The sequence below is a fragment of the Rattus norvegicus genome, chromosome 4, assembly GCF_036323735.1.
Source record: "Rattus norvegicus strain BN/NHsdMcwi chromosome 4, GRCr8, whole genome shotgun sequence".
Taxonomy (NCBI): Eukaryota; Metazoa; Chordata; class Mammalia; order Rodentia; family Muridae; genus Rattus; species Rattus norvegicus.
Genome location: NC_086022.1, coordinates 124052101 through 124124189, shown reverse-complemented (window position 1 = coordinate 124124189; position 72089 = coordinate 124052101). Strand labels below are relative to the sequence as shown.

General features: G+C 40.1%; 2 protein-coding genes across 3 annotated transcripts; one reads left to right on the top strand and one right to left on the bottom strand.

The window, feature by feature from the left end:
* Window positions 1-21361: 21361 nt before the first annotated feature.
* Vom1r102 (vomeronasal 1 receptor 102) lies at window positions 21362-29030 on the bottom strand. Of its 2 annotated transcripts, NM_001408835.1 has the most exons (3): window positions 28776-29030; window positions 27185-27453; window positions 21362-22498 (listed from the first exon to the last, which is right to left on the bottom strand). In NM_001408835.1, the coding sequence occupies exons 2-3, from the start codon at window positions 27197-27199 to the stop codon at window positions 21548-21550; spliced, it is 966 nt and encodes a 321-aa protein (NP_001395764.1). In that variant the 5' UTR covers window positions 27200-27453; window positions 28776-29030; the 3' UTR covers window positions 21362-21547. The 2 variants fall into 2 exon arrangements, with proteins under 2 accessions (NP_001395764.1, NP_775420.2); NM_173298.3 differs by lacking the exons at window positions 27185-27453; window positions 28776-29030 and having other exon boundaries at window positions 21362-22558.
* A 37698-nt stretch (window positions 29031-66728) lies between these two features.
* On the top strand, window positions 66729-67862 carry Vom1r101 (vomeronasal 1 receptor 101). Its single transcript, NM_173112.3, has one exon. The coding sequence runs from the start codon at window positions 66760-66762 to the stop codon at window positions 67690-67692; it is 933 nt and encodes a 310-aa protein (NP_775135.2). The 5' UTR covers window positions 66729-66759; the 3' UTR covers window positions 67693-67862.
* The last annotated feature ends 4227 nt before the right edge of the window (window positions 67863-72089 follow it).

The window sequence follows — 72089 nt, the reverse complement described above, 5'->3', positions numbered from 1 at the left end:
GAAATTTTTTCCAGTGCCCATGTGTTCCAGATGCTTCCCTAGTTTTTCTTCTATTAGTTTGAGTGTGTCTGGTTTGATGTGGAGGTCCTTGATCCACTTGGACTTAAGCTTTGTACAGGGTGATAAGCATGGATCAATCTGCATTCTTCTACATGTTGACCTCCAGTTGAACCAGCACCATTTGCTGAAAATGCTATATTTTTTGCATTGGATGGTTTTGGCTCCTTTGTCAAAAATCAAGTGACCATAGGTGTGTGGGTTCATTTCTGGGTCTTCAATTCTATTCCATTGGTCTATCTGTCTGTCTCTGTACAAATACCATGCAGTTTTTATCACTATTGCTCTGTAATACTGCTTGAGTTCAGGGATAGTGATTCCCCCTGAAGTCCTTTTATTGTTGAGGATAGCTTTAGCAATCCTGGGTTTTTTGTTATTCCAGATGAATTTGCAAATTGTTCTGTCTAACTCTTTGAAGAATTGGATTGGTATTTTGGGATTGCATTGAATCTGTAGATTGCTTTTGGTAAAATGGCCATTTTTACTATATTAATCCTGCCAATCCATGAGCATGGGAGATCTTTCCATCTTCTGAGGTCTTCTTCAATTTCTTTCCTCAGTGTCTTGAAGTTCTTATTGTACAGATCTTTTACTTGCTTGGTTAAAGTCACACCGAGGTATGTATATTATTTGGGTCTATTATGAAGGGTGTCGTTTCCCTAATTTCTTTCTCGGCTTGTTTCTCTTTTGTATAGAGGAAGGCAACTGATTTATTTGAGTTAATTTTATACCCAGCCACTTTGCTGAAGTTGTTTATCAGCTTTAGTAGTTCTCTGGTGGAACTTTTGGGATCACTTAAATATACTATTATATCATCTGCAAATAGTGATATTTTGACCTCTTCTTTTCCGATCTGTATCCCCTTGATCTCCTTTTGTTGTCTGATTGCTCTGGCTAGAACTTCAAGAACTATATTGAATCAGTAGGGAGAGAGTGGGCAGCCTTGTCTAGTCCCGGATTTTAGTGGGATTGCTTCAAGTTTCTCTCCATTTAGTTTAATGTTAGCAACTGGCTTGCTGTATATGGCTTTTACTATGTTCAGGTATGGGCCTTGAATTCCTATTCTTTCCAGGACTTTTATCATGAAGGGGTGTTGAATTTTGTCAAATGCTTTCTCAGCATCTAATGAAATGATCATGTGGTTCTGTTCTTTCAGTTTGTTTATATGATGGATCACGTTGATGGTTTTCCGTATATTAAACCATTACTGCATGCCTGGGATGAAGCCTACTTGATCATGGTGGATGATTGTTTTGATGTGCTCTTGAATTCGGTTTGCCAGAATTTTATTGAGTATTTTTGCGTCGATATTCATAAGGGAAATTGGTCTGAAGTTCTCTTTCTTTGTTGTGTCTTTGTGTGGTTTAGGTATAAGAGTAATTGTGGCTTCATAGAAGGAATTCAGTAGTGCTCCATCTGTTTCAATTTTGTGGAATAGTTTGGATAATATTGGTATGAGGTCTTCTATGAAGGTTTGATAGAATTCTGCACTAAACCCGTCTGGACCTGGGCTCTTTTTGGTTGGGAGACCTTTAATGACTGCTTCTATTTCCTTAGGAGTTATGGGGTTGTTTAACTGGTTTATCTGTTCCTGATTTAACTTTGGTACCTGGTATCTGTCTAGGAAATTGTCCATTTCCTGCAGATTTGCAAGTTTTGTTGAATATAGGTTTTTATAGTAAGATCTGATGATTTTTTGAATTTCCTCTGAATCTGTAGTTATGTCTCCCTTTTCATTTCTGATTTTGTTAATTTGGACGCACACTCTGTGTCCTCTCATTAGTCTGGCTAAGGGTTTATCTATCTTGTTGATTTTCTCAAAGAACCAGCTTTTGGTTCTGTTGATTCTTTCTATGGTCCTTTTTGTTTCTACTTGGTTGATTTCAGCTCTAAGTTTGATTATTTCCTGCCTTCTACTCCTCCTGGATGTATTTGCTTCTTTTTGTTCTAGAACTTTTAGGTGTGCTGTCAAGCTGCTGACATATGCTCTTTCCTGTTTCTTTCTGCAGGCACTCAGCGCTATGAGTTTTCCTCTTAGCACAGCTTTCATTGTGTCCCATAAGTTTGGGTATGTTGTACCTTCATTTTCATTAAATTCTATAAAGTTTTTAATTTCTTTCTTTATTTCTTCCTTGACCAGGTTATCATTGAGTAGAGCATTGTTCAGTTTCCACATATATGTGGGCATTCTTCCCTTATTGTTATTGAAGACCAGTTTTAGGCCGTGGTGGTCCGATAGCACGCATGGGATTATTTCTATCTTTCTGTACCTGTTGAGGCCCGTTTTTTGACCAATTATGTGGTCAATTTTGGAGAAAGTACCATGAGGAGCTGAGAAGAAGGTATATCCTTTTGTTTAGGATAGAATGTTGTATAAATATCCGTTAAGTCCATTGGGCTCATGACTTCTCTTAGTCTGTCGACATCACTGTTTAAGTTCTGTTTCCATGATCTGTCCATTGATGAGAGTGGGGTGTTGAAATCTCCCACTATTATTGTGTGAGGTGCAATGTGTGTTTTGAGCTTTAGTAGGGTTTCTTTTATGTATGTAGGTGCCCTTGTATTTGGGGCATAGATATTTAGGATTGAGAGTTCATCTTGGTGGATTTTTCCTTTGATGAATATGAAGTGTCCTTCCTTATCTTTTTTGATGACTTTTAGTTGGAAATTGATTTTATTTGATATTAGAATGGCTACTGCAGCTTGCTTCTTCTGACCATTTGCTTGGAAAGTTGTTTTCCAGGCTTTCACTCTGAGGTAGTGTCTATCTTTGTCTCTGAGGTTTGTTTCCTGTAGGCAGCAGAATGCAGGGTCCTCGTTGCGTATCCAGTTTGTTAATCTATGTCTTTTTATTGGGGAGTTGAGGCCATTGATATTGAGAGATATTAAGGAATAGTGATTATTGCTTCCCGTTATATTCATATTTGGATGTAAGGTTATGTTTGTGTGCTTTCATTCTCTTTGTTTTGTTGCCAAGACGATTAGTTTCTTGCTTCTTCTAGGGTATAGCTTGCCTCCTTATGTTGGGCTTTACCATTTATTATCCTTTGTAGTGCTGGATTTGTAGAAAGATATTGTGTAAATTTGGTTTTGTCATGGAATATCTTGGTTTCTCCATCAATGTTAATTGAGAGTTTTGCTGGATACAGTAACCTGGGCTGGCATTTGTGTTCTCTTAGGGTTTGTATGACATCAGTCCAGGATCTTCTGGCCTTCATAGTTTCTGGCGAGAAGTCTGGTGTGATTCTGATAGGTCTCCCTTTATATGTTACTTGACCTTTTTCCCTTACTGCTTTTAATATTCTTTCTTTATTTTGTGCGTTTGGTGTTTTGACTATTATGTGACGGGAGGTGTTTCTTTTCTGGTCCAATCTATTTGGAGTTCTGTAGGCTTCTTGTATGTCTATGGGTATCTCTTTTTTTAGGTTAGGGAAGTTTTCTTCTATGATTTTGTTGAAGATATTTACTGGTCCTTTGAGCTGGGAGTCTTCACTCTCTTCTATACCTATTATCCTCAGGTTTGATCTTCTCATTGAGTCCTGGATTTCCTGTATGTTTTGGACCAGTAGCTTTTTCCGCTTTACATTATCTTTGACTGTTGAGTCAATGATTTCTATGGAATCTTCTGCTCCTGAGATTCTCTCTTCCATCTCTTGTATTCTGTTGGTGAAGCTTGTATCTACAGCTCCTTGTCTTTTCTTTTGGTTTTCTATATCCAGGGTTGTTTCCCTGTCTTCTTTCTTGATTGCTTCTATTTCCATTTTTAATTCCTTCAACTGTTTGATTGTGTTTTCCTGGAATTCTTTCAGGGATTTTTGTGTCTCCTCTCTATGGGCTTCTACTTGTTTATTTATGTTTTCCTGGGATTTTTTCAGGCATTTTTGCGATTCCTCTCTGTAGGCTTCTACTTGTTCTCTAAGGGAGTTCTTCACGTCTTTCTTGAAGTTCTCCAGCATCATGATCAAAAATGATTTTGAAACTAGATCTTGCTTTTCTGGTGTGTTTGGATATTCCATGTTTGTTTTGATGGGAGAATTGGGCTCCGATGGTGCCATGTAGTCTTGGTTTCTGTTGCTTGGGTTCCTGCGCTTGCCTCTCGCCATCAGATTATCTCTAGTGTTACTTTGTTCTGCTATTTCTGACAGTGGCTAGACTGTCCTATAAGCCTGTGTGTCAGGAGTGCTGTAGACCTGTTTTCCTCTCTTTCAGTCAGTTATGTGGACAGAGTGTTCTGCTTTTGGGCGCGTAGTTTTTCCTCTCTACAGGTCTTCAGCTGTTCCTGTGGGCCTGTGTCTTGAGTTCACCAGGCAGCTTTCTTGCAGCAGAAAAGTTGGTCTTACCTGTGGTCCCGAGGCTCAAGTTCGCTCGTGGGGTGCTGCCCACGGGCTCTCTGCAGCGGCAGCAACCAGGAAGACCTGTGCCGCCCCTTCCGGGAGCTTCAGTGCACCATGGTTCCAGATGGCCTTTGGTGTTTTCCTCTGGCATACGAGATGTGTGTGCAGAGAGCAGTCTCTTCTGGTTTCCCAGGCTTGTCTGCCTCTCTGAAGGTTTAGCTCTCCCTCCCACGGGATTTGGGTGCAGAGAACTGTTTATCCGGTCTGTTTCCCTCAGGTTCTGGCGGTGTCTCAGGCAGGGGTCCTGCCGCTCCTGGGCCCTCCCCCACGGGAGCCCAGAGGCCTTATACAGTTTCCTCTTGGGCCAGGGATGTGGGCAGGGGTGAGCAGTGTTGTTGGTCTCTTCCGCTCTGCAGCCTCAGGAGTGCCCACCTGTCCAGGCGGTTGGGTCTCTCTCTCACCGGGTCTGGGAGCAGAGAGCTGCTGCGGGCCCAGTCCTCTTGATTCTTCGTAGACCCCTTAGACCCAGTCAATTCCCAATCCACCAGTACTCCTGCCTAGATCTCTATCAGAGCCCTATTCTTGGGTTGAGAGGGAAGTAAACTTTTATCTCAGGTTAGTTGAGTTCTAATGGATTCGTTGGGCGCCAATTGTTGCAGTTTCCTCTCCAACCCGAATCGGCCCGTACAATGAAAACGCAACTCAATTAATGTGAAAACAATCCAGCGTCTAGATTTGGCAGATCCACCCTACACTGTCCTATTCCTAGCTCCCAAATCTCTCATCCCTTGCACCTTTTATTTTCCAAGTCTCCAGCTTCTTCTTCTGCCATGACGACTGACTCTCTCCTCGCTTCTTCTCTTTCTCCTCCCCTGATTCCTCTTACTTTTCTCAGTTCCCCATTGTGTGCTAAACAGTCCCCTTTTCACCTCTCTTCCTTACTCCTCTCCCAACTCTCCCTCCCCCGTTTAATCCCCTCCCCCTTCCTCAAGTTCTACTGGCTCAACTGTCACCAACTGTCTTCTCTCACCCTATTCTTTGATTCTAATCCCCCTCTCACTCCCGACTTTTCCCTCTGTCCAAATCTCATGCTCTTGCCTTTATTTAACAAATTCAGAGAAAATTTCAAGGCAAACCACAACACCCACACACCTATGGTCACTTGATTTTTGACAAAAGATCCAAAACCATCCAATGGAAAAAAGATAGCATTTTCAGCAAATGGTGCTGGTTCAACTAGAGGTCAGCATGTAGAATAATGCTGATCGATCCATGCTTATCACCTTGTACAAAGCTTAAGTCCAAGTGGATCAAGGACTTCTGCATCAAACCAGATACACTCAAACTAATAGAAGAAAAAGTGGGGAAGCATCTCGAACACATGGGCACTGGAGAAAATTTCCTAAAATAAACTCCAATGGCTTATGCTCTAAGATCAAGAATCGACAAATGGGATCTCATAAAACTGCAAAGCTTCTGCAAGGCATTGGACACTGTTGTTAGGACAAAACAACAATCAACTGATTGGGAAAAGAACTTTACCAATCCTACAACTGATAGAGAGCTTATATCTAAAATGTACAAAGAACTCAAGAAATTAGACCACAGGGAGACACATAACCCTATTAAAAAATGGGATTCAGACCTAACAAAAGAATTCACAGCTGAGGATGAGAATGGCTGTGAAACACCTAAAGAAATGTTCAACATCTTTAGTCATAAGGGAAATGCAAATCAAAACAACCCTGAGATTTCACCTCACACCAGTGAGAGTGGCTAAGTTCAAAAACTCAGGTGACAACAAATGTTGGCGAGATTGTGGAGAAAGAGGAACACTCTTCCATTTTTGATGGGATTACAGACTGGTGCAACCATTCTGGAAATCCTTCTGGAGGTTTCTCCGAAAATTGGACATTGAACTCCCTGAGTATCCAGCTATACCTCTCTTGGGCATATACCCAAAAGATGCCCCAACATATAACAAAGACACATGCTCCACTATGTTCATAGCAGTCTTTTTTATAATAGCCAGAAGCTGGAAAGAACCCAGATGCCCTTCAACAGAGGAATGGATACAGAAAATGTGGTACATCTACACAATGGATATTACTCAACTATCAAAAACAATGATTTCATGAAATTCATAGGCAAATGGACAGAACTGGAAAGTATCATCCTGAGTGAGGTAACCCAATCACAGAAAAACACACATGGTATTCACTCATTGAAAAGTGGGCATTAGCCTAAATGCTTATATTACCCTAGACACACAGAACACATGAAACTCAAGAAGGATGATGAAAATGTGAATGCTTCACTCCTTTAAAAAAGGAACAACAATACCCTTGGGAGGGGATAGGGAAGGAAAGTTAGAAGAGAGGCAGAAGGAACACCCTTTCAGAGCCAGCCCCTATGTGGCCCATACATATACAGCCACCAAACTAGGTAAGGTGGATGAAGCAAAGAAGTGCAGGCCAACAGGAATCAGATGTAGATCTCTCCCAAGAGACACAGCCAGAATACAGCAAATACATAGGTGAATGCCATCATTAAACCAAAGAACTGAGAACGGGACCCCCGTTGAAGGCATCTTAAAAGGACTGAAAGAGCTTGAAGGTGCTTGAGACACCATATGAACAACCATGCCAAGCAACCAGAGCTTCCAGGGGCTAAGCCACTACCCAAGGACAATACATGGACTGTCCTTGGACTCCAACTGCATACATAGCAATGAATAGCCTATCCTAGTAAGAGCACCAGTGGAAGGGGAAGACCTTGTTCCTGCCAAGACTGAACCCCCAGTGAACGTGATTGTTTGGGTGGTAGTGTTAATGGGGGGAGGATGGGAAGGGGAACACCCATAGTGTAGGGGAAGTGGAGGGGTTAGGGGGATGTTGGCCCAGAAACTGGGAAGGGGAATAACAATCAAAATGTAAATAAGAAATACTCAAGTTTTCAAGATGAAAAAAAAGAAAGAGACAAAAAAAAGAAGTACGAGTTTGAAAGTAGGCATCACAAAGTGCAGGTACATTGCACACTTCAAATGGTAAGACTACAGTCCATTCCAGTCTATGTTCGCATATAGGATTTGGAGCATCTCATTTTGTCTTGGACAGAATGATATAGGACTGGATCTGCTGTTTTTTCTTTTAATGTGTTTAAAATTTTTCATTTATTTTTACTTTTAATTATTCTTTTTTTGCATTCCATTCATTATCTGCATCTCAGTCTCCTTTCTAAATGCTCTTCATCCCCTACCTCCTCCCATCACCAAGAGGTGAAAAAATGAGAAAAGGGAAGAAGAGAGGGAGGGGATGAGGAAGAGAAGAGAAGAGGAGAAGAAAGATGAGGGGAGGGAGGGGAAGAGGAGGACACAGGTTGATTCACAGATACCTGCCACTCTGTCTACTAAGAAATACATCACAGAAGAGATGACATAGGCTTGCAAAAGTTGGTCCAACATGAGAATCAGAGGCAGAAACAGTTTGATGGACAGATCAAGGAAAAGATATAGTCAAGGAGAAAGAAGTGGCCAAGAAATAAACATGTATTATCTTTTGTTAGAGTCAGTTGTACGAATGTCACCTACAGGATGACAGAGTTAGCTTACCCTGCCCTGCAGTGTTCAAGGAAGTCAGGACTGTAGACACAGTGCCATCCTGAAGTTAGTACAATCAGGAAGAACCCTGTAGTACCTGGCATCACTAAATGAGCCTCACACAAATGACAAGTGCTCAGGAGAGCGACCTAAATTTGTGATCTCGAGGGAGATAGAGAGTGTAAAGTGAGGTGGAAACCCCTCTGCAGATGCCCTGCAGGAAGGCCCTTATGGCCCTGTGAGTGCACTGATCCAAGGAGAAATAGGAAGGACAGACTCATCTGTTTCTTCCTCTCAACATGAAGTCAGCTTGCCCCTGTACTGGTGTAGGGAGGCTATGTGAATTGCATGGATTATGCCAGGTGTAATGGGCACCTGTCTGCTCAAACATTCTTAGATCAGTGAATTGTGTTCTCACCATCACACAGCCTACCCTTACCATGTTCTCATCCCCTCATCCCCTCATCCCCTCATCCCCTCTGTGAGCTAATGTGAAATGGACACATGTTTGAAAGGGGAATAGACTCTTCAATCTGCACGTGGAATTGGGATTAGTTGGAAATGAACTGTTTGCTCTTGTTGTACAATTCTATCTAGAAACTAGGAAGAGTTGCGGAGAAGCTGGTGCACCAGCAGGCAGGTGTCAGCATTAGGTCCATAGAGAACATGAAGGACAAGACTGTAGGAATGCCATGGCAGATGAATGGAGAAATCTGGGCTAGGAAATGGTGGCTACTTCTGAAACATCTTCACAATTAATCTCTGTCATTTTTTAAAGAAACTAAAACCACTGTGGGTACTCCTTGGGATTAGGACTTGCAGCTAGGATCTGACCAGTATTTACACACATACCCAGAAGCAGCATCAGAGCTAATTCCTCTCTTGAAATACATACACAGGAGTCTGCAGAGAAGCCCCAGCTCTGCCCCAGCTGTCAGCCCAGGAGACTACAGCCTGGAGCAGGCTCTGCTTGCCTTTAGAGCTCAGTGAGGAAACACCAGCCAAGAACAGCTCTCCCTCTCCCTCTCCCTCTCCCTCTCCCTCTCCCTCTCCCTCTCCCTCTCCCTCTCCCTCTCCCTCTCCCTCTCCCTCTCCTCCCTCTCCCTCTCCCTCTCCCTCTCCCTCTCCCTCTCCCTCTCCCTCTCCCTCTCCGTCTGGGCCTTAGTCACTGCATGTGAGCAGTAAGAAAACATGTATTTCTGTTTGTTCTGATGGGTTTATGAAAAGATACAGATGGCAAAAATCTGAAAATTAAGAACAGAACAGGACAGGGTGAGGCTTGACCAACTTTCTCTGACTAGGACAATGAAAGGATTGATGGGCATTGTTTCTCTTAAGCTCTTGGAATTTGTATCCTGGTTCTTTAGACAACAGGAGTGGAAACTACTGTGTTCACTGTGTACTTATTATCTAGTAATCTCCTCAGGAATGTCTCCTCACAGAAAACTAGCCAAAACATTGGTGTGTAATTTCTGAAAGTGAATCTGGGTAAAATGACTTCAGGAGAAAATATTGGTGGGAACTTTGAAATAATGGGAGGTTTTCTCCTACTAGATGCTGGCACACTGAGGACATTTCCTTCATTGCTCAAAGTACAGAATGACATACATCATAAATAGTTTTGTTTCAGTTAAGGATATAGCAAAAGCAAAGGGATGGATTTTAATAAAGATATGAAATGAAAACATCAAATTTTATAATAGGTACAAAAGTGTTTTAAATTACTATAGCATACAACATCACACAAGGAGCAAAGATGGAGTTCTTCATTGTGAGTCACTTAATTAAAACAAAATGTAAATATAAAACTTTGATGATTCCAAAGGAAAATTAGCTAATTTTTAGAGGTTTCAGGAAATATCCTAAGAGCACGTACCCATGCAGAGCACAGTGCCCTAAGCTGAAGGGCCATTAGAGCTCATCCTTTCCTCTATAGATGCTGAAAACCTTCCTGCTGCCCCCTGATCCTCCTCCCTTATCCTGCCTGGGACATCACCCTTCTAGTTTTGCACTTGGATACAGGGCACTTACCCAGATGGACACGGTATGGGGGGCATTTTGACTGAAGAGATCCTATTTAGGTGAAGGGAGTTTTTAATTCATCTCTTCAGCTTGCAACTTTTCAGCCTGTGGAGGATGAAAAGTAACTGCGGGAGAGGACAGAAGCACAGCATCTCAGTGGAGCATTCTACCTCCCTACTGATCTCACTTATTCTGTCCTGGATGGTAGTCATCTGCAGAAGGCTGAGGACAACTTTGAGTTGCCTGGCCGCACCTGTGGTTGGGATCAGAAAGTTTATGTCCTACAGACCACTCTAACTTTTCTCCCTTTACTCCTTAGACTTAATTGGGAACAATTTGATTCTTCGTACTGCCTCTCATTAAGGTGTGTGACTCCTGTGCCTCTCCAATTAATTATCAAGGCTTTGAGGGTCCTCTCCCTCCTTATAGTGTTGACTGACAGAGTGTCCCTAGACCAGTCCTTTCATGGAGTGCCTTGTTTCCATTTAGTGTTGTTTCTGTGTTCCCTGACTTCTGAACTGTGTTTCAGGATTTAAGACATGAGTATATTCTAAAAGTGAACCTAAAACAAGTAAAATCATAAACAGAGACAAGAGGCAAACCTGAGGTGAGGTGGCCACAGGCAAGTTGAACATAGCTGGCCAGGAATGAGGCTATGTCTGACTGGACCTCAGCTTCTGAGGAGCAGAAATGGCCACCTTATCCCCATTGATGAAGTCAGGGAGAGGCTATGCTTTGTCTCAATGAAATTATAGCCATTGTGCTTCTGTCTCCTGTGCAGGCATGGTGCACACACCTGCACTGAGGACTCAGGAGTGGAGATTGGGCATATGTAGTCCAAGGGAAGTGTGTGTGACTCACAGAAACCGTATCAAGCAAAGCAGCCATTTTAAGGAAGCATTCAAATAGGTATTCGAATGAGAAAACAATACCAGTGTGTTTAAGACTTTCCCCCATATTCTCTTTTATGAGGTTTGATGTATCTGGTTTTTGTTAAAGTCTTTCATCCACTTGAACTTGAGTTTTGTGCAGGGTGAAATGTAAGGATCTGTTTGCATTCTTCCAAACACAAGTAAGAGACCAAGTAAGTCTATCACCAGCTGTTGAACATGCCACCCACCGCCAATTGCATAATTATGGCTTCTTTATAAAAAAATCAGATGCCAATCTGTGTGTGGATTTATATCTGGGTCTTAAATTCAATTCCATTGATCATCCTGAATGTTTTTATGCAAATATCATGTGAATTTTATTACTATAGCTCCGTAATAAAGATTTGAATCAGGTGTAGTGTTACCCTCAGAATTTTTTTGTTCTAGATTGTTTTAGTTATTTAGGGATTTTTAAAAATTTTCCACATGAAGTTGAGTATTGTTCTTTCAAGGTCTTCAAAAGCTTGTGTTGGAACTTTTATAAAAATTGTGTTGACTCTTTAAGTTGCTTTTGGTAGAATGTCCATTTTACTGTGTTAATCCTACTGATCCATTGCCCTTGGAAGATCTTTCCATCTCTTGATATCTTCTTCAATTTTTTCTTCAAGGCTGTTAAATTATTGTCATATAGGCCTTTCACATGCTTGGTTAGAGTTACCTCAAGATATTTTATATCATCTGTGGCTATTGTGAAGGGTGTTGCGTCTTTAATTTCTTTCTGAGCATGTTTGTCATTTGTATATAGGATGACTATTGATTCTTTTTGTACTAATATTTTATCCAAAACACTTTGTTGAAGGCGTTTATCTGCTATAGGAGTTCCCTTGTAGACTTCTTGAGGACACTTATGTATATTATCATATCATCTGCAAATAATGATATTTTTACTTCTTCCTTTTCTATTTGTATCTCCTTGATCTACTTTAGCTGTATTAGTGCTGTAGCTAGAACTTTAATTACTATATTGAATAGATATTAAGAGGTAAACAGCCTTGCCTTGTTCCAGATTTTAGTGGAACTGATTTAAATTTCTCATAATTTAATTTGGTGTTAGTTATCAGCTTGATGTACATTACATTTATTGTGTTTAGGTATGGGCCTTAGACCCCTGATCTTCCCGAGACTTTTATCATAAAGAGTGTTGGATTTTGTTAAAAGCTGTTTCAGCATTTAATATGATGATTGAGGTTTTTATTTTCACTTTATTTACATGATAGGTTACATTGACAGATTTTCTTTTTTTTATTGAATATACTTCTTTATTCACATTTCAAATGTTATTCTCTTTTCCAGTTTCCTGTCCATAAGCCCCTTCCACTCCACCATGAGGGTGTTCCCCCCATCCACCCACCCTCATGACACCCCCAGACATTCCCCTGCACTGGGGGTCCAACCTTGGCAGGACCAAGGGGTTCACCTTCCACTGGTACCCCAACAAGTCTATTCTCTGCTACATATGCAGTTAGAGCCCTGGGTCAGTCCGTGTATAGTTTTTGGGTAGTGGTTTAGTCCCTGGAAGCTCTAGTTGGTTGGCAATTTTTTTTTTATTAACTTGAGTATTTCTTATATACATTTTGAGTGTTATTCCCTTTCCCGGTTTCCAGGCAAACGTCCCCCTCCCCCCTCCCCTTCCTTATGGGTGTTCCCCTCCCAACCCTCCCCCCATTGCCGCCCTCCCCCCAACAGTCTAGTTCACTGGGGGTTCAGTCTTAGCAGGATGGTTGGCAATGTTCTTAATGGAGTTTCAAGCCCCATCAGATCTTCCAATCCTTCCTCTAATTCCCCCAAAGGGGGTCCCATTCTCAGTTTAGTGGTTTGCTGCTAGCATTCACCTCTGTATTTGACATGCTCTGGTTGTGTCTCTCAGGAGAGATGCATGTCTGGTTCCTGTCAGCATGCAGTTCTTAGCTTCAGTAATCTTATCTATTTTTGGTGGCTGTATATTAATGGGCCGCATATGGGGGAGACTCTGAATGACTGTTCCTTCAGTTTCTGCTCTAAGCTTTGTCTCCATATCCCCTCCTATGGATATTTTTGTTCCTCCTTTTAAGAAGGAGTGGAAGCATCCACATTTTTGTCATCCTTCTTCTTAACATTCCTGTGGTCTATGGATTGCATCTTGGGTAATTTGAGCTTTTCAGCTAATATCCCCGTGTGAGTGAGTGAATACCATTTGTGTATTTCTGTGATTGGGTTACCTCACTCAGGATGATATTTTCTTGTTCATTCCATTTGCCTATGAATTTCATGAAGTCATTGTTTTTGGTTGCTCAGTAGAACTCATTTGCTTAGATGTACCACATTTTTTAATCCATTCCTCTGTTGAAGGGCATTTTGTTTTTTTTCCAGATTCTGGCTATTATAAATAAGGCTGCTATGAACACAATGGAGCATTGTTTCTTTGTTGTATATTGGAGCATCATTTGAGTAGATGTGCAGGAAATGTATAGCTGGGTCCTCAGTGAGTACTATGTCCAATTTACTGAGGAACCTTCAAACTGATTTCCAGAGTGGTTGTACGAGTTTGCAATCCCACCAACAAATGAGGAGGGTTGCTCTTTCTCCTCATCCTCACCAGCATCTGCTGTCACCTGAGTTTTTGATCTTAGCCATTCTGATTGTTGTGAGGTAAAATCTCAGGGTTGTTTTGATTTGTACTTCCCTGATGAATAATAATGATCAACATTTCTTTAGGTACTTCTTAGCTATTCAATATTCCTCAACTGAGAATTTTTTGTTTGCTCGGTACCCCATTTTATGTTAGGGATATTTGGCTCTCTGGAGTCTAACTTCTTGAGTTCTTTGTATATTTTGGATCTTAAACCTTTATCAGATGGAGGATTGGTAAAGATCTTTTCCCAATCTTTTCATTGCAGTTTTGTCCTAATGACAGTGTCCTTTGCCTTACAGAAGCTTTGCAGTTTTATGAGTTCTCATTTGTTGATTCTTGATCTTAGAGCATAAGCCATTGGTGTTTGGTCAGGAAATTTTCCCCAGTGCCCATATGTTTCAGGCTCTTACCCACTTTTTCTTCTATTAGTTTGAGTGTATCTGGTTTGATCCACTTGGATTTAAGCTTTGTGCAGAGTGATAAGAATGGATCAATCTGCATTATTCTACATGCTGATCTCCAGTTGAACCAGCACAATTTGTTGAAAATATATCTATCTTCCATTGGAGAGTTTTAGTCCCTTTATCAAATATCAAGTAACCATAGGTGTGTGGTTTCATTTCCGGATGTACAATTATCGTCCACTGATCCACGTGCCTGTCTTTGTACCAATACAATATAGTTTTTATGGCTATTGCTCTGTAATACAACTTGAGGTCAGGGATTGTGATTACCCCAGAATTCTTTTATTGTTACGGATTATTTTAGCTATCTTGGGTTTTGGTGTTGTAAATGAATTTGCAGATTTCTCTTTCTAACTCTGTGAAGAATTGAGTAGAAATTTTGATTGGGATTGCATTGAATCTGTAGTTTACATTTGGCATGATGGTTATTTTTACAGTATTAATCCTGGCAATCCATGTGCATGTGAATTCTTTCCATCTTCTGATATCTTCTTCAATTTCTTTCTTCAGAGACTAGAAGTTCTTGTCATACAGATATTTCACTTGCTTGGTTAGAGTCACACTGAAGGATTTTATATCATTTGTGACTATTGTGAATGGTATCATTTCCCTAAGTTCTCTCACAGCCTGTTTATTCTTTGAGTAGAGAAAGACTGCAGACTTGTTTGAGTTAATTTTCTACCCAGGTATTTTCCTGAAATTGTTTATCAGGCTTGGTGTTTTCTGGCGGAACTTTTGGGGTCACTTACGTATACTATCATATCATCTGCAAATAGTGATACTTTGACTTCTTCCGTTCCAATTTGTATCTCTTTGACCTTTTGTTGTCTGATTGCTCTGAGTAGGACTTTGATTACTATGTTGAATAAGTAGGGAGAGAGTGGGCAGCCTCATCCAGTCCCTGATTTTAGTGGGATTGCTTCAACTTTGTCTCCTTTTAGTTTGATGTTGTCTCCTGGTTTTCTGTATATTGCTTTAACTCTGTTTAGGTATGGGACTTGAATTACTGATCTTTCCAAGACTTTTAACATGAAGGGGTGCTGAGTTTTGTCCAGTGATTTCACAGCATCTAAAGAGATGATCATGTGGTTTTTTTCTTTTGAGTTTGTTTACATAGTGGTTAACACTGACGGGTTTTCATATATTGAACCATACCTGCATCCCTGGGATGAAGTATATTTAATCATGATGGATGATCATTTTTATGTGTTCTTGCATTTGTTTGTGATAATTTTATTTAGTATTTTTCCTCAATATTCATAAGGGAAATTGGCCTGAAGTTCTCTTTCTTTGATGGGTCTTTGTGTAGTTTAGGTATAAGCATAATTGTGACTTCATAAAAGGAACTCTGTAGTGTTCCTTCTGTTTCTATTTTGCGGAATAGTTTGGATAGTATTGGTATGAGGCCTTCTATGCAAGTTTGATGGTATTCTCCACTAAACCCATATGGTCCAGGGCTTTTTTTGGTTGAGAGACATGTAATATCTCCTTCTTATTTTCAACACAAATCCAGCCCTACAAAGAATAATAGATGGAAAACTCCCATACAAGGAAGGAAACTACACCATAGAAAAAGCAAGAATATAATCTTGAAACAGACCCAAAAGAACCTCTAACAACAAAAATAATAAGAAACAACAATCTCTATTTCTTAATATCTCTTAACCTTAATAGACACAATTCTCCAATGAAATGACATAGATTAACAGACTGGATATGTAAAGAGGATCCAGCACTTTTCTGCATACAGGAAACAGACCTCAGTAACAAGACAGACCTCAGAGTAAAATGTTGAAGAACAAATTTTTGAGCAAATGGTGCCAAGAAATAAGCTGGAGCATTCATTTTGATATCAAAGAAAATTTACTTCCAACCAAAAGTTATCAAAAAAGATAAGGAAGGACACTTCATATTAATCAAAGGAAAAATTCCACCAAGATGAATTCTCGATCCTGAATATCTATGTTCGGAATGCAAGGGGGCCTACATTTATGAAAAGAAACCTAATTAAAGCTCAAAGCACACATTACAACTCACACAATAATAGTTTGAGACTTCAACACCCAACTCTCCTCAATGGACAGATCATGGAAACAGAAACTAACCATAGACACAGTGCAACTATCAGAAGTTCTGAACCATATGGACTTAACAAAAATCTATAGAACATTTCATGCTAAAACCAATGAATGTAACTTCCTCTCACCACCTCATGGTACATTCTCCAAAATTGACCATATACTTAATAACAAAGCAGGCCTCAACTGATACAAGATTAAAATAATTCCATGCATTCTGTCAGATCACCACAGACTAAGACTTGTTTTCAATAACAACAAAAATGACAGAAAGCCCACATACACACAAACATTGAACAACTGTTCTCATTGATAGCTTGGTAATGGAAGAAATAAGAAAGAAATTAAAGGCTTTTTAGAATTTAATGAAAATGAAGGTACAACATACCCAAAATTATGGGACACTATGAAAGCCATGCTAAGAGAAAAAATCATAGCTCTGATTCTCTTCAAAAAGAAACTGGAGAGAACATACACTAACAGCTTGACAACAGACCAGAAAGCTCTAGTACAAAAAGAAGCAAATGCACCCAAAAGGAGTAGAAGGCAGGAAATAATCAAATTCATGGTGACATCATCCTAGCATAAAGAAAAAAATACAAAGAACCAACAAAACAAGAAGCTGGCTCTTTGTGAAAATCAACAAGAGATATTAAATCTTAGCCAGATGAAACAGAGGGCACACAGACAGTATCAAAATTAACAAAATCAGAAATAAAAAGGGAGTCATAACAACAGAAACTGATTAAATTTAAAAAAATTAGCAGATCCTAGTACCAAACCTTTATTTAACAAAACTGGATAATCTGGATGAAATGAATAATTTTCTAGACAAATAGCAAGCACCAAAGTTAATTTAGGATCAGATTCCCTTGGGCTTTTAATGACAGTTTCCAATTGTTTAGTTGTTCTAGATCTATTTAAATCATTTATCTCATCTTGATTTAACAAAAGAATCTATCAAGAAAACTGTTTACTTCTTTTAGACTTTTCCATTTTGTGGAGTATGGGTTTTTGCAATGTGACAAAATGATTCTTTGGATTTCCTTGAGTTGTTTCCCCAATCCTTTTCTTCTGCTTTTGTTATTTTCGATATTCTGTCTGTGCCTTTTAATTAGTTTGGATAAGTGTTTGTTTACCTTGCTGATATTCTCAGAACCCCCCAATTCTTTGTTTCATTGATTCTTTGTATCCTTCTTTAGGTTTCTATTTCATGATTGTAGCAGAGGAGTGCAGTGTCCAGAATGAGGCTGTGGTGAACCTCTTACCAGTAACAGATCATTGTAGGTTTTCTTCTCCCTGGGTGTCTCCCACCTGGTTACATGTGTACAAAGGCTTAGTCAACAACTTCCTCTCACTTTGTTATGGCCAACCAAAGACTGGCCCAGCTGCAGACCCATGCCATGGGAGAGAGCCTACCCCTGACACTACTAGTGATACTGTGCTATAATTGTAGACAGGAGACTAGCCTAACTGCCATCATAGAAGCAACTTATGTTGCTTCCAGCACCTGATATAAATAGGTGCAGAGACATACAACCAAATATTAGATGGAGCTTGGGGAATATTTATTTCTATTTCTGTTTCTATGATTATCTATCTCCAGGGTCTCTCATTGAACCTGAAGGGCACTTTTTCAGCCAGACTTTTGAGGCAGTGAGGTTTTCATCAATTGAATTACAGGCATGTGCATGCATCCATGACTCTTATTTGAGTGCTGTAGATCTGACTTCTGAAAGTCATGCATGAACAGCAATCACTTTATCCAGTGAGCTATCTCCAAATTGCTCCCTAATGTTAATACATGAAAATTACTCCATGTCCATTAAGAGTGAGGATTAAGTAAGATGGAGGACACAGTATACTGGACCTGGACCCTACCACCTCTGGACTAAATAAGATACTGCAGAAAGTAAGTAGTTTACAGATGTTGCATTTCATTGAAACTTTCAAAGAGGCCCTAGAATGTAGTCTTTAGTCCTTGTTAACAGTCAGCTCTGGTGTTGGTCAGCATGGATATGAAGTCCCCTCTATCAAATAACAATAGATCCAGGAACAGATCTGCAGCCTGTTAGAGACCCCATTATTCATCTGTCAGGTGGGAAAGGCAATGCTTACTTCCCTGTGCATTATTTGATTTAGGAAATACTAGGTATTAGTTGCTTTTTGTCCATTGAGTGATCCCTACGTAATGCTGGGAAGTCTGACTTTGTGTAGTCTCACTTGAGGACACCATCTGTGTGTCTGGCTTATGGTAGGCATTGCAAACTTTATTTCTGAGAGAGTATGTGTGACCATTGTCACTTTAGACAAAGTTGTGTTTAGGAATTTCTGTTACTTTGATGAGATAGATGCTGAGAATAAAAACTACAGTGATTGGACTTTAGGTTCTTTTCATTTACTTTTTCCTAGAATTTCTCTTTTATTGTTATGTGACCTCTTGTCAGGCAGTGTGACTCATTAAATATGAAGACAGTACATCTGACCTAATATTTTGCAGTTTGTCTCCTCCCATGACCCAAAGATTGAGTTTTTCCTTTTGTTAAAAACCCTAGAGCACATGCTATTCAAGTACAAACTATGACTTCACAGGTCTGGAATATATGCTTAACACTGAATCATTTCTGTGAATTGGTCTTTTAAAACATTAAGTGACACACATACTGTCACCTATGTAAAACATAAATGACAAATTGGATATTTCACTTCTAATGTAAAAGCATATTTCAAGCTCATGTGTTTATGACATCAGGTAATACCAATGATTCACCTGTATTATTTGCTATTTACATTCAAACTTATGCACTCACAGGAAACTCCATCTACATGACACAACAGAGTCGTGCTGCCTTTGCAGCTGAGTGTCAGAAATGAGCATTGTGCTGGTAGGATCTCCAGCAAGCACTTCACTATCCCAGGATGGACTAACAAGTTTCAGATGAGCAGAGAGCAGTCTTTAAATCTGTGTTTAGTACACATTACTCACAAGGTTTTATTATTGAAAAATTACATTCTATTGTATTTATATTCTTGTCATTATTTGAATGTATGTAGATCACTTTAAATTTGTGTATGTGGTGTGTGTGTTTGTGGTGTGTGTGTGTGTGTGTGTGTGTGTGTGTGTGTGTGTGTTTATGTCTTCTAATATAGGCACCCACTCGCCATGGTATGCATGTAGAGATCAGATTTCACTGAGCCTACTACACTGGTCGTCTTGACTTTCCACTTTGTTTAAGGTTGGTTCTCTTGTTATTCTTTGTTCTATGGGCCAGGTAAACTACTGCAGAGGTCCTCAGAATTCATCTCCCGTCTGCACATAACAACTCTGGAATGAAAGATGCCTGGGTCTTTGTGAAGTGATATGTGGATGTTCAGTATCCGAACTCAGGTTTTTGTTGTGCAGTGAATATTTTATCCACAGAACCATAGATGCACTACAAACAATGCTGTGATATCTGTATGAAGATGATATGTCTTCATTATGAGAAAGAACAAAAAAACCTACCAAGATGCCATTTGAATATTCTAGAAACACAATAAATGTAGTGAATGCATATACATCATATATCTCATAAACTCAGCGATCTAGAGTACTTGTTTACATGCTCAGTTGAAAGTCTGTTCATCAAACAAACAAATAATTTTGTTACTCTTTTACTTGAACATCCAAATGGCATGATTTTGTGTGTCTAACTCTAATGCTACCCTCTATCGGTCAATCCACATAAAACTTTTTTATCTCACTGAGTTATATTATTTTCCATAACAATTTCATAGTTTGTCTATTTTCCACTGTTTGCTGAAAAAAAACTAAGAATGAGACAACCAGACTGATGCCAAAAGTCAGCTTATTATATAGAAACAACAGTCAGAGAGGACACCAGTCTAAAAGCTGAGTTCCAAGTTAATTTTTAGAAAGTTTTTATGCCCCCTGTGTTTCCTTGCTTTAACAATCTAGAGTGACTTATGTTAGTTTGGCTTGCTAAACTATTTAATGGAATTTGCCCAATGGTCTCATAAGTAATAATGTTTTCCCAAGTAACAGAAATTACCAGAAGCTATTTTTTTTGTGCAGATTGAAAAAGGAGAAATAGGGTTTTAGGAGGGGAGTGGGGTAGAGTGTTGAACCTCCAGGGAGCTGGCCAGTGTGGTGTAGGCATTTCCTATTTCTCAAGGCTCCATTCCACAGCACCCAGTGCTTAAATTGCCTTGTACTTAAAGAGCGAACACTATCCCACACCATGCAGAGTCTGTGTTTGGTCATATGTTCTATTCATTCTACACTGTTGTTTCCATTTTAAATTCTGTGAATTTTAAATCCTGATATTCTTAGAATTCTGTGCAAGTTATTGTATGCCCTTTGCACATAGCTCTGTTTTGAAAGTTATGTGTGTAACTCATTTACTTTCTGGATCATGGTACTACTTATGGCCAGAAATGTTTCTCTAATTTGTGTATATATATATATATATATATATATATATATATATATATATATATATATGTGTGTGTGTGTGTGTGTGTGTGTGTGTGTGTGTGTGTGTGTGTGTATGAAAATCAAAATATCAATACGTACTTGAAGTGGTCAGATACTTATTGCTGCATCTACACAGTGAAGACAGGAGTAAATAAGGCTAGAGTCCGTGATTAGGCAGTGGAAAAGGGCAGAATTAGTTTTAGAGTTGAGTACAGAGAGATGGATATGAGGAGACAAAATGTAACCTAGAGGAGAGGAAGAGGAACCTGATCCACATGGCTTGAAATTGTCTCAGGTAGCTATGGATATCACAGAAGGACAATAACGTAATGTAGGACAATTTGTCCAGTCTAGGAGGCAGCTTGTATCAATGTCAGTTGAGATTTGTGTTCTTTGTGTGGGTGTTTTGGGGATTGAGAGTTTACTGTTACTAATCTGACTAATAAATTATAAGCATCTGGAGTTTTCTTTATACAGGGCTCATGGTTTATAACAAGCCTTGGCAGAGTAGCCAAGGGCATGGATGACTGGGAATGTGAGCTGATCAGCAGCTAGCAGACTGCAGAGAAACTGGGCTAACACCACTTGGGGATAGCCATGGAAGTGAAAGACTGCTGTTGATGGTGAGTACCCAATGATAGCATAGAATGGTTTTTAAATTTACACTCTTAAACATACTTACAAAAAAATGCGGCATAAGACCATGATGGGTAAGGGTCACCTCAGAGGATATCCTTAAATAATCACTGAGAAATAAAAATAAAGGTAAATAAAAAATCCTTGTCATATATCAAACAGGATGTGGTTTAATCTCCTGTTACATGTTTACAATCATGTTGGTTAAAGTAAATCATTTTAACAGAAAAACAACTTCATATTTCACGTATGCCAAAGCACATAGACAGCTCGTCATGATTGACAGTTCTGATGCCTACATTGGCTCCTCTTAATGGATCTTGTCCATCAATGAGTATTCAAACATTCAACACCCTCACATACATGGACTTCAAATAGTTAACTATATGTTTTTCAGTGATCATAAACACAAAAGGGCTTACTGTAGCATAAATATGCACCACAAGTAGTTGAATAGAATAAGACGTTGGATCATTCAGATACATAGTTCTTGAGCAGGAGACAATGCTGTCAAAGATAGACATCAGAACAAATAAGCTCCTGAGCATCAGGATGGAACGGGTGGCCCTTTGTTCTGGAGATGCTTTTCGGGAAAGGCTGGTATCCTGAAGATGCCGGGTCTGTTTCCTGTGCCTACACAAGAGAGCCACCATGTACCATGTCGAGAGGACAATGAGGCTAATAAGAAAGACATTCCTGATGGCCAGCAGTGTAGAAAACATGCTTTGCATGAGGTAACTCATGGGTAGAATAGAGCAGGACTGACTAACATGAATAAAGTCATTTGTGGTCAAATTTGGGGTGGCAATGATGGATAGTAAGAGGTGACTGCTAATGAACATGTAGAGGACACTCAGGAAAAGCATGGCACAGAAGATGTGATGGGGAGGCTTATGTTTGTACTTTGCTAAACAGGAGCTTCTGGGACTGAGGATGATGGCCTGAAGGACACTCAACAGGCAGGTAGTAGAAAGAGAGAGACCTCTAAAAGTTCTGTACAGGTAGAGAAGGGATTTACATATGATGTCATCCCATCGTCTACAAGAAATAAAAATGTCTGTGGCTATACATGCCATAATCAGTAGCATAAGTAAGTTGATTAGGGACAGGAGACCAATGGGCAGGTCAGTGAGTCTGGACCTCTGCCCATGAATGAACTTGAAGATGTTAAAGAGAAGTAGGAGGCTGTTGGCTGATACTCCAATGCCAATTTCAGTGAAAAAGGTATTCCTTATGTTAGAATCAATGTGGAGTCTGCTGTTCTTATTCATCATATTTGAGAACTGAGGCTGAAGAGAAAAGAACAGAATCTCACTCGTCATTCCTTGACATATCTGCACCCCCACCATATTCCACTAAAGATCTCAGATCAAAATCACACCCCACACATCATCCTTATGCTCTCACTCATCCTAAGTTGAGCCATGGTTGGACCCTGTGTTCCATCATGGCTGCATCAGTGTGTGAGCTCCTTCAACTTTATACACTGCACATATCATACATTGTCTTTCCTTATTTAGCACGTGTTGGTGTTCCCGGAGCAGGAAAGCATCTTACTTGATTTTCATTCAAAACATCTTGAATATCTGGAACATTACAGTGTTTTAGTATTTGGGGTGAATTTGAATGAGGGATTATGTGAAAGAAACCAGTCTTTCCTATTGAAAGAGGTCCCATGGATTGGGTACATACTTACTCTATTTGGAGCTTTATTTATTGTAAAACCAAATTTCTTATTATATTTATACAGCAAATGTTTGGAATTATGATCTGTGAATTCAAACCTTTCTCATCCCACCCACAGTCTGCCATTTACTGCAAGTGTGATCTTAAATACTCTAAGGCTGAACTCCATTCACCTCCCCCTGAACATATAAACAGCCATGAGCCTGTGGAAAGTGGACACTAGTTATATAAGAACATGCTGTCATGCCAGTGTTCCAGTACATGTGTTTCTTTGTGGATATTTTGCCTGCTGTTTCTCTCATGCCATGTGTTATATTTGTGCTCTCAGAAACATAAGGCATATCATAGCGACTGGTCAGCTCCATTCCTGCTGGAAAGATAAAAAAATACAGTACAGAACAACATTGTGATGGAGTTTATTTCAGAGACCTCAGGTAAACATTTCGGTCTTTGAGTAATACTCTGACAGTGTGTCTTCCATGATTGTAATCTCAATCCAGTACAGCCTCTAAGAGAAGAGCAAAGTCAGCAAATTTCAGCCTGCCTTTCTTTATAGAACTATAATAAAAGAGTTGGGATTATCCCCTATTACAGTGTTAAAGGGAAATGGTCCAACTCAGTCTAGATCGATGAACTTAATAGGAGTCTACATTCCCCCCTTCCATAATTGAGTTTTGATTCTCCTGATAGGCCAACTACAAGTTTATATTCATGAAAGTCCTCTATATTTTGTTGAAATGCTACAGTTTCTTGATAAGACACTGACTTACTAAGGCACCATGTCAGGTAGGAAAACCTATATTGCATGTGACTATTAATAATCCATTATCCAGGGTAGTTATGGGAGGAACTTAACACAGGAACCTATAGGCAAAAACTGATGTACACTCATGGAAGTGTGATATAGGATTCTTGGATTTTTTTTTCTTTTTTCGGAGCTGGGGAACGAACCCTGGGCCATGCGCTTGCTAGGCAAGCGCTCTACCACTGAGCTAAATCCCCAACCCCGATTCTTAGATTTTTGATTCTTGGCTTTCCTGGTCTGTATTCTTAGGTATCCACCAGCCCAGCACCATACACTCACGCTGAGCTGGGTCCTCTCACATAGAATACCAATCAAGCAAATTCACCCCACATGGGCCTACATGTCAGTTTGGGAGGGGAATTATCTGAACTGACATTCCTTTCCCTCTCTGAAATGATCTTCCTTGTACCAAAACAAAGAAACAAACAAACAAACCAAACACCTGGTCCAGGCAAAATTTTCTTAAATTAACACTCAAACATACCACAGTTATAATATAAACTTTTCTCTTTTTTCTTTCCCAAGATATCATACTAATATCAATATCACAATGTAAAAGTTACATATTCTTTACAACTTCAATCTTTTAAGCCTTCAAATCTCTTTCAACATTCAAAGCTTCTCCAAAATTTTCAGTCTCTAAAATATTGTTTTCCTAACATTTTCAAAATTTGTCTAAAATACTTACAGACCCTGTAAAACTCCAAATTCTCAACAAAACTCCAGAATTCTTTTAAAATTCAATGTCTCTTAATTGTGGGACCCTGTCAGATAAATCATAATTTGAATATTCTCTTGTTTCCAAAAGGAAGTACCAGGGCATTATCACAATCAAATTCAACAAAGTCCAACAGGTATCAAAGCGTGTCACATTTCTGAGACTCATTAAAAACCCTCTTGGCTCTCCACAGTGCTAGGAAATTCCTACAAAGCACACATAGCTTGTTTCCTAGCCTCAAATGGTCTTCACCCAACAGCAACTGCTGCTGCCCTTGGTAGATGTCCTGTGATACTGACAGCTCAGATTGCTTGGATCTATACGTCAACTGAGCTGAAACTTCATTGGTAGTCTCTCTTTGACTCTGTTCATGGACTCTAAACTTGCCATAAATTGACAAGTCACAGCATCCCCCTCTCATCCCTTCCTGCCTTCAGAACCAGTACAACCAGAGAGCCTTTTAAGGTAACAACATTAATGCTTGCAAAAGATGCAGCCTCAGAAGGGGTTGGGGATTTAGCTCAGTGGTAGAGCGCTTGCCTAGAAAGTGCAAGGCCCTGGGTCTGGTCCTCAGCTCCGAATTAAAAAAAAAGAAATAAAAAAAAGATGCAGCCTCAGAAATATCTGGACCACAATGTCTGTGTGATGAGGGAAAAGAACACTTTTCAGAAGATTTAATTGTTCCAGCAAGGCAAAGGTCTCACTTTAGTGGTTCTTAACTTAAAATATGAATGACCCTCATTGAATCTTTAAGGAACTCTCTAACTTTACTGTAGAATTTCATAAGACTAGTCTCCAACATCTACACTGGTCTCAGAGTTATATACTAAGACCACACAGGATAATCACTAAGATGTCACCATTCTATGTATTTTACAGCCCAAAGTTTTTAAATATTTCCATGATCTTCAAAAATCACATGGCCAGTGCTGTCACTGAAACACCCCATATTGTAGAAACAGATTCTGTCTTGGTTAGACCTTCTGTTTCACTGTAATAAAATCCCATGCTTTTCAGCAAGTTGTGGAAAGAGATTATTTCAGCATACAGCCTATAGTTCTTTATCCAGGGAGGCTGGGGGAAAACTTAAGACAGGATCCTGGTAGCCTGATCTGATGAGGAAGCCATGGAGTAGTGTTGTTTACCACACTACTCCTTCTAGCTTGCTCATTCTACATTCTCATGGTACCTAGGACCCCCAGCCCACATGGGAAGTGTTCATAATGAGCTGGGCTCTTCCATATCTATTCAATCATCTATCAAGAATATGTACCATGTGCATGCTCATAGGTAAGTCTGGTGGCTGCATTTTCACAGTTGATATTTCCTCTTCTAAAATAAATCCAGCTTGTGTCAAATTAACATGAAACTATATAGCAAGACAGCACCCTATGGGGCATGTACTTTTATAAACATTCCTTTTTGCAAACAAAATACTCTGTTTTACAGAGTAAAATTTCATCACCGAAAATCAAGGGTGTGGATGAAATCATCTTATGCTTATTTAGAGCATGTGATACTAATGGAAGTTATCAAGGGGAGGCAAAGGGGATAAAATTCACAAGTATGGGGTATTGGTGGAGGCATTATACCTCAGGCAGGCTAGTTGGGGAAAATGGTTAACAGTGCAGATATAAAGGGGAGAAAGAGGTACTTATATTTCCCATTAACCAAGGACAATGGCAGTTGATTTATGGTACAAATGCCACCAGGAGGACACACTATGGAGGTCGTTTTGGGATCTTTGTGCAATAAGTGGCAGGGGACTCTTTTATAGACTTCATTTCATGGAATGAAGTCACACCTGCAGAGTTCAGTGTAGTAGCTGGTATCATATGCCTGTTGGCACTAGCTGACTAATAGGTTCAAGATTTCTAAAATGTTTTCTCCACCATTGTTCCTGGAAATGTGTGCTTTTATTTAATTACACTGAGCTGATCAGAGAAAAAGGAAAAGAAAATAAGCTGGGTGGGGGGGGAGGGAGTTTTGGAGAGGAGCAAGGGATGATATTCCAAATGTAAATACATAAAATATCCAAGAAAAATAAAATAAAAAATAAAATAAAATAAAACTTGATCTTTATGAACACATCATACTGTCAGACCACTCAGGCACTGTGCTGTCAGCTCTGTAGAACTGGTGCAGGCTATGCTTGAGTTAGGGTCACTTCAGAAACCTCAGCCCTGCAAACCTGAAGCTCTTAGGAAAGTTAGGCAGGCACAGAGGCTGTGACTCCTCAGTGATATTTTAAATATTATGGCTTCAGGGATTCTGAGTTTGAAAGCACTGGGAATCCCTGTCTTTCTGGCATTGCAATTCCACAGTAGTAAAGTGAAAACGTACAGTGATGTGAGTGCTTGCCATCACGAATACCAGCTTCCCAGGAAAAACACAGACATTATATCTCTAGTAATCATGCTACCTCCAAATTCCATGGCCATACAAACCTATATGATTTTATACTGTAAGAGCCATTGCTGAGCAATAGTAGCACACACCTTAATTCCAGCATTTCAAAGGCAGAGGCATGTGCATGCTCGAGTTCAAGGCCAAACATTCTACAGAGTAGGTTCCAGGACAGCCTGGGCTACACATGGAAACCCTGTCTTGAACAACCAAACAACAAAATGAACCAATGAGGCATGCATATTGTAGACAGATGTGTTTCTATGGGAAACACTAGGATGAGTATGAGACCTCCTCAGATACAAGCCATACAGAATTCTCTACCCTGTCCCTTCCCAGCAGAACATCAGCAGCTCTTACCTTTTTGCTGAGCATGGTTTAGGAGACCAGGAGAGGACACACACACTCTCAGATCAGCAGAATGTTTAAGGGACATTCATGTAACAGAGGGCAGGAGAAAGTAAGCTGTGACAGGCCTGGGATGATCTATCATACCATTCTTTGTGAGTGCAATTTGCACAGTGTAACAAAACAGGTAAATTCCAACAGTCATGAAATTCTGTGCCTAGTGTACACAACACAGGAAGGGTCTCTGGTTTCTGAAACAGGTTCAATAAGGAAACGCTACACTTGGGGAAGAGAAAGGCAAGCATTAGGTCAGTTTAGGAAAGTAATCCTGTATGGAACATGAAATAAGAAAGAGAAACCTGAGCAGTGCTCAGTTAAAGTCCACTGTGAAGGTCGTTTTTGCTCAGTGCAGAAGAATTGAAACTCTGTGTACAGCCTGAATCAATGAAGCCCTGAAATTTTCCTTTATGTCATTCCACAGTTACCCAAATCATGGACAACCCTGACCCATAGGATCATCAAATAGATGGGTTTGGTAGATGACCCTGGACCTTCTTAATGAAAAGGGCTTGGGGATGAGCTTACTCAGTCAGGATGTCTAACTTTCACACAATCCTAACTTAAACCTAGAAAGATATTAGGGAGAAATGGCTGAGAAACCACCAAAGACACAAACATCACCAAGCAGGTTCCAGTGCCATTTTCAGAGATATGAGAATTAAATGAACTTTGTGAATGTGATGGGCAAACCATAAAAAGAGCCCTTGAGCTGAGGGATGGCAAGTAATTATGACAGACTATGTAAGAAGTATATTTTTAAATCTTAAAACCTTTGTAACTGCATCTTCAGGCTGAGACTGGCAGTGAGAATGTTACCTGAACAGGTACCTAGGAGGAGCATTATGGCCCAGACCCCAGCCACCAACATGGACCCCACACAGTGCTGCAGCAGAACCTGCTTCTGTCATCACCCAGTGATGCCTGCTGAGAGGCTTGGCTTTGCTGCTAAGTAGCTGTGTGCTCTGTCCCAGTGTGTCTGCCTGGCATTTCTAGTATCAGAATAGTATATGGGACATTTATTTAATGACTAGCACACAGACATGATTAACGAACACAAATATTGTGTCCATTGGTACTGTATTCACTGTTTATTAACAATCTGTGTCCTGTGACCTCATCCCCACAGTGACGCAGGTGACCGTTCCACCAGGCAGAATGAGAATAAGGGATGACATAAGTTGTGAAGTAAAACGGAATGGAATGGCTCTTAAGAAAATTCCTGTTTATAATGGTCAGCAAGGAACACTCTTTTAGGTGAGGTTTGAACATACCACCCATTTCCTTTTCAACAGCTTTTAGAACTTCTAGGTATTCACACTCTAGAAGTCAGTATGACAACATTATTCCTTTTATACTATATAATCAACAGAGGCAAAATCAAGTATATTTGTTTACATTGGAAAGTAAAACAACACTACTTTTCCAGATGCATACAAAAGATCACTTCTGAACCCCTATTGAAATTATACCTTACACCTTATGAATGATAAAGTAAATTTGATACCTAGATTAGAAAATTATATTGCAATTAAAATTAACTTACCTCTTATAAAAATTAAGTAATTTCAGGACCTTACGGAAATGAATATCCTAGGAAAAATATGCACTTGATGTAGAACACAGCACCCTGTGCTGAGGGGTCCTCAGAGATCAGCTGCTCCATGGCAGGTGCTCAAACTCCTCATGCAGTTCCAGCGTTCCTCCTCCCACAGCCTGCCTGGGATCCAACCATCTTCTGATTCTGTACTCCATTGCTGGTCACTTACTCAAATTGAAATTCGAGGGCAGGTGAATTGTGAGTCTGAGGAGATCCTGCACAGGCCTAGGTGAAGAGGATCTTTAATGCATCTCTGTAGCCTGTAATTTTAGTGGCTGTCAGTGACAAGTTCCCACTGGAATGCAGGGACATATGGTATCCCAGTGGAACATTTTACCTGTTGAGTTGACTCTACTCTATTGGGTAACAGCCATCCTGAGAGAGCTGGACCCAAACTTTTCTCCAGGCTTCCTTGACACATCTGCAAGTTAGATAGGGACAAAATGTGGTCAATCCAACTATCTAGTTGTTCCCTCAGGCAAATGAGCAAAAACTATTCTGCTATTGCATAATTCATCTGCTAACAGTAAGACCTCTTGTGCCTTCCTTGAACTTCCGTGTTTCTGATTAAATCTACACAGTGAGTGACAGACTGCTTCTTTCAGGGTCCTTCAACACATGGAGAAATCATTTATTCTGTGCCTTGTGACTTCCAGATTTCCAGCTCTTGGTAAACAGAAAAAAATGAATTTAAAGAAAATACAGAGATAAAGGACTTGGGAGTTTGGGGCTCTGCAATCATGGACACCTTGAATAAAACTGTGCCCGAGGACAACCCTGAATTGTATTCTTCTCCCCCATGAAGCTTGAATGGCCAACTTCCTGGTCACCAATGGGTTTGGAAGCCTTATCATCTATATGGACAGAAATGACATGCAATTTTGTTTTGTCATCTAGATAGTTTACACACATTTATATAAAGATACTGACATATGGAGCTAAGGCCCATACTCAGAAGAGAGTCCAATCATCCAGGGTGGCCTACTCCTGTCTTTGGGTTTCAGAATTAAAAGATATCATTTTGTATTTACCATTTTCAATATCGCAAGCATTCATACAGGAGCAAACCATGAAAGATTATCTATTTCCAGAAAGGACTGGACTTAAAGAACTAGACATACGTAAAAAGCAATAATGTCTACCCTCTATGATCTCACAAAACACACCTGGGGGACTGGAACCCTCAGAGGATAGACAAGGCACCCATTAATAAATACCCAGCTTTTGCTAAGAGAAAAGACTGAATACTGCACAATGGGTTCATGAGAATTTTAATGCTCAGACAACAGGCATAGGTCATCTAGAGAAGATGAAGACCATGGCAATGAGAGCACTGGAAAATGTTCATTCTCATCTCTTCCCTGATTGTGTTGGGTTCCTCTCCTAATCTCTTACATAGGCCATTGCCATCCAATTGTCACCAGGTTTCATATTTGTGCATGGGGGCCTGGCCGAGGAGGTGGACTTGGTGCCCTACTCCTTCTTTATGAAGCCACTGTTCTCTGCAGTAACAGACTCATCTTGGATAAGTGACAAAAACACACATTCCAGTTCCAAAATGGACTTGCTCTGTGACTCTGTGTCATGTATCTTTGACAGGCCCTACATAGGTGCTAGGAACTGAACTGGAATCTCCCAAAAAGTGGACAGTATTCTTAACGTATGAGAGTTATCTCCAGTCCCTGACATCCAAAACAATTGCATTGCTAAGTGTTTACTGTGCATAGTTATTTGTGTTTGATATGAATCCTTCGATATATTTGCTGTTTCTATGAAGATTGGCTTTGTAATTCTGATGGGGATTACATCTAGTGTGTGAATTGTTTTTGGTTTCAGATCACATTACACAAAATTAATTTGTCAGTCCACGAGCCCAAACTCACTCTCTCTCTCTCTCTCTGTCTCTCTCTCTCTCTCTCTCTCTCTCTCTCTCTCTCTCTGTCTCTCTCTCTCTTCTTTTCCTTCTTTTTTTGTTTAAAATGTTCAGTCTAATTCATTCAGTTAGATTTTTTTCATCTTTATTAACTTGGGTATTTCCTATTTATATTTCGATTGATATTCCCTTTCCAGGTTTCTGGGCCAACATCCAGCTAATCCCTACCCCTCCCCTTCTCTATGAGTGTTACCCTCCCAATCCTCCCCGCATTTCTGCCCTCCCCCAAAATTCACATTCACTGGGGGTTCAGTCTTGGCAGGACCAAGGGCTTCTCCTTCCACTGGTGCTCTTACTAGGCTATTCATTGCTACCTAAGAGGTTGGAGCTCAGGGTCAGTCCATGTATATTCTTTGTGTAGTGGCTTAGTCCTGGAAGCTCTGGTTGGTTGGCATTGTTGTTCATATGGGGTCTCAAGCCCCTTCAAACTCTTTCAGTCCTTTCTCTGATTCCTGAACAGGGGTCCCATTCTCAGTGCAGTGGTTTAATGATGGCAATCGGCTATGTATTTGCTGCATTCTGGTTGTGTCTCTCAGGAGAGATCTACATCCGGTTCCTGTCGGCTTGCATTTCCTTGCTTCATCCATCTTATCTAATTGGGTGGCTGTGTATGTATTGGCCCCATGTGGGGCAGGCTCAGAATCAGTGTTCCTTCTGCCTCTAGTCTAAACTTTGCCTCCCTATTCCCTCCCACGAGTATTCTTGTTCCCCTTTTAAAGAAGGAGTGAAGCATTCACATTTTGGTCATCCTTCTTGAGTTCCATGTGTTCTGTGCATCTAGGGTAATTCAAGCATTTGGGCTAATATCCACTTATCAGTGAGTGCATACCATGTGTGTTTTACTGTGATTAGGTTACCTCACAGTTCCATCCATTTGCCTATGAATTTCCACTTTCATCCATTTGCCTATGAATTTCATGAAGTCATTGTTTTTGATAGCTGAGTCCTATTCCATTGTGTAGACGTACCGCGTTTTCTGTATCCATTCCTCTGTTGAAGGGCATCTGGATTCTTTACAGCTTCTGGCTATTATAAAAAAGGCTGCTATGAACATAGTGGAGCATGTGTCTTTGTTATATGTTGGGGCATCTTTTGGGTATATGCCCAAGAGAGGTATAGCTGGATCCTCAGGTAGTTCAATGTCCAATTTGCTGCAGAAGCTGCAGACAGATTTCCAGAACGGTTGTACCAGTCTGCAATCCCACCAACAATGGAGGAGTGTTCCTCTTTCTCCACATCCTCGCCAGCATCTACCAGGCGAGGATGTTTTTGATCTTAGCCATTCTCACTGGTGTGAGGTGAAATCTTAGGGTTGTTTTGATTTACATTTCCCTTATGACTAAAGATATTGAGCATTTCTTTAGGTTTTTGTCAGCCATTCAGCATACCTCAGCTGTGAATTCTTTGTTCAGCTATGAACCCCATTTTTAATAGGGTTATTTGTCTCCCTGCAGTCTAACTTCTTGAGTTATTTGTGTATTTTAGATATAAGCCCTCTATCATTTGTATTATTGGTAAAGACATTTTCCAATCTGTTGCTGTTATGTCCCAACAACAGTGTCCTTTGCATTACAGAAGGTTTGCAGTTTTATGAGATCCCATTTGTCGATACTAGATCTTAGAGCATACACCATTGGTGTTTTGTTCAGGAAATTTTCTCCAGTGCCCATGTGTTCGAGATACTTCCACACTTTTTCTTCCTTTAGTTTGAGTGTATCTGGTTTGATATGGAGGTCCTTGATCCACTTGGACTTAAGCTTTGTACAGGGTGATAAGCATGGATCGATCTACATTCTTCTACATCCTGACCTCCAGTAGAACCAGCACCATTTGCTGAAAATGCTATCTTTTTTCCATTGGATGGTTTTGGCTCCTTTTTCAAAAACCAAGTGACCATAGGTGTGTGGGTTCATTTCTGGGTCTTCAATTCTATTCCACTTGTCCATCTCTCTGTCTCTGTACTAATACCATGCAGTTTTTTTTTCACTGTTTCTCTGTAATACTGCTTGAATTCAGGGATAGTGATTCCCCCAGAAGTCCTTTCATTGTTGAGGACAATTTTATCTTTCCTGGGTTATTTATTATTCCAGATGAATTTGAAAATTGATCTGTCTAACTCTTTGAAGATTTGGATTGGTATTTTGATGGGGATTGCATTGAATCTGTAGATCGCTTTTGGTAAAATGGCCATTTTTACTATATTAATCCTGCCAATCCATGAGCAGGGGAGATCTTTCCATTTTCTGAGATCTTCTTCAATTTCTTTTTTCAGAGGCTTGAAGTTCTTATCATACAGATCTTTCACTTGCTTGGTTAAAGTCACACCGAGGTATTTTATATTATTTGGGACTATTATGAAGGGTGTCTTTCCCTAACTTCTTCCTCGGCTTGTTTGTCTTTTGTGTAGATGAAGGCTACTGATTTATTTGAGTTAATTTTATACCCAGCCACTTTACTGAAGGTTTATAACAGGTTTAGTAGTTTTCTGGTGGAACCTATGGGATCACTTAACTATACTGTCATATCATCTGCAAATAGTGATATTCTTTTTTCAATTTTTTTCAAAGTTCTTCTTTTCCAATCTGTATCCCCTTGATCTCCTTTTGTTGTTTGTTTGCTCTGGCTAGAACTTCAAGAACTATATTGAATAAGTAGGGGGAGAGTGAGCAGCCTTGTCTCGTCCCTGATTTTAGTGGAATTGCTTTAAGTTTCTCTCCATTTAGTTTAATATTAGCTACTGGTTAGCTGTACATGGCTTTTACTATGTTTTGGTATGGGACTTGAATTCCTATTCTTTCCAGGACATTTATCATGAAGGGATGTTGAATGTTTTCAAATGATTTCTCAGCATCTATTGAAATGATCATGTGGTTTTAATCTTTCAGTTTGTTTATATAGTGGATTACATTGATGTTTTTCTGTATATTATACCATCCCTGCATACCTTGGATGAAGGATACTTGATCATGTTGGATGAATTTTTGATGTAGTCCTGAATTCGGTTTGCAAAAATTTTATTGAGTATTTTTGCGTCGATATTCATAAGGGAAATTGGTCCGAAGTTCTCTTTGTTTGTTGGGTCTTTGTGTGGTTTGGGTATAAGAGTAATTGTGGCTTCATACAAGGAATTCAGTAGCACTTCATCCGTTTCATTTTTGTGGAATAGTTTGGATAGTATTGGTATGAGGTCTTCTATGAAGGTCTGATAGAATTCTGCACTAAACCCGTCTGGACCTGGGCTCTTTTTGTTGAGAGGCCTTTAATGACTGCTTCTATTTCTTTAGGAGTTATGGGGTTGTTTAACTGGTTTATCTGTTCCTGTTTTTACTTCGGTACCTGGTATCTGCCTAGGAAATTGTCCATTTCCTGCAGATTTTCAAGTTTTGTTGAATATAGGCTTTTGTAGTAGGATCTGATGATTTTTTGAATTTCCCCTGGCTCTGTAGTTATGTCTCCGTTTTCATTTCTGGTTTTGTTAATTTGGACACACATTCTGTGTCCTCTGGCTAGTCTGGCTAAGAGTTTATCTACCTTGTTGATTTTCTTAAAGAACCAGCTTTTGGTTCTGTTGATTCTTTGTATAGTCCTTTTTGTTTCTACTTGGTTGATTTCAGCTCTGAGTTTGATATTTCCTGACTTCTACTCTTCCTGGGTGTATTTGCATCTTTTCATTCTAGAGCTTTTAGGTGTGCTGCCAACTGTTGATATATGCTCTTTCCTGTTTCTTTCTGCAGGCACTCAGACCTATGAGTTTTCCTCCTATCACAGCTTTCATTGTGTTCCATAAGTTTGGGTATATTGTACCTTCATTTTCATTAAATTCTAAGAAGTCTTTAATTTCCTTTGTTATTTCTTCCTTGACCAGGTTATCATTGAGTAGAGCAATGTTCAACTTCCATGTACATGTGGGTGCTCTTCCCTTATTGTTATTGAAGACCAGCCTTAGTCCGTGATGGTCTCATAGGATGCATGGGATTATTTCTATCTTTCTGTATCTGTTGAGGCCTGTTTTTTGATCGATTATATGGTCCATTTTGAAGAAAGTACCATGAGGTGGTGAAAAGAAGGTATATCCTTTTGTTTTAGGATAGAATGGTCTAAAAATATCTGTTAAGTCCATTTGGTTCAAGACTTATCTTAGTTTCTCTATGTCTCTGTTTAATTTCTGTTTCCATGATCTCTCCATTGATGAGAGTGGGGTGTTGAAATCTCCTACTATTACTGTGTGAGGTACAATGTGTGCTTTGAACTTTAGTAAGCTTTTTTATGTATGCAGGTGCCCTTGCATTTGGAGCATAGATACTTAGGGTTGAGAGTTCATCTTTGCGGATTTTCCCTTTGATGAATACGAAGTGTCCTTCCTTATCTTTCTGATGACTTTTGGTTGAAAATCGATGTTATTCGATATTAGAATGTCTACTCCAGCTTGCTTCTTCAGACCATTTGCTTGGAAAGTTCTTTTCAGCCTTTTACTTGGAGGCAGTGTTTGTTTTTGTCTCTGAGGTGTGTTTCCTGTAGGCAGCAGAATACAGGGTCCCCCTTGCGTATCCAGTTTGTTAATCTATGTCTTTTTTGGGGGAGAATTGAGTCCATTTATGTTGAGAGATATTAAGGAATAGTCATTGTTGCTTCCTTTTACATTCTTATTTTGATGTGAGATTATGTTTGTGTGCTTTTCTTCTCTTTGTTTTGTTGCCAAGACAATTAGTTTCTTGCTTTTTCTATGATGTAGCTTGACTCCTTATGTTGGGCTTCACCATATATTATCCTTTGTAGGGCTGGATTTGTAGAAAGATATTGTCTAAGTTTGGTTTTGTCATGGAATATTTTGGTTTCTCCATTTATGTTAATTAAGAGTTTTCCTGGATACAGTAGCCTGTGTTGCCATTTGCGTTCTGTTATTGTCTGTATGACATCTGTCCAGAATCTTCTGGCTTTCATAGTCTCTGGTGAGAAGTCTGGTGTAATTCTGATAGGTCTACCTTTATATGTTACTTGACTTTTTCCCTTACTGCTTTTAATATTTTTTCTTTGTTTTGTGCATTTGGTGTTTTGACTGTTAGGTGACTGGAGGAGTTTCTTTTCTGGTCCAATCTATTTGGAGTTCTGTAGGCTTCTTGTATGTTTATGGGCATCTCTTTCTTTAGGTTAGGGAAGTTTTTTTCTATGATTTTGTTGAAGATATTAACTGGTCCTTTGAGTTGGGAGTCTTCACTCTCTTCTATACCCATTATCCTTAGGTTTGATTTTCTCATTGAGTCCTGGATTTCATGTATGTGTTTGACCAGTAGCTTTTTCAGTTTTACATTATCTTTGACAGTTGTGTCTATGATTTCTATGGAATCTTCTGCTCCTGAGATTCTTTCTTCTATTCTTGTATTCTGTTGGTGATGTTTGTATCTATGGTTCCTTGTCTCTTCCTTTGACTTTCTATATAGGGTTGTACCCATTTTGCTTTTTTTATTGCTTCTATTTCTGTTTTTAATTCCTTCACCTTTTTGATTGTGTTTTCATGGAATTCTTCCAGGGATTTTTGTCATTCCTCTCTATAGGCTTCTACTTCTTTATTTATGTTTTCCTGAGTTTCTCCAAGGGAGTTCTTTATGTCTTTCTTGAAGTCCTCCATCATCATGATCAAATGTGATTTTAAATCAAGATCTTGCTTTTCTGGTGCGTTTGGATATTCAGTGTTTGCTTTGGTGGGAGAACTGGGCTCCGGTGATGCCATGTAGTCTTGGTTTCTGTTGCTTTGTTTCCTGCACTTGCCTCTCACCATCAAGTTGTCTCTCATGTTATCTTGTTCTGATATTCTGACAGTGGGTAGACAGTCTTATTGGCCTTTGTGTCAGTAGTGGTGGAGACCTGTTTTCCTGTTTTCTTTCAGCCAGTTATGGGAACAGAGTGTTCTGCTTTCAGGTGTTTAGTCTTTCCTCTCTACTGGTCTTCAGTTCTTCCTGTGGGCATGTGTCCTGAGTCCACCAGGTAGGTCACTTGGAGCAGAAAAGTTGGTCTTACCTCTTCTCCCGGGCCTGAAGTCGCTCCTGGGGTCTGTGTTTCAGCTCTCCATGAGGACGGCAATCAGGAGAGCCTGCCCTGCCTTTTCTCAGGCCCCTGTGCATAGGGGTCCCAGATGGCATTAGGTGTTTATTTCTAGAGTCAGAAATTTGGGCAGAGTGTAATCTCTTCTGGTTTCCCAGGCGTGGCTGGCCCTCTGAAGGTTAGCTCTCCCTCCCACGTGATTTTGATGCATTGAGCTGTTGACCAGGTCCCTTCAGATCAGGGCATTGTTTGGACTGTAGGGGACCTGCCGCTTGAGTGCCCCAATCTTCCTCTTCCCAGAGGCCCAATACAGGTTCCTCTTGGGTGAGGGATGTGGGCAAGGGTTGGCAGTATTGGCGGTCTCTCCCACTCTGCAATCTCAGGAGTGCCCACCTATTTCTGTGATGAGCTCTCTCTCCCACGGGGTTTGGGAGCAGGGAACTGTGGGTCAGGATCAGCGAGGTTCATGCTCCAGCTAAAAACTGCCTTGGTTAGATTTCATCAGAGTCAAGTTAGTTATTTACTTATTCGTTTACTTAAGATTCTTGTGAATAGGATTTTTTTCTCAACAGGCTTGTTAACATAGGAAAGTTGCTTATATTTAACTGTGTGTCCAGTTCCTTTGTGGAGCTTTATGTGGTCCGAAAGCTTCATAGGTTCTCTTACATACACTGCTGCACATAGCCTAACCTTTTCATTTCTATCTCTCCTAACTCATTCCTATAGCTTCTTGCTCTAGCTAAGCCCCAAAGGATTGTAGTAAGCAATAGGGAAGGTGGCACCCAGGTCTCACTTTTAATTTTAGTGAACATACCTGAGGTTTCCCAATTTACTGTAATATTGGCCTGTAGATTTGTCAAATATAACTATTATCATGTGGAAGTATTTACACATTTTCCTGCCTTCTTTGATCAGGAAAAGTTTTTAGATTTTTAGAAAGGCCTTTTCTGCATCTATTGACATGGTCCCATTTTTTTCTCTTTTACCTCTATTGTTTTCTCTTTTTGGATTCTTTTCCCATTAACTAAGATAACCTTGGGATGAGGATTTACACATTGACATCTTATAGCAATTAGGCTGTAGCCCTGTAGCCACTAGTCTAGATTATTTGTTAAGGGCCAAGGTCCATGATATATCAGGATGGATATTAAGCCTGGTTCTGTAATACATTGATGGAACAGTGTATGATTTCAGCCTTAAAAAAATCTTTTGTTTGTCAAACTTGGAGGGAAGTCTTTACCTTCCAGAGTGTTGAGGAATTATATACTAGACAGTAGGTCATTTTTTCATAGTGAGTGCTCCCTAAGCAAGTCAGGAAAACACAGACTTCATTCTCAAAGAGTATGATCACACTACAGGAAGCTTCTGTGCTTAACCCATGGTGACCAACTCAAACAAATGTCTGTGATTGACTGCAGAAGTTGTCACTATTGGCAAAATGGATGACCAAATACCAGCTATTATGACAGGGTTGAAATAGCCATGATGGGTCTGGGACTTGTGAACTCTGAAGCTAATTTTTGGTTTAAAGTACTTCTATTGTCCTTGCAGAGCAGTCTTGAATAAAAATTTTAAAAGTAAGCATGATTTTAGTTGAAGGTCGCCTGGTGAGCACCATCGCAAGCCACACAGCCCATGTGAGGGAATTATCTTCCAGCATCAATAGTGAAAAATCACCAGGTATTGGATTTTCTCACTGCCCTCTCTTCTGGGCTTTTTGTTCAGGCTGATGGGACAGAAAAAGACGAACAGCCTGTCTCTTATTAATTCTGTTCTTAGATCTCTGAGTCTGGGATAGAGGCACCAGATCCTGAGCAGCCTTCTCCTTAGCCTCCTCAAAAGGCTACAAGCAGAGGGAGAGCCTTTTCTATAGGTACCAATACCCAAATCTGAGATTTCTGTGCTTCTGTGTATTTCCTGTACATTGTCTCACAAATGCTGTTCAGCATGACAAGACTAAGGGAAGGAACATGTCAGTGTTTGGCATAGTTGCAACAACACAAAAGACCCGTGTTGGGCATGTGTATGATAGCTAATCCTGTCAACTTTAAGGAACCCAGAATACAATAGGATCTTTTTTTTTTATTAACTTGAGTATTTCTTATATACATTTCGAGTGTTATTCCCTTTCCCGGTTTCCAGGCAAACATCCCCCTCCCCCCTCCCCTTCGTTATGGGTGTTCCCCTCCCAACCCTCCCCCCATTGCCGCCCTCCCCCAAACAGTCTAGTTCACTGGGGGCTCAGTCTTAGCAGGACCCAGGGCTTCCCCTTCCACTGGTGCTCTTACTAGGATATTCATTGCTACCTATGAGGTCAGAGTCCAGGGTCAGTCCATGTATAGTCTTTAGGTAGTGGCTTAGTCCCTGGAAGCTCTGGTTGCTTGGCATTGTTGTACATATGGGGTCTCGAGCCCCTTCAAGCTCTTCCAGTTCTTTCTCTGATTCCTTCAACGGGGGTCCTATTCTCAGTTCAGTGGTTCGCTGCTGGCATTCGCCTCTGTATTTGCTATAATCTGGCTGTGTCTCTCAGGAGCGATCTACATCCGGCTCCTGTCGGTCTGCACTTCTTTGCTTCATCCATCTTGTCTAATTGGGTGGCTGTATATGTATGGGCCACATGTGGGGCAGGCTCTGAATGAGTGTTCCTTCAGTCTCTGTTTTAATCTTTGCCTCTCTCTTCCCTGCCAAGGGTATTCTTGTTCCACTTTTAAAGAAGGCGTGAAGCATTCACATTTTGATCATCCGTCTTGAGTTTCATTTGTTCTAGGCATCTAGGGTAATTCAAGCATTTGGGCTAATAGCCACTTATCAATGAGTGCACACCATGTATGTCTTTCTGTGATTGGGTTAGCTCACTCAGGATAATACTTTCCAGTTCCAACCATTTGCCTACAAATTTCACAAACTCGTTTTTGATAGCTGAGTAATATTCCATTGTGTAGATGTACCACATTTTCTGTATCCATTCCTCTGTTGAAGGGCATCTGGGTTCTTTCCAGTTTCTGGCTATTATAAATAAGTCTGTGATGAACATAGTGGAGCACGTGTCTTTTTTATATGTTGGGGCATCTTTTGGGTATATGCCCAAGAGAGGTATAGCTGGATTCTCAGGCAGTTCAATGTCCAATTTTCTGAGGAACCTCCAGACTGATTTCCAGAATGGTTGTACCAGTCTGCAATCCCACCAACAATGGAGGAGTGTTCCTCTTTCTCCGCATCCTAGCCAGCATCTGCTGTCACCTGAGTTTTTGATCTTAGCCATTCTCACTGGTGTGAGGTGAAATCTCAGGGTTGTTTTGATTTGCATTTCCCTTATGACTAAAGATGTTGAACATTTCTTTAGGTGTTTCTCAGCCATTCAGCATTCCTCAGCTGTGAATTCTTTGTTTAGCTCTGAACCCCATTTTTTAATAGGGTTATTTGTTTCCCTGCGGTCTAACTTCTTGAGTTCTTTGTATATTTTGGATATAAGGCCTGTATCTGTTGGAGGATTGCTAAAGATCTTTTTCCAATCTGTTGGTTGCCATTTGTCCTAACCACAGTGTCCTTTGCCTTACAGAAGCTTTGCAGTTTTATGAGATCCCATTTGTCGATTCTTGATCTTAGAGCATAAGCCATTGGTGTTTTGTTCAGGAAATTTTTTCCAGTGCCCATGTGTTCCAGATGCTTCCCTAGTTTTTCTTCTATTAGTTTGAGTGTGTCTGGTTTGATGTGGAGGTCCTTGATCCACTTGGACTTAAGCTTTGTACAGGGTGATAAGCATGGATCAATCTGCATTCTTCTACATGTTGACCTCCAGTTGAAACAGCACCATTTGCTGAAAATGCTATATTTTTTCCATTGGATGGTTTTGGCTCCTTTGTCAAAAATCAAGTGATCATAGGTGTGTGGGTTCATTTCTGGGTCTTCAATTCTATTCCATTGGTCTATCTGTCTGTCTCTGTACCAATACCATGCAGTTTTCATCACTATTGCTCTGTAATACTGCTTGAGTTCAGGGATAGTGATTCCCCCTGAAGTCTTTTTATTGTTGAGGATAGTTTTAGCTATCCTGGGTTTTGTGTTATTTCAGATGAATTTGCAAATTGTTCTGTCTAACTCTTTGAAGAATTGGATTGGTATTTTGATGGGGATTGCATTGAATCTGTAGATCGCTTTTGGTAAAATGGCCATTTTTACTATATTAATCCTGCCAATCCATGAGCATGGGAGATCTTTCCATCTTCTGAGGTCTTCTTCAATTTCTTTCTTCAGAGTCTTGAAGTTCTCATTGTACAGATCTTTTACTTGCTTGGTTAAAGTCACACCGAGGTACTTTATATTATTTGGGTCTATTATGAAGGGTGTCATTTCCCTAATTTCTTTCTCGGCTTGTTTCTCTTTTGTGTAGAGGAAGGCTACTGATTTATTTGAGTTAATTTTATACCCAGCCACTTTGCTGAAGTTGTCTATCACCTTTAGTCGTTCTCTGGTGGAACTTTTGGGATCACTTAAATATACTATCATATCATCTGCAAATAGTGATATTTTGACTTCTTCTTTTCTGATCTGTATCCCCTTGACCTCCTTTTGTTGTCTGATTGCTCTGGCTAGAACGTCAAGAACTATATTGAATAAGTAGGGAGAGAGTGGGCAGCCTTGTCTAGTCCCTGATTTTAGTGGGATTGCTTCAAGTTTCTCTCCATTTAGTTTAATGTTAGCAACTGGTTTGCTGTATATGGTTTTTACTATGTTTAGGTATGGGCCTTGAATTCCTATTCTTTCCAGGACTTTTATCATGAAGGGGTGTTGAATTTTGTCAAATGCTTTCTCAGCATCTAATGAAATGATCATATGGTTTTGTTCTTTCAATTTGTTTATATAATGGATCATGTTGATGGTTTTCCATATATTAAACCATCCCTGCATGCCTGGGATGAAGCCTACTTGATCATGGTGGATGATTGTTTTGATGTACTCTTGGATTCGGTTTGCCAGAATTTTATTGAGTATTTTTGCATCGATATTCCTAAGGGAAATTGGTCTGAAGTTGTCTTTCTTTGTTGGGTCTTTGTGTGGTTTAAGTATAAGAGTAATTGTGGCTTCATAGAAGGAATTCGGTAGTGCTCCATCTGTTTCAATTTTGTGGAATAATTTGGATAATATTGGTAAGAGGTCTTCTATGAAGGTCTGATAGAATTCTCTACTAAACCCGTCTGGACCTGGGCTCTTTTTGGTTGGGAGACCTTTAAAGACTGCTTCTATTTCCTTAGGAGTTATGGGGCTGTTTCACTGGTTTATCTGTTCCTGATTTAACTTCGGTACCCGGTATCTGTCTAGGAAATTGTCCATTTCCTACAGATTTTCAAGTTTTGTTGAATATAGGCTTTTATAGTAAGGTCTGAAGATTTTTTGAATTTCCTCTGAATCTGTAGTATGTCTCCCTTTTCATTTCTGATTTTGTTAATTTGGATACACTCTCTGTGTCCTCTCGTTAGTCTGACTAAGGCTTTATCTATCTTGTTGATTTTCTCAAAGAACCAACTTTTGGTTCTGTTGATTCTTTCTATGGTCCTTTTTGTTTCTACTTGGTTGATTTCAGCTCTGAGTTTGATTATTTCCTGCCTTCTACTCCTCCTGGGTGTATTTGCTTCTTTTTGTTCTAGAGCTTTTAGGTGTGCTGTCAGGCTGCTGACATATGCTCTTTCCTGTTTCTTTCTGCAGGCATTCAGCGCTATGAGTTTTCCTCTTAACACAGCTTTCATTGTGTCCCATAAGTTTGGGTATGTTGTATCTTCATTTTCATTAAATTCTAAAAAGTCTTTAATTTCTTTCTTTATTTCTTCCTTGACCAGGTTATCATTGAGTAGAGCATTGTTCAATTTCCAAGTATATGTGGGCATTCTTCCCTTATTGTTATTGAAGACCAGTTTTAGTCCGTGGTGGTCCAATAGCACTCATGGGATTATTTCTATCTTTCTGTACTTGTTTAGGCCAGTTTTTTGACCAATTATATGGTCAATTTTGGAGAAAATACCATGAGGAGCTGAGAAGAAGGTATATCCTTTTGCTTTTGGATAGAATGTTCTATAAATATCCATTAAGTCCATTTGGCTCATGACTTCTCTTAGTCTGTCTACGTCTCTGTTTAATTTCTGTTTCCATGATCTGTTCATTGATGAGAGTGGGGTGTTGAAATCTCCTACTATTATTGTGTGAGGTGCAATGTGTGTTTTGAGCTTTAGTAAGGTTTCTTTTACATATGTAGGTGCCCTTGTATTTGGGGTATAGATATTTAGGATTGAGAGTTCATCTTGGTGGATTTTTCCTTTGATGGATATGAAGTGTCCTTCCTTATCTTTTTTGATGAATTTTAGTTGGAAATTGATTTTATTTGATATTAGAATGGCTACTCCAGCTTGCTTCTTCTGACCATTTGCTTGGAAAGTTGTTTCCCAGCCTTTCACTCTGAGGTAGTGTCTGTCTTTGTCTCTGAGGTGTGTTTCCTGTAGGCAGAACTATGCAGGGTCCTTGTTGCGTATACAGTTTGTTAATCTATGTCTTTTTATTGGGGAGTTGAGGCCATTGATGTTGAGAGATATTAAGGAGTAGTGATTATTGCTTCCTGTTATATTCATATTTGGATGTGAGGTTATGTTTGTGTGCCTTTCTTCTCTTTGTTTTGTTGCCAAGACGATTAGTTTCTTGCTTCTTCTAGGGTATAGCTTGCCTCCTTATGTTGGGCTTTACCATTTATTATCCTTTGTAGTGCTGGATTTGTAGAATGATATTGTATAAATTTGGTTTTGTCATGGAATATCTTGGTTTCTCCATCTATGTTAATTGAGAGTTTTGCAGGATACAGTAACCCGGGCTGGCATTTGTGTTCTCTTAGTGTCTGTATGACATCAGTCCAAGATTTCTGGCCTTCATAGTTTCTGGCGAAAAGTCTGGTGTGATTCTGATAGGTCTGCCTTTATATGTTACTTGACCTTTTTCCCTTACTGCTTTTAATATTCTTTCTTTATTTTGTGCATTTCGTGTTTTGCCTATTATGTGACGGGAGGTGTTTCTTTTCTGGTCCAATCTATTTGGAGTTCTGTAGGCTTCTTGTATGCCTATGGGCATCTCTTTTTTTAGGTTAGGGAAGTTTTCTTCTATGATTTTGTTGAAGATATTTACTGGTGCTTTGAGCTGGGAGTCTTCACTCTCTTCTATACCTATTATCCTTAGGTTTGATCTTCTCGTTGAGTCCTGGATTTCCTGTATGTTTTGGACCAGTAGCTTTTTCCGCTTTACATTATCTTTGACAGTTGAGTCAATGATTTCTATGGAATCTTCTGCTCCTGAGATTCTCTCTTCCATCTCTTGTATTCTGTTGGTGAAGCTTGTATCTACAGCTCCTTGTCTCTTCTTTTGGTTTTCTATATACAGGGTTGTTTCCATGTGTTCTTTCTTCTTTGCTTCTATTTCCATTTTTAATTCCTTCAACTGTTTGATTGTGTTTTCCTGGAATTCTTTCAGGGATTTTTGTGTCTCCTCTCTATGGGCTTCTACTTGTTTATTTATGTTTTCCTGGAATTCTTTCAGGCATTTTTGCGTTTCCTCTCTGTAGGCTTCTACTTGTTCTCTAAGGGAGTTCTTCACGTCTTTCTTGAAGTCCTCCAGCATCATGATCAAATATGATTTTGAAACTAGATCTTGCTTTTCTGGTGTGTTTGGATATTCCATGTTTGTTTTGATGGGAGAATTGGGCTCGATGGTGCCATGTAGTCTTGGTTTCTGTTGCTTTGGTTCCTGCGCTTGCCTCTCGCCATCAGATTATCTCTAGTGTTACTTTGTTCTGCTATTTCTGACAGTGGCTAGACTGTCCTATAAGCCTGTGTGTCAGGAGTGCTGTAGACCTGTTTTCCTGTTTTCTTTCAGCCTGTTATGGGGACAGAGAGTTCTGCTTTCAGGCGTGTAGTTTTTCCTCTCTACATGTCTTCAGCTGTTCCTGTGGGCCTGTGTCTTGAGTTCACCAGGCAGGTCTCTTGCAGCAGAAAAGTTGGTCTTACCTGTGGTCCCGAGGCTCCAGTTTGCTCGAGGTGTGCTGCCCACTAGCTCTCTGCAGCGGCAGCAACCAGGAAGATCTGCGCTGCCATTTCCGGGAGCTTCAGTGTACCAGGGTTCCAGATGGCATTTGGTGTTTTCCTCTGGCGTCCGAGATGTGTGTGCAGAGTGCCGTCTCTTCTGGTTTCTGAGGCGTGTCTGCCTCTCTGAAGGTTTAGCTCTCCCTCCCACAGGATTTGGGTGCAGAGAACTGTTTATCAGGTCTGTTTCCTTCAGGTTCCGGCGGTGTCTCAGGTGCAGGGGTCCTGCCGTTCCTGGGCCCTCCCCCACGGGAACCCAGAGGCCTTATACAGTTTCCTCTTGGGCCAGGGATGTAGGCAGGGGTGGGCAGTGTTGGTGGTCTCTTCCGCTCTGCAGCCTCTGGAGTGCCCGCCTGACCAGGCGGTCGGGTCTCTCTCCCATGGGGTCTGGGAGCAGAGAGCTGCTGTGGGCCGGGATCCGCAGGTGTGGGACTCCCTGTAAACACAGGAGGTGCCCGGTCCTAGAGGAATTCTGCCTCTGTGTGTCCCGAGTTCACCAGACAGGTCTCTTGCAGCAGAAAAGATGGTCTTTCCTGTGGTCCCGAGGCTCAAGTTCGCTCTCGGGGTGCTGCCCACAAGCTCTCTGCGGTGGCAGCAACCAGGAAGATCTGCCCCGCCCTACAATAGGATCTTATGCATGTTCTAGGCATGTCTGTGACAAAATGTATTGACTAGTTTACATTTGGTGGAAAATCACCCTTGTTCTGGATAAAACCCATCTATGGCCTAGCAAAAAAAGGAGAAAGCAGCTAAGTACCATCATATGCCCCACTGCTCCTCCAATGTGTAAATTTTGTCACCTCCTTTATATTCCTGCTATAATGTCATCCCCACCAATTATGAGCCAAAACAAATACTTTCCTTCTTAAGCTACTTCTGATTAAAAATACAATACAAAACAAAACTAAACTAGAAGTAATATCACTCCAAAGTGGGGCCTTATTCAGTGTATGTCTAAATTGAGGTAAAGCCATGACCAGAAATACCATGGGGCATCGAAGGCTTATTTCAACTCATACTTCACGCATCACAGGCCATTAGAGCAGGAAGTCAGGCCGGAAACCTAAGGCAGGAACCCTGGGTCAGGCACTGATGCATAAGCCACAAAAGAACATGGTGCCTTACCTGTCTTAACCTGTGCCCTGAGCAGACATTGGGCTATGCTCCTGCATGCATGCCCACAACACCCAGAGGAATACCATCACCCAGGTGCTTTAACATGCCCAGGATCACAAGAGCACAGAATTAAAGAAACACAGGATCACAGAATCACAGGATCACATGTATGCTAATAGACCCAGAATCACAGGTGCACTGCATTACAGAGAAAGCTCCACATACAGGAGATTGGACAAACCCAGGGCCATTGGATCTTTGACAGACTCAAGGTCACAGTTTAGGTCACAACACATTCCCCAACACCCAGCATAACTGGGACCCACATAGCAATCAGAGACACAAACACTCCCACTCACTCAGAGGCATGAGTTCTTTCCAGCTTGTATCTGTGCCTGGAGAAAACTCAGGTCTTTGGCCTTCCCACACCAACTCCTGCAAAACTCAGAGGAAGTTTGACTCTCAGCAGCGCTCACACAATAGGACCTTAGGAGCTTGGTCACACCAGGACTTTAGTACCAAAGAGACACACTCAGTAGCCCAGGATCAAAGGATCCTAGAATCACAGGATCACAAAAACATCTGGAATATGCAGAGTTCTGACACAACAAGGATCACAAGTAGGACAGGCTCCAGACCCAGACCTCTAGGGCAGGCACTAGTGATAATCAGATGGTGAGAGGCAAGCACAGGAACAAAAGTAACAGAAACCAAGTCTACTTGAAATCACTGGAACCCAGTTCTCCCACTAGAGCAAGTTCTGAATACTCTATCATACCTGAGAAGCATGTTTCAAAGTCAAAAATCTTATCTCAGTATGATTATAGTGGACATTTAGAAAGTCGTGAATAACTCCTTTAAAGAAATACAGTAGAACACCATCAAACAATTAAAGGAACTGAAGAAAACCATCTAGGATCTAAAAATAAAAATAGAAACAATAAAGAAATCACAAAAGGAGACAACCCTGGAGATACAAAACCTAGGAAAGACATCAGAAGTCATAGATGCAAGCATCACCAACAGAATACAAGGGATAGAAGAGAGAATCTCAGGTGCAGAAAATACCATCGAAAATAGTGAACAACATTCAAAGAAAAAGTAAAATGCAAAAATCTCCTAACACAAAACATCAAGAAAATCCAGGACACAATGAGAAGAACATCCTACCTAAGGGAAATAGGTATAGAAGAGAGCAAAGATTCCCAACTTAAAGGGCAACTAAATATCTTCAATAAAATTAAAGAAGAAAACTCCCCTTTCCTAAAGAAAGAGATGCCCATGAACATTCAAGAATCCTACAGAACTCTAAATAGACTGTACCAGAAAAGAAATTCCTCCCTTCACAAAACAAAGAAAGAATATCAAAACCAGTAACGGAAAAACGGCAAGTGACATATAAAGGCAGACCTATGAGAATTACACCACACTTTGCAATAAGACCATGAAGGCCACAAGATCCAGGACAGATGACATTCAGATCATTAGAGAAAAAATGCAAGCCCAGGCTGCTATAACCCCCCAAACTGTCAATTAACATAGATGGAGACATCAAAATATTCCATGACAAACCCAAATTTAAACAATAACTTTCCACAAAGCCAGTCCTACAAAGGATAATATATGGAAATCTCCAGCACAAGGAGGAAAACTACACACTACAAAAAGCAAGAAAATAAATTTTCAACAAACCCAAAAGATGATTGCCATAGAAACATAATTTTGCCTCTAACAACAAAAATCACATGAAACAACAATCACTACTCCTTAACATCTCTTAGCATCAGTTGACCCAGTTCCCCAATAAAAAGACATAGACTAACTGCATATATCAAGTAGATCCAGCATTTTACTGCATAGAGGAAATGTGCCCCAATGACAAAGATAGACACTACCTCAGCGTAAAAGACTGGAAAAGAAATTTCCAACAAGTGGTTGCAAGAAACAATCTGGAGTAGCCATTCTAATAGCAAAGAAAATTGACTTTTAACCAAATGTTATCAAAAAGGATAGGCAAAGTCACTTCATACACATCAAAGGAAAAATTCTCCAAGATGAACTCTCAATCCTGATTGTCTATGCTCCAAAGTCAAGGGCACCTATATTTATAAAAAGAAACTTTGCTAAAGCTCAAAGCATACATTACACCCAACAAAATAATAGTGGGAGACTTCAACACCCCACTCTCATCAATGGACAGATCATGGAAACAAACTGAACAGAGACATAGTGAAACTAACAGAAGCTATGAACAAAATAGATTTGACAGATATTTACAGAACATTTCATCCTAAAACAAAATAATATACCTTCTTCTCAGCACTTCATGATACTTTCTCCAAAATTGACAATATAGTTGGTCTCAGAACAATCCTCAAAAATACAAAATGTTTGAAATAATCCCTTGCTTCCTATCAGATCACCATGGACTGTTACTGCTCTTCAATAAAAACAAAATGACAGAAAGGTCACATATACATGAAAGCTGAACAATGCTCTACTTAAAGATAACTTGGTCTAGAAATAAATAAATTAATTAAAGACTTTTTAGAATTTATTGTAAATAAAGTCACAACATACCCATGCTTATGGGACACAATGAAAGCAGTGTTAACAGGAAAACACATAGCTCCGAGTGCCTCCAAAAAGAAACTGATCAGAACATACATCAGAAACTTGGCAGCACAACTAAATATTCTATAACAAAAAGAAACAAATAAACCCAAGAGAAGTTGATGGCAGGAAATAATCAAACTCATGGCCGAATTCGACCAAGTAGAAAGAAAAAGAACTATACAAGATTCAACAAATCCAGGAGCTGGTTCATAGGGAAAATCAGTAATATATATAAGCCCTTAGCCAGACTAACTCTTGGGTAAATGAACAGTATTAATAAAATCAGATATGGAAAGGGAGAGATAACAGAAACTGAGGAAATTAAAAGCATTATCATATCCTATTACAAAAGCATATACCTAATAGAACTGAAAATTCCAGAGGCAATCAACAGTTTTCTATACAGATATGAGGTACCAACAGTAAATCAGGATCAGATAAACCATGTAAACAGTCCTATAATCCTCAATGAAATAGAAGCAGGTAATACAAATCTCTCAACCAAAAAGGGCCAAGGAAAGATGGGTTTATTACAAAATTCTATCAGACTTTCATAGAAGACCCAATACCAATACTTTTCAAAGTATTTCACAAAATAGAAACAGAAGGAACCAATTTGTTCTATGAACCCACAATTACACTCATACCTAAACCACACAAAGACCCAACAAAGAAAGAAGACTTCAGAGCAATCTCTGAATCGATGCAAAAATACTCAATGAAATTCTTGCAAATGGAATCCAAGAACACATCAAAATGATCATCCATCATGATTAATTAAACTTCATTCCAGTGTTGCAGGGATGGTTCAATATATGGATATCTAACAACCTAATCCACTATACAGACAAACACAAAGAAAAAACACACATGATCATCTCATTAAGTGCTGAGACAGAATTTCAAAACATGCAAAACCCCTTCTTGTTAAAAGTCTTGGAAAGATCAGGAATTCAAGGCCTATAGCTAAACATAGGAAAAGCAATATATAGCCAACCAGTAGCCAACATCAAAGCAAATGGAGAGATACTAGAAGTAATCCCACTAAAATCAGGCCCCTTACAAATCTGCCCACTCTCTCCCTACCTATTCAATATGGTACTCAAAGTCCTTGAGTAATCAAGACAACAAAAGGAGATCAAAGGGATACAAATTGGAAAGAAAGAAGACAAACTATCACTATTTGCAGATGTTATGACAGTATATTTAACTGACCCTAAACCACAGAATTCCAAAACCCGATAAGCAACTTCAGCAAATTGGCTGAATATAAAATTAACTAAAACAAAAAAGTAGCCTTCTTCTACTCAAAGAATAGACCGTCTGAGAAGGAAATTAGGGAAATGACACCCTTACCAATAGTCACGAACAATATAAAATAAGTTGGTGTGACTCTAACCAGGCAAATGAAATATATGTATGACAAGAACTTCAACTCTCTGATGAAAAAAATCCAAGAAAATCTCAGAAGATGGCAAGGCCTCCCATGCTCATGGCTTGGCAGGATTAACATAGTAAAAATGGCCTGTTTGACAAAAGCAATCTACAGATTCAGTGCAATTCCCATCAAAATTCCAACTCAATTCTTCATAGAGTTGGACAGAGCAATTTGCAAATTCATTTGGAATAGCAAGAAGCCTAGCAAATCGAAAACTTCTCTCACCACTTAAAGAAATGCTGGGGGATTCACTATCCACAACCTCAAGCTGTATTAGAGAGCAGTCTTGATAAAAACTGTATGGTGTTGGTTCAGATACAGGCATGTGAATCAATGAAATGGAATTGAATACCCAGAAATGAACCCACACTCCTATGGTCACTTGATCTTTGACAAAGTGGCTCAAACTATCCAATGGAAAAAAGCACTTTAAAAAATGATGCTGGTTCAACTGGAGGTTAGCATGTAGGAGAATGCAAATCAATCCACTCTTGTCACCTTGTACAAAGCTCTAGTCCAAATGGATTATTGACCTCTACCTAAAACCAGACACCCTGAATCTAATAGAAGAGAAAATGCAGAAAAGCCTCAAACACATAGTCACAGGAGAAAATTTCCTAAAGAGAACATGAATGGCTTATATTCTAAATCAAATATTGACAAATGTGACCTCATAAAACTGCAAAGCTTCTGTAAGGCAAAGGACATTGTCATTAGGTCAAAACAGCAACAAATATATTGGGAAAATATCTTTACCCACCCTATATTCAATACCAGAGCAATATCCAATATATACAAAGAATTCAAAAAGTTTGACTCCATTAAATCAAATAACCCTATTAAAACGTGTGCAATAGAACTAAACAAAGAATTCTCAGTTGAAGAATACGAATGCCTGAGAAGCACATAAAGACATGTTCAACATCCTTAATCATCAGGCAAATGCAAATTTAAATCTCTGATATTTCATCTCATACCAATCAGAATGGCTAAGACCAAAAACACAGGCCGGTAAGGATATAGAGAATGAGGAATACTCCTCCATTGTTGGTGGGATTGCAAGCTGGTACAATCACTCTGGAAATTAGACTGGAGGTTCCTCAGAATATTAGACATAGTATTACCTGAGGACCCAGCTATACCACTTCTTGGCATATACACAAAAGATGCCCCAAAATATAACAAAAGCACCTTCTCCACTATGTTCATAACAGCATTATCTACAAAAGCCAGAAGGTGGAAAGAACCCAGATGTCCTTCAATTGAGGAATGAATACCGAAAATGTGCTACATTTACTCAATGGACTACTACTCTGCTATTAAAAACATCGACTTTATAAAATTCTTAGGTAAATGGATTTAATTATAAAATATCGGGGCTGGGGATTTAGCTCAGTGGTAGAGCGCTTGCCTAGGAAGCGCAAGGCCCTGGGTTCGATCCCCAGCTCCGAAAAAAAGAACCAAAAAAAAAAAATAAAATATCATCCTGAGTAAGGTAACCCATTCACAAAAGATCACACAAGGTATGAATTCACTGATAAGTGGATATTAACCCTAAGTCTCAGAATTTCCATGATAAAAATCCATTGATCATATAAAGCTCATAAAGTTGGAAGAGCAGAGTGGATGCTTCAGTCCTTAGAAGGGAAAAGAAAACATTCATAGGAGGAAATAGAAAGACAAAGTGTGGGGCAGATAGTGAGGGAAGGGTCATCTGGAGATGGTCCCACCCAGGAATACCTCTCATATACTGTCACCAAACCTCGACAATATCATAGATTCCAAGAAACTCATACTGACAAGAGTCTGGCATAGCTGTCTCCTGAGAAGCTTAGACAGAACCTGAGAAATACAGAGTCAGATGCTCTCAGCCAATCATTGGACTGAAAAGTGGTCCCTAATCGAAAAGGTAGAAAAAGCACTCAAACAGCTCAAGTGGTTTTCAACCCCATAGGAAGAACAACATCAACTGGCCAGCATCCCCTGAGTACCCACAGACTAAACCACCAACCAAAGAGTACACATTGAGGGACTCATGTCTTCAACTACATTTGTAGCAGAGCATGGTCTTAATGGTCATCAAGGAGAGGGGAGGCCTTTGGCCCCATGAAGGCTCAATGTCCCCATGTAGGGGAATGCCAGGGTGGGTATATTGGAGAGAGAGGTTGGGTGGGTAGAATACTCTCATAGAGGCAGTGGGAGGGGGAATGTGTAAAGGGATTCCGGAGGGCTAATGAGAAAAGGGGATAACATTTGAGATATAAGTAAAGAAAGTAGCCAATAAACAAAAGAACATTGCTTGTTTACTGCCTTGCTTCTGATGGCTTGCTCTCATATACCACCTGTCCAAGGATGCACCATTCACAGTGGATGGGACCCTACCTAATCAATCATAAATTAAGCAATATCCCGCAGTCTTATTCATGAGACAATCTGTTTTAGGATTGAGATTATCTCTTCTCAGATGCCCCTAGCCTGAGTCACACTGATAAAAACTCACTAGCAGAACACTGCAGTACATCTCTGTATACTATGGGAGCAGATCTTGCAATGTTCTCTGATGGTATGACCATGTCTGACCTCAGATAAAGACTCTCCAGTGCTTACATTGGCATTGTAACATTCCTGGTGGCTTCTTGGGTGTTGCTTGATCAGGACATATGATATCCGGCCCTAGGGGTTTAGGGAAAGTTGCAAGCAGAAGCTTTCAAGTGTTTGTGTTACATGATTTCGTAAATGGGTAATAGAATGTTGGCCTTTAAACTGACCGGTGCATGGATGAGGCACCCAAATAAAATCATCTAGTTAACTTCAATTGTCAATTTGATACAGTTTAGAGTCAACTCCTGGCTTCTTAAAAAGATAGGTTGCTAAGGAAGCCAGGACAGAAGGTCAGTGTGAAGCCTTCTTCTGTAGTTTCTGTGTCAGATCTTGCTTTAGCTCCTGCCCTGGCTTCCTTCACCAGCAGTGTATATGGCTTGGATCTTCAAACAAATTAATGTTTGTGCATTGCTTTTGGTCACGGTACTTTATCACAGTTACAGGAAAGCAAATCAGGACATGAAGCAAATTGAATGATGCTGGTAGGTCTTAGTTTGTCCCCAAAGGCAACAACTCAGTCAGAAAAGATGTTTGAAGCATTTACACTCAGCTTTGCCATTTAAAGAAATATGTCCATTATAAAATAATTTGTGGTGAAAAGGACTATAATGCAAAACTGTGTCCTAGCAGCAACTTTCAGTGCACAATGTAAAAAACTGTATGCCAGGTGGAAGTCTGCATGTGAGGGACAGATGCACACTTATGTTTATCTTTCCTGTGTTTTCTTGGGGACTAGTATTAGAATATTGTGAGAGGATGACTTCCCAAGATCACACTGTGGTTTTCTTTGGGTTCCCTGAACCTGGTGATTTCAGAATGACTTCCCACAGAGCATAGTGTAGATTACAAGAGTCTATTACAGGATAGCATGATGAATTCTCAATGGTAAAAGTGATCAATGTTGACTTCATCCTGCAGAAATTCACTGTTTAGGGATGAGAGCCACAGAGCCTATTGTCTGGCTCTAAATACAAGGAAGGCTTCCTACTTTCCCAAGGCCTTTGGAACATGTCGCTTCTCCAAGGGCTTTTTCTGTTCATAATGCTGACATGCCCATGCATATTTACACTTAAGTAAGGGGATGATAGTACATTTTTGTTCCTTAGTAGATAACTTTCTTCCCAGTAGTTGGTAACACACCAAGGTAACAGGTAGCCAGCAGTTCATAAACTCACGTCTCCTAGCATGGCCAGATGTACCTCCCATATTTTGACATCTTCAGCACCTGGAAATCCTTTCTCTTTACTGGGCCATAGTGAAGCCCTACTGTCTACATTGTGCTCCATTCTGTCTGGTCTGTGCCTACCTTTTTATGAAGTTCTTTTTTAATCTAAGAAGGAAGAGTTGCATGACACTCCTTAAAATTAGCATTCTAATAATGATACATATGGGAGATTCAATATTGATTTTGGAGGAAAGCATGGATACATACATTGTGGCAAGTGCTGAAATATTCTATTAGTTCACAGAACCTCTGAAATCCTTCCCTTCAGGAAAATGTTCTTTGAGATGGAAAATTTTATCCTATTTTACAATCTTGTGCTTGAAGAAGTCCTCCTAAAATAACTCTATCTCCTAGTTTGTTTGATAGTTGAAATTCCATGGTTAGCTAGCTTTGCAACCTTCAGGTTCAGTTCTGGATTTAATGAAGAGTTGACTGGAGCGGGGGGCGGGGGAGCCGTTCTTACTGACCTTCATACCTGTGATACCTACTACTTTTTTTTTCCTACTACTTTTTAAATGAATACTCTCCATCTCTAAACATCTGGAGAGCAATCAGCCTCTCCCTTCATTCATGTCCTTGCTTTGATCACTTGTCTTCATAGCATATGCTGTATGTGGTTGTTGAACAAACCTCATCTTCTGGAAATATTGATCTTCATCTTGAGCCTCTTCTGTCTACAGCATGGATCCCAGAAGACTACAGGCACTGAGGAAATGAAAAAAGAACAAGCAAATAAACACATACAGATTTTCACCACAAATTATTTTTAATAGACATACTTCTTTAAATGGCAAAGCTGAGTGTAAATGCTTCAAACATCTTTTCTGACTGAGTTGTTGCCTATGGGAGCAAACTAAGACCTACCAGAATCATTCAATTTGCTTCATGTCCTGGTTTGGTTTCCTGTAACTGTAATTATGATGGAGAATACACTGTACCCCTATATGAGTATATTATAATTGGTGGACAAAGTAAGTGATGTAATTGTGCACAGATAAGGAAGGAAGTAGGTTATTGCATGCACTTGAACATGGATTAAGGTTTACCTGCTCTTAAGAGTAATTATCTTTGTATGGGGCATTCTTCAGGCTGTAAACTCTGGGCAAGGGGAAGTTATGGTGGAAATTCTCTGAACACACTGAGAACATTCCAACTTGTACTAGAGGAAGGTTTTGCAATCCCACTGAGCTTTTCCCAGGGAATATTTTGCCCTTAATATGGGTCTGAGCACTGGTCATTGATAGAGCTGTGCCAATGTCAAGTTAGGCACACTCATTCAGGACTTGGCTAGTTTCCTACAGAAGTATTCATTCTCCAGATCTACTCAACCTTTTGGAAATGTTCCAATTCATTTGACTTATGGCACTATTGTGGGGAGAAAGGATGCCAGCAAGCAGCAGGCATGGTAGCTGGAATAAGGAACTGATAACTCAAATCTTTTTTTAACTTTTTTTTAATTAACTTGAGTATTTCTTATATACATTTTGAGTGTTATTCCCTTTCCCGGTTTCCGGGCAAACATCCCCCTCCCCCCTCCCCTTCCTTATGGGTGTTCCCCTCCCAACCCTCCCCCCATTGCCGCCCTCCCCCCAACAGTCTAGTTCACTGGGGGTTCAGTCTTAGCAGGACCCAGGGCTTCCCCTTCCACTGGTGCTCTTACTAGGATATTAATTGCTATCTATGAGGTCAGAGTCCAGGGTCAGTCCATGTATAGTCTTTAGGTAGTGGCTTAGTCCCTGGAAGCTCTGGTTGCTTGGCATTGTTTTACATATGGGGTCTCGAGCCCCTTCAAGCTTTTCCAGTTCTTTCTCTGATTCCTTCAACGGGGGTCCTATTCTCAGTTCAGTGGTTTGCTGCTGGCATTCGCCTCTGTATTTGCTGTATTCTGGCTGTGTCTCTCAGGAGCGATCTACATCCGGCTCCTGTCGGTCTGCACTTCTTTGCTTCATCCATCTTGTCTAATTGGGTGGCTGTATATGTATGGGCCACATGTGGGGCAGGCTCTGAATGGGTGTCCCTTCAGTCTCTGTTTTAATCTTTGCCTTTCTCTTCCCTGCCAAGGGTATACTTGTTCCCCTTTTAAAGAAGGAGTGAAGCATTCACATTTTGATCATCCGTCTTGAGTTTCGTTTGTTCTAGGCATCTAGGGTAATTCAAGCATTTGGGCTAATAGCCACTTATCAATGAGTGCATACCATGTATGTCTTTCTGTGATTGGGTTAGCTCACTCAGGATGATATTTTCCAGTTCCAACCATTTGCCTACGAATTTCATAAACTCGTTGTTTTTGATAGCTGAGTAATATTCCATTGTGTAGATGTACCACATTTTCTGTATCCATTCCTCTGTTGAAGGGCATCTGGGTTCTTTCCAGCTTCTGGCTATTATAAATAAGGCTGCGATGAACATAGTGGAGCACGTGTCTTTTTTATATGTTGGGGCATCTTTTGGCTATATGCCCAAGAGAGGAATAGCTGGATCCTCAGGCAGTTCAATGTCCAATTTTCTGAGGAACCTCCAGACTGATTTCCAGAATGTACCAGTCTGCAATCCCACCAACAATGGAGGAGTGTTCCTCTTTCTCTGCATCCTTGCCAGCATCTGCTGTCACCTGAGTTTTTGATCTTAGCCATTCTCACTGGTGTGAGGTGAAATCTCAGGGTTGTTTTGATTTGCATTTCCCTTATGACTAAAGATGTTGAACATTTCTTTAGGTGTTTCTCAGCCATTCGGCATTCCTCAGCTGTGAATTCTTTGTTTAGCTCTGAACCCCATTTTTTAATAGGGTTATTTGTCTCCCTGCGGTCTAACTTCTTGAGTTCTTTGTATATTTTGGATATAAGGCCTCTATCTGTTGTAGGATTGGTCAAGATCTTTTCCCAATCTGTTGGTTGCCGATTTGTCCTTACCACAGTGTCCTTTGCCTTACAGAAGCTTTGCAGTTTTATGAGATCCCATTTGTCGATTCTTGATCTTAGAGCATAAGCCATTGGTGTTTTGTTCAGGAAATTTTTTCCAGTGCCCATTGTTCCAGATGCTTCCCTAGTTTTTCTTCTATTAGTTTGAGTATGTCTGGTTTGATATGGAGGTCCTTGATCCACTTGGACTTAAGCTTTATACAGGGTGATAAGCATGGATCAATCTGCATTCTTCTACATGTTGACCTCCAGTTGAACCAGCACCATTTGCTGAAAATGCTATCTTTTTTCCAAAGGATGGTTTTGGCTCCTTTGTCAAAAATCAAGTGACCATAGGTGTGTGGGTTCATTTCTGGGTCTTCAATTCTATTCCATTGAGTTTCATACTGCTTCTCCCTGAATTTTCAATGCAAGGTGACTAAGAAGTTTCCTGACAGAGTATGAATGAATTCTTAGTACTCTTGCTCTGTTCATTAATATTTAAACACAATTTTAAGCAAGTCTTCAGACTAAACTCATCTGTCCTCTCTAGCCCATGACACTTTCCTCCTGTTTCAGTATTTCTGACACAGCTCAGATGCAGGCCGTGACACCGTCTCAGGCAGAGTAATAGGTGACAGTGTGCTCATATGGCAGGCTGCTGGACTCCATGTAGGCTGGGCTGGTTAGCATGTCTAAACCACTGTGGTTCTCCTGAACCTTATGATATCCCCACCCCCTTTACTGGCTGTCCCACCTCCTATTTTCTAACTCAGCATGTTGTCCATAGGCTTCTTTATTGTCACATAATACTTAGAAGAGATTCTCATTACAAAATTGAAATTTAGATGTTTGAAATATTTGTTAAATAAAAAAAGATTCACAACAATAACAAAATTATATTTGTGAAGTAGCAACAAAAATAATTTAATGGTTGGGGTTCCTACAACATGAGAAACTGTATTAAAATGTTGCAGTGTTAGGGATGGTGAGGGACTCTGCTCTAGAAATCTTGTCTCACCTACCTGTAAGCATCCTGTCCTAAAATATCCTGGTGTCTCACTTTCATTCTCTGACTAATAAATTTTCCCTCCAAGATGGAAGATTTTTAACTCTGGATGAAACTGCTGCATAATACACTTATAATAAGGGATTTTCATCATTCAATTTACTGGTTGTTTGAGTTGGCCAAGTTGCTCAAACTGCTCCAGTTTAGCCATCAGTATACATCTCTTATAATCAAGCTTAATTCAAGGCAAATGAGAATGGGAAGAATAAATACGGTTAAAACAGAAGTAATTGTGACTGAGTGCAATTAAGATCAGTAAATATTGGGTCATTTTATTAGAAAAAAAGAGAAACAAATTAGATGCAAACATCAAGCTCATTTGTTTTGTTACAATTGTTTTCAGCAAAGCCTTTATCTCCTATTTCTTGATGAGACTTCTATATGCAGGGTTAGTATATGTATAGTTTCTTCTGAGTAAAAATATCTGAAACTTTGGTTTACAAAAGAATGAGGATAATGTATCACCTGATTTTGAGGATCAAGGGCCTGTGTTGGCTCTGTTGAAAGCAGCATGGTCCATTGTGACTCACCAGAAATGTTTGTACAGCAGCACACTATGGGAATGAAGGGGAGTCATCAAGCTTGCTCTTTGAAATATTTCAGCACTGAAACCAAAGCAGGATTTCACTGGAAACATATCAGATTTCTGAACTCCTCGCAGCTTCAATTCTAGGTGTGCACTAGGTGTCAACATAACTCCCCAGCAATCACTATGGAGACTAATTATTTGATAACACCATCACTTTATATAAATTTGGAGTCAAACCATGATGTTGTCAAGATCTTTGTTCAGCTTCTGATGCAAAGTTTTAATTCTTTCATGATAACCTCAATGTTCTGCATCAAGTGAAAGTTGAGTTTCAGCCTCTAGTAAATTTTATTCTGCTACGGTATCCTCTTAATGAGAACTCACATCTTGACTCCAAATATGAATCAGAGAGTGAAGAGTAAGTGGTACTATGAGTTTAGGTTAAATCTGGACTAAGCTGCTTTAATGTGCCCAAGACTGCCTCAAAAAAGGCCACCAGCTCTGTCCGTCTCCCTCTACTTTCCTATCATTTCTTTTTAAATTTACTTGTAAATGTCACTCACAGCTCAAATCCTGAAGCTGAGTGCATGGAAATTAAGGCATACAGAACCAATACTACATTGAAAACAGATGTCTCCCATCAGGACTGACTGAGCAAAAGGCTCCCAGTTAACACTCTATGGTGAGAACCTTAGAATCATTGGGAAATCATGGGAAGACCATGAGTGTCTCATCCCTGGAAATACATATTGCAAAGTGTGAAATTGCTTGGGTTTGATTACACCTGAGGTTCAAAATGAGAAAAGTTGGAGTTGTCTAGTTGGTGCAAACTTTCTGATCCCTCCCTAGGCATTCCAAGATAACTCAGATAAAGTTTGTGTCCATACCTCCCCAGATGGCTGTTATCCAGATCACAGGGAATAAGATCAAAGTCAGGGAAGATGCTCCACTGGGATGCCACTTCTCCATGCTCCACTGTGAAAACTTGACATTCTACAACACTAAAATTATAAATTGCTGATATACATTAAAGACTCCCTTTATCCTATGCAGGATCTCCTCAGGCACAGAGTCCTCCCCTGCCACACCCATCTGGGTAAGTGCCCTGCACCCAAGTGCAGAATCAGAATGTCTGGTCTCAGACACCCACATAGGTCAGGGTGGAGGAGTTTGCAGGCTACAAGGAGGTTTTCAGCATCTGCAATGGAGAAGCTGAGCTCTGGTGGCTGCTCAGCACAGGGAAATATGCTACTTAGGTAACGAACATAGTGTCTTCTGAGAATATTCATTTTTAGTAACAGCTAAAATTCATAGATTTTGCTCACTTTTGGAATACTCATAAATGTTTGGTTTGCACTCATTTTTCAAAATTAACTGATTTTCTGTTTCAGCCCTTAAGTCACATTGAATTTCCTCACTTATTCTTTCTTACAGATCTCACATTACCACATCTCACATTATCAGGACAACCTTCAATCCACAGCTTTATTTAATGTCCTCACCTTGGGTGTCTCAAACTGTTATTGGACATGACTTCTGTGGTTTGAATAATTCATAGATATAAAGCTGTAGTGGTCTGAATGTGCTTGGCCCAGGTAGTGAGACTATTAGGAGATAATGCCTTGTTGCAGTAGGTGTGGCTTTGTTGGAAGAAGTGTGTTATTGTTGGCATGGGCTTTAAGACCCTCATCCTAGTTGCCTGGAAGCCAGTCTTTTCCTGTTTGCCTTTGGAACAAGATGAAGAACTCTCAGCTCCTCCTGCACCATGCATGCCTGGAAGCCATATTGATGATCATGAACCTCTGAACTGTAAGCTTGTGCCAACTAAATGTTGTCCTTATAAAAGTTGCCCTGGTCAAGGTGTCAGTTCATATCAGTAAAGCTCTAAGATGAAGGTTATGACAGTGAATGTGGTCTTGCTGTTATAGGACTGACCATGTTTTTCTTGGAAGAATGTGACCCTTGGGCCTTTTGAGTGCAGTAGGATGCTGTAAGTGGAGCTTATGTGATATCCTATTAGGAATATGCATGATTTTGTTGCTGAGGATGAGTTGAACTGTGGAAGCCTGGCTCTAGAGTTTTCAGAGGAGCAGAATATTAATGTGTAGTCCAAGCCTTTTGGAGCAGCCCAGAAGATCAGGTATCGATTGCAGACTGGAACAAGAGGCTATAAAGTAGAAATTTTCTTGGAGACCCGAAAATGTTTGAGCTGCCATTGCTGTGTGATATCTGCTGAGGAAAGCTGCCAATAGGCAGTGGAAGCAGCCCAGGAAAAGAAGTTTGTTGCAGTTGACAAAGGTGAAAAAGGAGTTGGAGTTCTGAAACCATTTTGGATTCAGACATGGAGATGAAGAATTTGGAGTTTGCCCAGCTAGTGTCCTGTCTTGCTTTGCAGATTACTATTACATGATTGGATGAATCTTGAGGAGACTTTAAACATTGAATATTTTACATGTTTGAGACTGATATATAGTATTAGGATGTTGGAAATTGGCCTAAATCTGTTTGTTTATTATACTATGTGTACTATACTATACTATACTATACTATACTATACTATACTATACTATACTATACTATACATATTCTCAGGTGCCTATATAAGCCTATGGGGGCCAGGGACTGGAATCTAGTGGTTTGAATATGGTTGGCCCAGGGAATCGCACTATTAGGAAGTGTGACCTTATTGGAGTAGGTGTTGCCTTTTTGGAGGAAGTGGTTCTCTGTGGCTTGAGTTTTGAGACCCTCCTCCTAGATTCCAGGAAAATAGTGTTCTCCTGTTTGCCTTTGGAACAAGATGTAGACCCCTCTGCTCCTCCTGCACTATGTCTGCCCGGATACTGCCATGTTCCTCCCTTGATGGTAATGGACTGAACCTTGGAGCTTGTTAGCCAGTCCTACTTCAATGTTGCTCTTCTAAGAGTTCTTTTGGTCATGGTGTTTGTTCACAGCAATAACACCTTAAGTATGACAGGAGAAGCTTTCCATGGAGATGAACCTGCATGATCAAAGCTGCACAGTGCACATCCTCACACTGTGTTCTCTCAATTCCAGTTCACCTAGAGCTACTAGAACTCAGAAGTTGTCAGCCTGTTCTCTGCCCCATGGAATGTCTCAGATAGGTTACATTTTTGCCAGTTTTGAAATTTCAAGGCCATGCTAAACTTGGTTGTGGTTTTGGCTGATGGTTTCCCCGGACCCTAAGAACAGGAATTGATACTCTGGTTTCTTAGGATTAACAATTACACAACACTCAAACAATGGGGTAACCTGTTTTTTGTTGCTTTCTCTAGCTCTGGTCTCTCTTACTACATCCAACAATTCTCCAACTTGTATATTCTCATGGTGTTAGAGAGATATAAGCATAATTCTCTCTGTGTGTGTTACAAAGAGATGATCAAAGTTGCTCTGACAGTAAGGCCATTAATTCCTTGTTCCATCATGAGATTCATCCATCACATCACAGGTTATAACACAAAAATTTCTACTGCAGAATGACTCAGTCTCCATAGTAACAGCAGGCACCTGTGACAAAACTCCTGTCAGGTCTGTTACAAGGCTTCACTGGGACTTCTTGTCTGTTCACCATAAGAATACACTGGCATTTTTGGAGGTTTTAGAGATGTGTTTTGGAATACTGCAACAGTCTAGCTATAAGTGTGAGGCCAGAGGACAATATAAAACATTTCAGTCACTTCTTGGCCAACATATTCTTCAGGGTTTCCTCCATCACAACCATATAGTCCCCTTTCTTCTTGGCCTTTCTGGACACAGTGCTGACATCTGCTTACTGATGGATTTCCTTGTATGAGTCACTGGTGGTTTCTTCTCACTGTCTTCCAAGTTGTTCTCCAAGTAGACTTGTTGGATAAAGATTACTGCCTGATGAAAGTGCATTATAAATAGAACCTACTTTCATGAAGCAGAGGCATTCCCACCTTCCAAAGCTTGGGTCCATTGTAAGAGGAGGCAAAGCATGGGTGAGAGCCATGGTAGTGTGGTAAATGTGAGCTGTGAGACTATGACAAACATAAGCACACTGTTTCATAAACATAAGAATAGGCAGGGATTGCTCAGACCTGACTTTAACCCTGCTCTTTACACAGCCTCTCAGCACCAGGGTATAGGTAGACTGTACCCATGTTATAGAGGAGGACATAGACCCTCTGCCTTTCTCCTCCCTGGATGCAGTGCACTCACAGTGCGTAAGCATCCAGCATGCAGTGTGTTCTGCAGTGAGGTCTGCTCCTCCCTTCTAATTTCTACTTCTCCTGGAGATGACAAGGTCAAATCCTTGGTGTACTGAACACTGGCCACTAACTTGTGACCTATTGATGATGCCAGAAATCTCAGGCTGTCCATGATTTGTTGAAATGAAGGATGGCACAGTGCCTACAGCCTTTGGTTCCTGGCTCCATGTAGAACAAGGGGCCATCTCTGCTCTCCTGGTCAGTTGAGGCCCTTACAGTTGCTCTATCAAGGAATTCTCAGGATCATTCTGGTAATTTCCTGCTCCAGGTGTTTTGTTCTCCTGTTCTGCCTTCTAAACCTACCTTCTTCCTGCCCAACCTATTTCACAAAGACAAATTATTAAATATTTTCACTAACTATTCACCCAGCTCTGAATTATTAATTCTTACCCAGGTTTGATGAATTCCCACATTTTCCCTATTGCTTCACTTCAAAATTCTTTGATTTTCTATAAAAAATATTATACTAGGATTTATAGTATCTCATATCCTCCTCAAAACCCTTTACCTTCCTGTGCTGTCATTTATTTTGATCTCCTCTCTTCATTACATAACACTTATTCTCAAATGAATCACTACAACATGCTCAGTATGTGGACCGTTCCTCGTATGTGTGTTTTCCATGCTGATTTTGGTTTTGGACATCCAATTGGTGTGCTCTCCTCTGGAGAAGATGATTCTTCCTGTCTTTAGCATTCCTTAGCTGTCTGCAGTTTTTTGTGTAGTCTGAGTAGTGGGCCTTCCTGTACCTTGGCATGTCTCAGTGTTGTCCTTGCTTAGTTCATGTTTAGGCAGATACATCTCCTTAACAGGACCAGGAGACATCATCTCACAGTGCCCTGACGCAGAGGACTTCTGCCTCTGTGTATCCCAAATCCACCAGACAGGTCACTTGGTAGCAGAAAAGTGGGTCTTACCTGTTCTGTGAGGTGTGTCTCTGATTCTGGAGACTGTCTTACAGCTCTAGGCAGGGGCAGGAATCAACAGGTCCTGCCTGTGATTGCTCATAGGTCCTTGCACTCACCGGGACCTATTTGAGCAATAGTGATTTAAGGGTTCCCTCTTGGGCCTGGACTGTGAGCAGAGGGTAGTCTCCTCTGATTTCTCAGTAGTATCCACACTTCTGAAGGTCCAGCTCTCTCCTCCATTGGATTTAGGTGCAGGGAGCTGTTCGGCTGGTTCAGTTTCTTCCTAGGTGCAGACCAGAACTGTGGGTACTGGTGGCTGTCTGTTCTTATATCCCTGTGCCCACAGGCACTATGCAGTTTCCCCTTGGATCAGTGATGTGGGCAGAGGTGTGTAGAGGTGGTAGTCTGTCCTGTGGTCTCAGAAGGTCTGCATTCCTGGGTGGTCGACTCTCTTCCCCAAGGGTTTGGGTCCGACTGTCTCTAACTGCAGCAGTTATTTGGAGTAGGCCTTTGCTTACAGAGCCTTGCTGCCTAAACCTCCCATAGAAAGTCTCTTTGTATTTCCAGAAAACCATTGCCATCTTCCCGGCTGAGCTAAGCCTGCAGTCCCAGCCCCATCTCAGGGCTAGATGTTGCCTCAACCCCCAAGTGCTGACCTTTTCATGGGCCAGTGGCTCCTTGACATTTCATTCCCAACATCTCTGTGTGAATTTCTGGCAGCAACTAGATGCCCACGAGTCAGGGAATATCAAGTTCCACCTATGTATATCCTAGATTGCATTTTCCTGTTCTAAGAGCCAGGTCTCAAATCTTTCCTGAAGGCCAGGAAGCCCAGTGGTTGCACTGTGGAAACGGAGTCCAGCTCCCTGCATTGGCAAGATTGAACATGGACCCACGGTTATTTATCCTGGTCTTTTTCTGTTGCAAAGACAAGTTTTCTTGATAAATATTTAGAATATTTTAAACATTTTGCTTCTTGTTTATGTAATATATTACAGTAGAATATGGACTAAGAAGTATGAAATTATTTCATCTCATACCCTTGATTTTTAGCTCATAATCCTTTACTATGTATCTGGGAATTATTTTACAACAGTATAGGCCTCACACTTACTAAATGTTCATTAAAGGAAATGCTGAGTTCTACATAAAATAACCTCTGCATTTCTCATGTCCCTTGTGCAGGTTTCTCTGAAATCTGGAGAAGCCTCCTGCACCTAGAAGGACATGGAAGACTCCTGTGGAGCCTATCCTTCAAGACTGGGTGGATACTTGTCATTTAATCATGATCATGGAATGCGATGACCTTAGTCTACTATAACTGTATTTTTAATTTACAACCTGATTTTACATGCCAAAAGATAAAAAGTAAGTATATGTTCACAGTGATATTTGATTCCAGGCTATTTTGATAGAGGTATCATGGCAGAAGATTGAAGTGAGATGTTGGATGCAGAGTCAGTAAGAATTTGGAGAAAACCCAGGATTTCAAATCGCTTAGAAAGAGAACATGATTGGATCATTCTACTGTATTGGTTATTTTTTCTTTTTGTCTTCAGTCAGGGAAAGAACAGATTATTCATTATCAGAGCTGAATTGTCTCTCCCAGTCCACACGACAAGACCTTGCATGAGAAAACCATCAGCTGACATGTCTGTAGAGATCATTCTGTGCCAGAAACAGTTTCAGTTTTGGTGGGTGTACTGTCTAGTTTTGTGTGTCAACTTGACACAATCTGGAGTTATCACAGTAAAGGAACCTCAGTTGGGGAAATGCCTTCATGAGACACAGCTGTAAGGCATTTCCTCAACTAGTGGTCATGGGGGCAGGATCCAGCCCATTGTCAGCGGTGCAGTTCCTGGGCTGGTGGTCTTGGATTACATAAGAAAACAAACTGAGCAAGCTAGGGGAAGCAAGCCAGTAAGAAACATCACTCCATTTCCTCTGTATCAGCTCTTGCTTCCTGACCTGCTTGAGTTCCAGTCCTGACTTCTTTTCGTGATGAACAGCCATGTGGCAGTGTATGCCGAATATACCATTTCTTTTTTTGGTTTTTTTTTTTTCGGACCTGGGGACCAAACCCAGGGCCTTGCGCTTCCTAGGTAAGCGCTCTAACCACTGAGCTACATCCCCAGCCCCGAATATACCATTTCTTTCCCAACTTGCTTCTTGGTCATGATGCTTTTGCAGATGTAGAAACCTTGACTAAGTGGGTATATATACAGTACATTCTTTCACCTCTAGGGTCCTTTGACACAGGTACAGGAGTCACTTTCCATATATTCTAGAGGAGGGGACTGGAGCTCTAAGTACTTAAGGTCAGTCTCTGAGGAAATGGCAGTGGGTAGACTTTGATTCAGAGTTCAAATTGGTAATCAATTCTTCTGGAGATTTATTAAGAATATTTGGGCTGACCAGGCAGTGTTGGCATATGTCTTTAATCCAATCTCTTGGGAGGTAGTGGTGCTACACAGAGAAAAGCTCTGTGAGAAACAGTGAGCGAGGATATTAAAAATAGGAGAGAGAAGAGGAAAAGTGTAGTACAGAAACAGACACACAGACACACACACACACTCACACATACACACACACACACACGGAGAGAGGGAGAGAGAGAGAGAGAGAGAGAGAGAGAGAGAGAGAGAGATAGAGAGAGAGAGAGAGAGAGAATATTTGTCATGGTTGTAAAGGTGCAGAATAAAGCAGACACTGAAATAAAATGACCCTGTCCACTGGAACCTATGGGCACCAAGTCCACTAGGAGGGAATATTTCTAATTTTATTCAATCTTCTCCATTCAAAATAAACAGATATGTAAAGCTATTTTGTGTCTGATTATCAAATGAGTTGTGGCTCTTGCCCCAGAATGAACCAAAACCATACACCTGGAGAGGGAATTAATTCTTAGGATTCATGGAAATGTTTAATGTACAAGAAAGTTTATATTCTGAGGTAGCTGCCTCACAATAGTGCAGACAATTCCGCCTTTATTGGAAAGCATTAAGACAGTGGAGACAGTGAGGATGGCTTTGAGGTAGTGTGAGCTGGAGCTGACTTTGGTGACATGGAATCGGGATTAGGTGACATCTTGTTGCCATCTCAGTGTAGGTTGGCATTTGTGAACAAGGCTGCATTTTGTAATGAAGTGTTTTCTCTTTTCTTCTCAGGTTTTTGGTATTTGCTTCAAACCGATATACAATGAATAAAGTCAATATACTCCCCTCTGACACTAACATGAAAATCACCTTGTTCTCTGAATTGAGTGTTGGGATCTCAGCTAACAGTATCCTGTTTTTTGCCCACCTCTGCATGTTCTTTGAAGAGAACAGGTCTAAGCCCATTGATCTGTGCATTGCTTTCTTATCCTTAACCCAACTAATGCTGCTTGTAACTATGGGACTCATAGCTGCAGACATGTTTATGGCTCAGGGGATATGGGATATTACCACATGCAGGTCCCTTATCTATTTTCACAGACTTTTGAGGGGTTTCAACCTTTGTGCTGCCTGTCTACTGCATATCCTTTGGACCTTCACTCTCAGTCCTAGAAGCTCCTGTTTAACAAAGTTTAAACATAAATCTCCCCATCACATCTCAGGTGCCTATCTTTTCTTCTGTGTTCTCTATATGTCCTTTAGCAGTCACCTCTTTGTATTGGTCATTGCTACCTCCAATTTAACCTCAGATCATTTTATGTATGTTACTCAGTCCTGCTCACTTCTACCCATGAGTTACTCCAGAACAAGCACGTTTTCCTTACTGATGGTCACCAGGGAAGTCTTTCTTATCAGTCTCATGGCCCTGTCCAGTGGGTACATGGTGACTCTCCTATGGAGGCACAAGAAGCAGGCCCAGCATCTTCACAGCACCAGACTTTCTTCAAAAGCATCCCCACAGCAAAGGGCCACCAGGACCATCCTGCTGCTTATGACCTTCTTTGTGGTTTTCTACATTTTAGGCACTGTTATCTTCCACTCAAGGACTAAGTTCAAGGATGGGTCAATCTTCTACTGTGTCCAAATTATTGTGTCCCATAGCTATGCCACTATCAGCCCATTTGTGTTTGTTTTTTCTGAAAAGCGCATAATCAAGTTTTTTAGATCAATGTGTGGCAGAATAGTAAATACTTGATTATTCACTGATGAGTATGGATCATGAATATAGTCTAGTAAATTGTGATCAGAGTTATGGCTCATGACATATTAAAAACATTCTCTAATTTAAGTTTAACATATAAAATTATCTTATTTCTCTTAAATGTGTTTACTTTGTGTGTATAAAAGTATGTAAAAGAAAATTAATCCCCAAATACACCTTTTTTTCAAATTAAATTTTCATTTGAATGTTTATTTATTCACTTTACATCCTAATGTCAGCCCCCTCTCTTCTCAGTACCCCTCACACAAGTCCTCCCTCCATATCCTCTCCCCTTCGCTTCTGTCAAGTGTAGTCTACTTTGGGTACCATTTCCTCCAATGTGGCACGTCATCAATTCCCTGCAGGACTAGGCATATCCTCTCCCACTGAAGCAAGACAAGGAGACACAGTTAAGGGAAGAGGATTCACCAGCTGGCAATAGATTCAGGGACAGCACCCATTCTAATTCTTGGAGGACTTACATGAAGATGAAGCCATACATACATCTGATACATATTTGCAGCAGACATAGGTCCATCCTGTGGTGGCTCTTTGGCTGGTAGTTGAATCTCTGGGACCACCGAAGTGTCCAGGTTTGTTGAATCTGTTGGTCTTCCTGTGGTGTCCCTGTCCTCATCTGTTCCCTGAATCCTTCAGCCAACACTTTCATAAGACTCGCAGAGATCCATCCAATGTCTGTCTGTGCTTCTCAGCATCTCTTTCCATTGGCTGCTGGAATGTCCAGCCTGTGCTTAGTCTTTGGTTGCTGGTTTAGTCTCAGTGAGCACTCTAGGATCTTTTAGTTTTATCTGTTGGTCTTCATGCCCATTGGATCCTATCAGAGAACAGGTATGCTAGACTCCTGTCTCCATGCATAACAGGGTCTCATTAATAGTGTCAAGGATTGATTCTTGCCCATGGGATAGTTTTCAAGTTGGGCCTGGAATTGGTTGGCTGTTCCTTCCGTCTCTGCTCCATTTGTGTCCCTGCACATCTTGTAGGTAGGACACATTATAGGTAGAAGGTTTGTCCTTAGCTCTCCACTGGGAGGTGTTTTTTTTTTTTTTTTTTTTTTTTTTTTTGCTACAGGAAACAGCTACTTCTGGATCCCTTATCTCCAGTGCTAGAACTCGCAGGTAGAGTTGCCCCCAGAGAAACCCTGAGACCTCCCCCATCCCAGGTCTCTGACATGTCCCAGAAATGCTGCCCTTACTGATTTCTATCTTTCTCCTGCTCTCTGTATACATGATTCCTCCCCATCCCTTCTCCCATCCTGTTGCCTCTTTCCATCTGCCTTCAATATCTATTTTATTCAGTCTTATGAGAAAGATGCAACCATTCTCTCTTGGGCCCTCCTTGTGATTTGGCTTCTTTGGTTCTGTTGGTTATAGTGTGGTCATCTTGTACTTTATGGTTATTCTCCACATAGAATTATGTACGAACCATGCATTTGCTTTTTGCTCTGGGTTACCTCATTCATGATGATATTTTATAGTTCTCTCATTTGCCTGCAAAATTCATGATGTATTGAATTCTTCTAATTCCATTCATGATGTATTGAATTTTCTATTTCCATTCTTCTAAATGTGGACATACAGTTAGACCAGCACTATTTTTGAAGATACTTTTATTTTTATCAATGTATAATTTTGGTTCCTTATCAAATCACATTTTTTAGGTCTATGGGTTTATTTCTAGGAATTTGAGTTGATTCCACTGAACAACCAGTCTGTGTGTATACCATTACCATGAATATTTTTGTTATTATTGCTCTGTAGTACAGCTTGAGGTCAGAGACAGTCATTTCTCCTGATGTTCTTTTGTAGTTCAGGATTGTTTTGGATATCCTGGGTTTTTGTTTTTCCATATGAAATTGAGAATTGCTCTTTTCATATGTGTGAAATACTGTGTTGGAATTTTAACTGGAATTGCACTTAATCTGCAGTTTGCTTTAGGTAAGATGGCCATTTTCCATGTTAATTATACCAGTCATCTCATTAGCTTCTGAAAATGACCTTAACAATTAATATGGGGCATTTTTCTATCTCCTGAAATCTTTTTCATTTTCTTTCTTCAGGGACTTGACTTTTTTGTCACATCTTTAACTTGCTTTGTTAGAGTTACACTAAAATATTTTATATTACTCATGGGCTTTTTAAAGGGTGTTGTTCCCCTAATTTCTTTCTTTGTCCACTTACCATTTGTACAAAGGAACACTACAGATTTCTTGGAGTAAATTGTGTTATCTAGCCACTTTGATGCAGGTGTTATCAGCTTTAGAATTTCTCAGTAGGATTTTTGGAGATTTTATATATATATATATATATATATAATTTTTATATATACTATTATATCATCTACCAATAGTGATATTTTGACTTCTTTATTTGTATCCTCTTGATCCCCTTTCATTGTCTTATCACTTTTGCTAGAACTTCAATATTACATTGGATAGGAATAGAGTGGGCAGCCTTGTCTTGTCTCAGATTTCAGTGGAATTTGCTTTAAGTTTGCTCCATTGAATTTGATATTGGATATCAGCTTGTTGTATATCACCTTTATTATGTTTATGTATGTGCCTTGAATCCCTGATTTCTCCAAGACTTACATCATGAAGGGGGGATGGATTTTGTTAAGGTCATTTTCAGAAGCTAATGACATCGTTTTATTTTTCCTTTCAGTTTGTTTATATGATAGATTACATTGTTATATTTCCATATGTTGAAACATCCCGGCATCTCTGGGACAAACCCTACTTTACTATGGTGGATGATCTTTTTGATATGTTCTTGGATTCACTCTGCAAGTATTTTATTAAATATTTTTTGTATCAATGTTCACAAGAGGAATTTATCTGTAATCCTCTTTCTTTGTTGAATCTTAGTGCAGTTCAGATATCAAGGACTGCAGTCTCATAAAAGGAATATTACAATTTCCTTCTTTTTCTGTTTTGTGAAATTATTTGAGGAATATTGGTATTAGCTCTTCCTTGAATATAATTGAATTCCTTGAATATAATATAATTGCCAAAACCTGGTCCTGGGCTTTTTTTGGTTGGGAGACATTTTATGACTGCTTCCCTTTCCTTAAGAGCCACTAGGACTATTTAAATAGTCTACCTGATCTTGATTTAACTTTGGTAAGTTATATCTATTACAAAAATATGCTTTGCTTTTAGATTTTTTTAAAAAATTTGAAGTAAAAATTTCTATGTAAGACCTAATGATACTTTGAATTTCCTCTGTGACTGCAGTAATGACCCCCCCCCTTTTCTTATTTTGATAATTTGGATATTTTTTCTGTGCCATTTAGTTAGGTAGCTAAAAATTTGCCTATCCTATTGATTTTCTCAAAGAACCCGTTCTTTGTTTCATTGGCTCTTTCTGGTGTTCTCCTTTTTTCTATTTTATTGGTTTTATCCCTGAGTTTGACTTTTATCCTGCTGTCTATCCCTCTTTGGTGGGATTATTTATTTTTGTTACAGAGCTCTCACGTGTACTGTTAATTCACGTGTATGAGAACTTACTAATTTATTTTTAGTATATATTTTAATAAATGCAGAATTTTCTATTTTAATAAGCAAAATAAAAAAAGTAAGAGTGAAAAGTTAGGTATGACAAGGTGAAAAGTTAGGGTACATTGCACTCTTCAAATGGTGAGGCTACAGTGTACTCCAGTCTCTGTTTGTATATAGGATTTGGAGTATCTCATTTTGTCCTAGACAGACAGATATAGCAGTGGGTTTGCTGTGTTTTCTCTTTTTTAACCATGTTTTGAAATTTTTATTTATTTTTTAATTATTATTCTTCATTTTTTGTACATTCCAGTTATTATCTCCCTCCCACTCCTCCTTTTTTTTTTATTAACTTGAGTATTTCTTATATACATTTCGAGTGTTATTCCCTTTCCCGGTTTCCGGGCAAACATTCCCCTCCCCCCTCCCCTTCCTTATGGGTGTTCCCCTCCCAAACCTCCCCCCATTGCCGCCCTCCCCCCATAGACTAGTTCACTGGGGATTCAGTCTTAGCAGGACCCAGGGCTTCCCCTTCCACTGGTGCTCTTACTAGGATATTCATTGCTACCTATGGGGTCAGAGTCCAGGGTCAGTCCATGTATAGTCTTTAGGTAGTGGCTTAGTCCCTGGAAGCTCTGGTTGCTTGGCATTGTTGTACTTTTGGGGTCTCGAGCCCCTTCAAGCTCTTCCAGTTCTTTCTCTGATTCCTTCAACAGGGGACCTATTCTCAGTTCAGTGGTTTGCTGCTGGCATTCGCCTCTGTATTTGCTGTATTCTGGCTGTGTCTCTCAGGAGCGATCTACATCCGGCTCCTGTCGGTCTGCACTTCTTTGCTTCATCCATCTTGTCTAATTGGGTGGCTGTATATGTATGGGCC

Bases quoted from the DNA above. Each gene is read 5' to 3' on its own strand.
- Vom1r102 (NM_173298.3), bottom strand. From the start codon at position 22,558: ATGGTGGGGGTGCAGATATGTCAAGGAATGACGAGTGAGATTCTGTTC.
- Vom1r101 (NM_173112.3), top strand. From the start codon at position 66,760: ATGAATAAAGTCAATATACTCCCCTCTGACACTAACATGAAAATCACC.